We start from the raw sequence: 62,743 nt of genomic DNA on the forward strand, positions 1-62,743 counted from the left end.
TAGGTTAACATGTGGTTAAGTTTTGGCAAAAAAACACTTTGGGTTAAAATACTTTGCTTTAGAAGCACAATCCCTGCTGGAATAACAGTGACAGGTTGCTAAAAAACACCCGCGTCTGGAGCCTAAACAACTAACCTGATAATTAAATTGCAAATTGAACTTTTGCATTTGTATTTTGTCCTGACTGTGGCTCATTTTAATGAAAATTAAATGAAAACAGCCTTTTTCGTGGACATGGTCTTGGCTTAACTAGTTAAAAATCAAAATGAAATGTCAAATTTACATTAATTTTTCTCATCATTATACAATGTGGTTTAGTGGCACTGAAAATGATCTGTCATTTGAGTTTTAATTTTGATTTAGCAAGTAATTAAACATATTTAGATATGAAAGTATGTTTATAAAGCTTTAGCGTATCGTTAGTCGTTTAGTTATCGTACATAATGCACACAGAACCTGAAAATAAAATGTTAAATTGATTTAATATTATATTATATTTCATTATAAAATCAGTCACAAACTTCAATATCATTCAGTTGTTCATGTTCTCTTACAGAACCAGGGCCTGATTTCCAAAAAGCAGCATACAGCTATGATAACCTCAGTCCTGCTGAAAGTTTATGGGTTCAGAGCCTGATGATGCTTTTGGAAACCAGTGTCCAGATCAGAGAAATGAATGGATTCCTCCCCATTTGACACAGGATGGTGTAAGTTACTCACTGGTCATGATACTGATACATGAATATAAGCCGATGGCAAGTCCTTTAAATCTGAAATCTCCTGCTATTGGCTTGTTAGGTTAAAATGAACAGCAACTTGACCTTTGTGAGTGAAAACATTTTCTGAAAGGTATCTTTTAGGGGGATTGCTTTGGTTTTAAAGATTGTTTTCTTGTTCTCACTGCTAATGTGGCAGAGACGGTTCATTAGGATCAAGAGTGGCTGTTGGAATTCAGAGCATCCAGGACTGTCGGCTATTAATCACAAACTGGCAGTGAGACATGCGTAGAGATAAAGTAGCATCGTACAGAGTGGGGGAGGGAAACCGTGAAACATGGCTTACAGAGGTCCACTCAAAGAAAGCAGAACAAATTACACCAACCAAGAGAGCAGTGAGTGAACCAAACACTAAAGTTACGGGCTGTTAAACCAAAACAATGAGCTCAAAGACATTAAGGCAGTCATGTCCAAAGTCTGGCCCAGGGGCCAACTGTGGCCCACAGATTGATTTTAAATGGCTCTCAGCTTGTCTTTCAGAAAATGTAATTACCTAACACCAGATATTTCCTGATTGGTAGCAGACATGGCCGCAGCAAAGACGCATAGAGTCAAGAGCAAGGTCACTGCTCTCAGGAGAAAGTACTGTTTCACTTAAACATGAAACAGTTGCAGTTGTGTCTTTATTTTGACATGAGCAGCTCCTTTACACAAAGTGATTAAAACCCAAATAATACAGGCATATCCTAAATTAGAATAACTAAATGGAATATGCCGTTTACGTGACCCACATCAAATTCCGAATACTGTCATATTCGGAAAAATAGTACAATAGTTAAACGTAAATAGTAAAGTAAATGTAGTCACTGATTCACAACAAAGACAGTGGATGAGAGGGACGGAGTTGAGAAGAGAAAGTTCTCTTGGTACGAGTTGTGGGACATGGACATCTCAAACTAGCTTCCTAATAGGAGCCACCTATGATGTCCTGCCATCTCCGGGGTACAATAGAACTAGAGTACCAATGGTACAGTGAAGACCCTACGTGCCCCCTCTGCCCATCTCCGGCAAACCTGAAACATATTCTGGTTGGCTGCGAGACAAGCCTGACACAAGGTCATCATACCTGGCGGCAAATCAGGTTGTAGAGTGTCAAGCAGCCACCCTGGAGACCAGACGGACATCCACCAGTGCTCTACCTCCTCCATCATTCCATCCCGCGATTACAAGAGGGTTTAACTGTGAAGGTGCCAAGCAAGCCAAGGTCTGTACAGTGAAATCAGACACCAGCCAACTGGGAGGGCACGAGACTGGAGGTTACTGGCAGATCTGAATCAGCGCCTACGCTTCCCGTCTGAGATCATCTCTACTAACGTCAGACTAGACCTCGCGCTTTGGTTCTCGTCATTGGTGTCGTCTACATCACAGAGTTCACTGCACCCTGTGAGGATGCTGTGGAGGAGGCTTGAGCTGGAAGCCAATGCCGAACAGGCGAGACGGTGGCTATGTATTAACAGAAGAGACGTTACTTGGGCCCCGAAATACCATGAACAACAGCAGGGTTTGAGGAAAGGGAGAGTTCAGTCAGCACAGATGTCTCTCCTCGGCCCTGCCTTTCCTATGCCCTTTCCTACTGTTCTATCCTTCTAACCTTAACCCTTTGGCTCCCACTCGGAAACCCCCGGATGACACTATCACTCTCACTCATAGTCTCAAGTATGTGCATCAGGGATTGTAACAACTCAGTAGGCACAAAATAATGTTCTTTCAGTCAAACACCCATCACATGCCACACATCTGATAAATACTATTATTTGACAGAGACTTGAACCTTGTCCGCTGCATCACTTTGCTTTTGTGTATAAAGTCATCAATTTAAGTGGCAGCAGGATGAAAAGTTCTCAACCTGATTTACTTGTATCAGTCATTTAACCTGGACTTGCCTCGTTAGCGTGTCCACAGGAGGAAGTTTCTTGGGCGTGTAGCTTCAAAGGCATTCCTCGCACCACATGTATTGTAGACGGCCACCTGGATCCTATTGTCCAGAGTTATAAAACGCCATGAGAGTCAAACTGAATGCCTCTGATTTATCCAAACATTCATCTGTGTGAGTTAGGCTCTATTAGGAATGTGTTAATTCACTTAATCCTGAATTATGAAAAAGGTCATGTAGCTCCTGTTTTATGATGTTAGGGGTAGTTAAAGGAATAATTTGACATTTTGGGAATTTGCTCCCTTGCCAATGGTTAGATGAGAAAACACTGATACTATTTACATGTGTGTGTGCTAAATATGAAGCTCCAGCCAGGTGGCAGTTAGCTTAGCTTAGCATAAAGACTGGAAGCAGGGGGAAACAGCTAGCCTGGCTCTGTCCAAATCAACAACAGATTTGGACAGAGCAAAATTTGAGCAGCACTTAGTCTGCAGGTCAGCATTTTAGAGAATCAGATTTGAGCGTGTAATCCTCATTATGCTCACACTCATTTGAGTCCACTCTCTCAGGTTTCTTTAACGGTTTTGGCACTTTAAAATGCAGCAGGTCACTTTAGACAAGCACAAGGAAAGAAGTCAGCTTTGAATATATTGCTTCCACATGACCATATGGCTGCGATCTACATAATTCATGCCTGTAATTTTTATTGCTCAGTCTGGGGGCAGCAGTAGCTCAGTTCATAGGGACCTGGGTTGGGAACCTGAGGGTCGCTGGTTCAGGTCCCCCTGTCTGGAACCAAATATGGAGTGTGACTGGTAGCTTGAGATGTGCTGGTTTGCCTCCTGGGCACTGCTGAGGTGCCCTGAGCAAGGCGGATCACTGACATCTCTCTGTCTAATGCATGTATATAGGTCCTGTTTGAGCATGTGTGTGTATCTGCAATGTTGATTGAAGCTCTGTCGCAATCTGCTTCTGTGTCCTTCCCATCAGCCCACAGACTGGATAAAAGAAGTGGACGTAACATTCGGGTCTGAAAAGTTAAGTTAATGTTGAGGTGTCTTAAACTTGCATTCTTTCTAAAGGCCAGCAGGGGGCGACTACACTGAATACAACACTGATTGTATACAATTCTATGTGAAAATGACCTTACTGACTTTATTTATCACCACAGTAAACATGTGCCTAATGAGTTTATTGTCTCAATCACTAGTTTAAAGTCTTCTTCAATACAGTGTGATGTTCATTTTATAAATTATGGTCCCGTTTAGAGTAAAATAGACGATACAGCAGGTATGCTTTAGCCCGTAAAGATCCCCTGTCCATTCCTATGGATGTAACTTTTCTAGGATGTCTACATTTATGATTACACTCCTCTGACTCAACCCAAATGCACAAACTTATTTGAATGAATGTCTATAAGCCAATCACAGTGTTCCACATCATCTAAAGTGGACTGCAGTAGAGCCACACCCCCTTTTTCCAACAAGCTTGGACAACCATGGGGCGAGGAGGACGAGCAAGGCATATTGTAAAAGTTCAGAATTTATTTTTAAACTGTGTTTAACGTAAGATAAGAGTATATTGCATCGTTATATTATATTACATGTCAAAATATTATATGAAAGCTTTATAGCTTTTGCTCTGGATTTGAATAGACTGTGCATCTGAATGTCACTGAAGAATGAAAAGGGAGATACTGTTTCACTCGGGAAACACTGCTCTGATTTGATTTTCTAATGAGGCAATGAGCTTATCATGCGTCCTATTGATTATATCAACTAATAAAGAATATTCTTCTCAGGAGGTTTTAAACGCACTGTTTTCTGAAGATATTTCAGAAATTGACAATATTTTGAGTCTTGATGACAAATACAATGCAAAATATACATGCAATGTGTTTTCAAGCATCAGTGTATTCACTGATATGAGTTAACTATTCATTAAAAATGAATTAACTCACATTTTTCTATTGAAAGAAATATCTATTTTAACAGATCGTTTATTGTCATTTTTACTTTTAAGTGGTTTCTGTGTTAAAAAAATACTTTATTTTTTCTGATGATTTATGAGTACATTTAGAGAAATCCATAATTACAATATATTTTTGTGTATGAAACATAATTGTTTTATGAATAGGGTTAGGGCGTGGCTACCTTGTGATTGACAATTCGGTAGAACCCTCTGCATTGTGTCCTTAGGTTCTCAGTCAGGTCCACCCTTCACTCCTCCACAGCTCCACCCTCTACTGCAAACATGGCCACTTCTGGCTCCAAAACCTCAGGATACCAATGGCCAAAATGCCTCACAGCTTCAAAACAGAAATCCTCAAACCTGTTGGTGACGTCACTTTGGCTATGTCAATTATTTTTATAGTCTCTGCTCCAGCCACTTCATTTCCTCAAACATGTTCATGGCCACTGCCTACCAGCCCACCAAATGCCCTCTGAATCTTCCATCTGCTCTGGCCATATTACCGACTCTGACTCCAGCCACTCCCTCCTGCACACTAATAAATCCTTTCCCTCCAGTCCCAGTCACCTGATCTTCCCAACCACCTCCTCACCTGTTCCCACTTTCCCTCATCATCCCTGCAGCTGCCTGACCTGCTTTCTATTTCCCTGATTCCCTTTATGACCACAGTGTACCCATGTTCTGATGGCTACTTCCAGCAGGATAACGCACCACGTCACAAAGCTCAAATTATCTCAAACTGGTTTCTTGAACATGACAATGAGTTCACTGTACTCCAATGGCCTCCACAGTCACCAGATCTCAGTCCAACAGAGCACCTTTGGGATGTGGTGGAACGGGAGATTCACATCATGGATGTGCAGCCGACAAATCTGCAGTAACTGTGTGATGTCATCATGTCAATATGGACCAAAATCTCTGAGGAATGTTTCCAGCACCTTGTTGAATCTATGGCACCAAGAATTAAGGCAATTCTGAAGGCAAAGGGGTCCAACCCAGTACTAGCAAGGTGTACCTAATAAAGTGGCTGGTGAGTGTAAATACATGCTTAAAAATGCTGTAATTCTAGATGAAGCCACAGCCCATAATATTATTATTATTATTATTAGGTTCTTTGATCCCACATGGAGTTTGATCAGATCACAGTAAACCCAAATACCTTAAATCAGACTCATTAGATTTCTGAGGGCAGCATTAAAATCAGAAGTGACAATAATCCTCATTCACGAATGTTTTACTTACAATTCTGTGAAGACTATTTATAGAAATGGAAAAAAAAGAAACATCTGGTTCAGAAAACAGCAATAGAAATATAAGTTAACACAAAGCTGACACCACCAGCCACCACTACTACTGCTGTACTGTTTTGAGCAATTAATTAAGATTATACAGACACCAAACACCAAGCTTTGTCTCCATCTGGTGGTTAAAAGAGGCAACTGCCTAGCTTTTATTTTGAAGGTAGTGGCTCTAACAGAATCACCCTTCACTTCCAGGTCAGACTGAGCAGGTGACCATCTGCTCTCAGTTTAAGTTTGTGCTCAGGGACTCAGACTGCCTGAAGTGAGCGTGAGTGAGCAGCTTTGATCATTATGAGCATGAGAATCCCTTTTTCCCGGCTCAGGTCATCTGTTACACTCATGATTCAGTCCTTCCCGGCACACAAATCTAATTCCACTGTAATCCGTGGCACTCTCTGAAGGTGGACTTCCAGAGTGGTGCTCAAACTTCCATATGAATGTCCTGTTGTGTCTGAATGAAGCTGTGAGGAACAGTGACATAAAGACAACTGTGTCTGAATGACAACATGCCTTTTCTAGATACTCGAAGGCGCTTTACAGAGATTAAGAACAACAAAACAAAACAGAATTTAAATCAAATATGAAACAATCCATAAGAAGGGAAACAATGCAGAGAGGGAGGAGAAGAACCCAGTATTGAGGAGGTGTGTTTTTGGGTATTTCTTGAAGGTGGAGAGTGAGGGAGAGTCTCTGATGTATTTAGGAATTTATGGATAAGGCCCTGCCCCCTCAGGTGTGGTGGTTCGTCCTGGTGGTGGTGGAGGAGCTCAGACAGGTAGGGGTGAGCCAGGTTGTGGAGGGCTTTAGGTGATGGTGAGGAGTTTGAAGTGGATAGGCTGGGGGATGGGGAGCCAGTGGAGGTTATGAAGGGTGAGGGTGATGTGGTTATGGTTGTGGGTGAGTTCTGGATACACTGCAGTTTCTTGAGAGTTTTGGATGATGAACTGTAGAGGAGAGCATTGTAGTAATCAAGTCTGGAGGTGATGGATGCATGAATGAGTCTCTGCAGTTGAGATGGAGAGGGATGGACAGAGGCAGACGATGTTTCTGAGATGGAAGAAGGCTGTTTTGGTGATGTGTTTGATAGATTGGTGAAAGGAGACAATGACACCGAGGTTAGGGACGTACGGGAAGGTGAGCAGGGAGATGAAGTCAGTAATGTTTTGTTTAGCTTGTCTGAAAAAGGCTCTTTGTTTGGATGTGAAGCTTAAAGTGTCTCTAAAATCCACTGAGACCCTCCACAGAGCAGCACCAAGAGAAGACACCCACACCCAACTTGTTTATTAGAGGCAGGGCTGCGTTCTGAACAGACTTTAGTTTAAGAAAAATAGGCAAAGTTCCTGTTGAAGATGATCTTGTGACCTGAATAACCACTGAGTGTGCACCTGTTGGGACTTCCTCCGGAAACACTGTCTGGGGGAAATATTACTCTCCAAACTTCACAGGAAGCAGAGAGTGAAAGTGAAAATGAACTCTGATGAAAACAGATACACAGATGGCTCAAATACAGCCTGGGAACACTGAGACTTGCTTGTTGGATCACAAATGGCTTCAAGGCTGGGTGAACATTTTACACTGCATGATCAAGTCTAGCTCTTCTGTTAAAGTCTGCTCCTTTAAAAAAAGGCTGTAAATATCCAATAGAGCTGAATAGGGTATTGTATTGTCAAGAAAAAGCAGCACATTAAAGGGCATAGCCTCGACTTTTACTAAGGGCATAGATTTTGTTTTAACATTGGGGGAGGGGACGTGTTTCCTGCATCCAATTTATTGTAAAATGTCTATACATTCTGGGATGCTTTCAAATATTTCTTCCCCTGTAGACAAACTTTTCTCCTTTAATGTTACTGCTGCTGGGTCAACACACAGGTTGGTGTGATTCACTTCTCAGTCCTCCTTTGTTTGGGGCAGTAACCTCCTTAAATGACCATGTGACACACTGATCCATTTATATTCAATTACAAAGCCCAGCGCCTTAGAGGAAGTCTTGGGAGTGATTTGGAAGAATTCTCAGGACAGAAATTTCTATGTAAGAGAGGTGTGGTTGACGCTGTTGCTAGGTGTGAAGCATTCTTGTAACGGGTGTGATTGGTTGTCCTTTTGTGAGCAAAATGTGGACACCCAGTGGAAATGAAATGAACTGCTGACTGTGAAAATGTTATTAGTGTGATCACTCCGCTGATGGAAGGCTGAGGCAGACTCAAGTCATCACTGCTGCACTGTTTCATTTTTCCAGTTGCCAAATATATTATAGCATTATATCTTTATTGCATTGGGTAGGAAATCTGTTTCCCCAGTGCACCATCTAATCTGTAGCATTTGATTAACTCACTATCATCCAGCATTTGGAGAGTATTCATCTGACCTCTTTGTTGTTCTGCCATTTCTTATCTAATTAAGGACCTCTTAAGCTTCTTAAAAGTCCTCCTCCCTACTCCTGACCCACCGTAAGAGCTCTCTTAAGGGCTAGGTTGCTTTGTGAATAACTTATCTTTACCAGGACGTAGTCTTAACTCTGAGGGGAAATTCTTAGAAAACTGAAAACTAAAGAAGAATTTTCTTAGAATTTTGTCATTAGGAGCAACTCTTTGTACTAGGAAGCATTATGAATACAAGCCCAAGACTTTCATAGCTCATCCTATTCATAGAGAGAGAATGTTAACATTTCTTGATGGAAGCTATTTTTCTGAACATTTTTACTTGTTTTTTTTGGCCATTTTTTTGCCAACGTGGTGGGGACTTGTCCCCGACATCCCCAGGGTGAAAGACTCTTATGGTGGTGACTGAAACTGCAAAATGGACAATACACTATAATGTTTTATTATAACTGAGAGAAGTCATAAACAATGAGCCTTGCAGTATACGAAGCAAGATGAGGTTTGGATTGCAGATATTTAGAGTTTAATGCACCTCTATGACTAGGTTTTCATTATTTTTTTCCTACTCAACATACAACATTGTCAAATTTTTTTCTGGTACCTGGAGTTTGTACAGAGCTTGTTGCAAGCAGCAGTATTTGTAATAAGATGGTGCCCTGATTACAATAGAGATTGATGTTATTAATTTCTATAATCACACATTTCCGGCAGTGCATTAAGTCAATATAATAAACCTTTTAGAAGTAAATTATTACAGGGAAACTTTTCATATTATGATTCCCAAAAAAAAAACAGACAAGAAAACACCTGATTGTTTATTTGTAAAATACATTTAATCCCTTTATATTTGGGCAAACCAAAGTCTACAGAGTAGAGAGGGGCTGAGATTTATGTGGCAGTGGGTCCCAAATTAAAAAGGCAGCAACATGGGCAGTACTGTCAGAGAAACACCGCTAGTGTCCTCATCACTGGGGAATACTTGACTGATGGAAGCTGTCATACTTTTTTTTTTCAGTGGGGAGAAACTAGCTGATGTGTTGAAGGTTTGACTCCTGTCAGTCGCCACTGCCACAAAATCTTCCACCCTTTCTGTCGAGACTCCTTTTGACGACGTACCAAACACAGATATCACAATACAAGAAGAAAAAAGGCATACATTGTCTTTCTACAGCCTTCATGATTTTCGTTAGTACGTCAGAGCTGTAAATATTACAAGACACTTTTACTGTTTCTCAGTTTAAGTATGAGATGTTAACAAGACAAGGTTTTTAGTTGGTTGACAAAAGCTGTGATAATATGAAGGGTTACACAAGATGATATGATTTAATGTGAGTGTGTGTGTGTGTGTGTGTGTGTGTGTGTGTTTAGGATGCGTGAAATTTAGAGCACTGCAGTGCTGTGCAGTTATGCGTTAGTGTCAGCGGCAGCAGGATCTTGTAGGAACAGACCTCAGGACAAAATACTTCGAAGCCTACATGGTGGAGTGAGAACCCTGCGGGACTGAATGAACAGCGTGGTCAGATGCCCGGTGGGAGCGCTCTGATTGGCTGAACTTCAGCGGGGCAGTTAAGACTGATTTGTGGTCAACACTGTAGCTGGTAATGTGACTGCGCTGCCCTGTACTAGTACAAATACTACCACTGCGATCACCCATAGACAGCTACAGACGGATTTACAGAGAGCAGACACAAAATCACGAACACCTGTAAAATCTAATACAGTCTGATACAACAGCCCTGAAATTAATTAGTGAAACAAATGTAATAACATATCAATTAGAATATTAATTAGAAGATACTATAAGCAGCCCAGTAACCAGAATACAATGATGTAAGTTTTTTGCACACCACAGCTATGTTACATTTCATATCAACACTTTCTAAAGTTATGTAGTTCAGATTACATGTGAAACGAGTTTTTCATCAGGAGGGGATGGTGCATGATGTGACATCTAGGTGAGACACCAGCGACCACTGTTCCAGACCAACGTGAACCATGTTCACAGTGACAAAAGTGGGTATTTTTTAACGCAAGGTCAGGACATTTCCAGCCATGATTGCAGCGACAAAAGTGGGTATTTTTTAACGCAAGGTCAGGACATTTCCAGCCATGATTGCAGCGACAAAAGTGGGTATTTTTTAACGCAAGGTCGGGACATTTCCAGCCATGATCGCAGTGACAAAAGTGGGTATTTTTTAACGCAAGTTTGGGACATTTCCAGCCATGATCGCAGCGACAAAAGTGGGTATTTTTTAACGGGAGGTTGGGACATTTCCAGCCATGTCCGCAGTGACAAAATAAAGTATTTTTTCATGAGAGGCTGGGATACTTCTAGGCATGGTTGTACGAAAAAAGTGGGTATTTTTTGAAGAGAGGTCAGAACATTTCCAGCTACTTCTGTGCCAACAAAAGGCCTGTCTTTTTTTGACAACAGCCCGGGATCATTTCCAGCTGTGTTTTTTAACTAAAAGCTAGAAGAAAGTTTAAAAAAAAAAAAAAAGTAGGGACATTTCCACTGATTGCAGCGACAAAAGTGGGTATTTTTTAACGGGAGGTTGGGATATTTTCAGCCATGAGCTGTGTTCTAGCTGTGTTGTTAGCTACAAGTTTAAAAAAAAAAAAAAAAAAAACATGAGGTAGGGACATTTCCACCAATGATTGTAGCGACAAAAGTGGGTATTTTTTAACGGAAGGTCGGGACATTTCCGGCCATGTTCGTAGTTGCGAATTGCAACTGTAGCGACAAAAGAGGGTATTTTTTAACAGAAGGTCAGGACTTTCTCAGCTGTTTTTTAAACAACAAATTTTTTTTGTTTTTGTTTTAATTGAAAGGTCAATACATTTCCTGCCATGTTTTTTGTGCCTAAACCCCATTAACCACAGTGTGGTCACAACATAAAATTGAAAGTTACAACAAATCAACTATATATGAAATGTATAAATGTAACATCTGCGTTTGCAGAAACTTACAACTCCAAGACTTATTCTGGCAACTGGGTTGCCCTAACTTGTGGTTTGAGGGGGAATCCAGAAGTCCCTGCATCTTCTTTAATTGTTACTAGTTTTTCATTAATTAGTCTTTCTGGCAGGAATGGTCCTCCATTCATCTCGCACACAGTTTGATTCAACTGTACTGGTGTTCATGATTTTGTGTCCACCCCTGTTCTGTATGTGCACGCAAACACACTAGCTTAAACTGTTCTCGGGGGTGCATACAGGGCCAAACCAACAGCCAAGCAACATAAGCAAGGGGGTAACAAGCTTGATGCGAACCACTGGGTGGCTCGGGACAGACGAGCTGCTTTCACCCTGTTCTTGCCCTGCACTGGGGAGCAATTACATGAATGGGGACAACGAGGAAGGGTTAGTAGGCTGTGAAGCCAGAGGGCGAGTACAATGACACAACCAGGTCAGACGAAACAGGACTAGACTCAACCAGACAAGGCAACCCAGATTCAGAACACCAAACCAAGACTCTTTCTGCCATTACACTGAATACGGGCTGGACTTTCACCAACCAGGGACAGTTGGCTGATGTGCTGATGGTCAAAGTTTGGTGGAAAGAAGCCCAAGACCAAAACATGGACGCAACAGGAGTGTCAGCCAAACATTATGGGTCATATTTCAATTGGACTTTTCTGATTTGGGAGAAATGGTTTGAGTGTTAAGTGAGCTGCCTCCACAAATAAGGGCACAGTTGTATAAAACCTCTAAGTTTTTAGATTCATCTTAATGTTTGGTTTCTCACAAAAAAAATGCACCAAAGGGGGTTTCCAGAAATTTTAAACAAATTCCTAAGATGAAATAATGACTTAAGCTAGTTACGTTTCCGTCCCTGCTACTCCTGTTGTTGTTTGGGAAAATCAGACATTACATGTTCAATACTCACAACGAAAAGCCTTTTTTTAACTACACAATTAAGGCTTTTGATGTAGGTGGTTACTCCTACGTGTGAATTGACTTCATTTTATCTCAGGATAATCTAAAGACAACTACTGAGGGAGACACTTTCCTTAAACGTTTTATGCAACTGAGCACTCAGACAATTTTGGACACATGATGAACGACAAACAGCTAAAGACAGATCAACGAATAATTCCAGAGGGCCAAAATGACAGACATCAGGTCACTTTGACTTTGGTTCCAGCTTCCAAGAATAACTGAGATTCCTTCTTTAGTCAGTTCCTGCAGACATCACACAGCAGTGTGGGTGTGAACCAAGACAATGGTCTGTAGGACAGGGACGTGTGTTCGTGTGTGTTCACCTCTATGTGGCATGGTGAAGCCAACACTAGTGCTTCACTAGTGCCGGTCGTATACACCATCATCTGGTTCAGTCTAGAGCAAGACAAACAAGCAGAGAGTGCAGGAAGAATACAGGAGAAGGATCTACTGTAATACAATTTCCATGCTTAGGCAGTCATAAAGCACTGTTAATATATATATTTATATACAGTTTATACATAAAACAGTGAAAAAAAAACATCCATAAAACAAAGAATATAAGAGCATGTTCATAGGCAAGGAAGCAGTAAACAACTAATGCGTCACTAAAGGATTAGAGCACCGAAACTGGTGAATGTCATTCATGTGTGACAGTGTGATATAATATCTACATATCAGGTTAGGATAGCACTGGTCAAATATGCATAACAGCATCTGTGACTAACAAAAAAATAGTTGACAGTGTAATTAAAATGCTCAATGGAGGATGGTTTACGTTGTCTTCTCAAAGAGCTGACTAAATCCAGCAAGCAATATATGCAACGTTTCCTGCTTATAAAAGAAAAGGAAAAGAATGAGACAGAGACGGAGAGGTCGTCCTTCCTTCATTGGCGAGCAGGCTGGCGGCCCGTCGCTTTAGTACACTGGGCTGTTGCGGATCCCGCAGCACAACACCATGCTGAAGATCATCTCAAAGATCTGGGAGGGCGGACACAAGCAGAGAGGTGCTGATTAGATTCTTATCCTCAGTGAAAATGTAATGTCACAGGAGCAGAGTTGGCAGTTCCAGCAAATATAGTCAGTCTAAGTTTGATTTACCAACAGCCAAATAGAGAGGTGTGCAAAAGTTTGGGCAAATTTTGCTTACTGTGAATAGTTAAGTCAGTAGAAGATGAACTGATCCCCAAAAGGCAAAAAGTTAAAGATGAAACATTTCTTCAGTATTTTAGGCAAGATTATTTTTTAATTTCAATCTTTTACAGTCTTAAAAAAAAAAAGCAAAAAAGGAAAAGGGCCTGAAGCAAAGAGGACGTTCCATGAAGGTCATATTTGTACAGGTGTCACAGTAGAACAGTGCACCACCACTCCAGAGTCTGATAAATCTTCCTGCAGGTCTTTTGCAGTCAAACGGGAGTTTTGATTTGCCTTTATCCTAGGAGCAGCTCTCTCATAAAGTTCTCCTGGCCTTCCAGACCTCAGCTTGACCTCCACAGCTCCTGTTAACTGCCATTTCTTAACAACATTAGAAACTGAGGAAACAGCTACCTGAAAACACTTTGCTATCTTCTTATAGTCTTCTCCTGCTTTGTGGGTATCGGTTATTTTAGTCTTCAGAGTGCGAGGCAGCTGTTTAGAGGAGCTCATGGCTGCTGATTGCTGGAACAAGGTTTCAGGAGTCAGAGAATTTATAAAGCTTTGAAATTTGCATCACCTGGCCTTTCCTAACGACGATTGTGAACAAGCCAGAGTCCTAATAAGCTAATTAAGGTCCGAGATCCTGGTAAAAGTCGTCTGAGAGCTCCAATGTCATGGTGCCCAAACATTTGCATGGTGCTCCTTTTGTTTTTTCGCCCTAAAATTTTACAAAACAAAATTAATACACTGATCTGGCTTAAAATGTTGAAAAGCATGTGTCATCTTTGACTTAATGCCTTTTGGAGATCGGCTCATCTTCATATTACTATTCACAGTAAACAAAATTGTGACCAGGGACGCCCAAACCTTTGCACGCCACTGTAAAGCTCAAAGGAATACATAAATTCAATTTCCTTCCAAAAGTCCAGGCTTTGAAACGACAGTAGATAACTAGCTTTTTGTCATATTTGCTGAAACTGCCACTGTATCCTGAAAGTATTACATGAGACAGATAATCTATATATAATATATATAAAAATGTTCCTCTGGCTTCTCCTGGTGTGAACACTGTAGTAAAACAACAACAACCGATCAGAGTCGAGGAGTCTCTGTTTTGTTTTTAAATAATAAAGAATATGGTGTTTATTCATATTAGAATTGTATACTTCTGGAACCTTTTATTGCTATTTTGTTGTGACAGCAAAGACTTTGGTCCCTGTTTTGCTTCCTGATCTTTTATAGTGTCCTTGTCAGCTACTGCATTAACAAACATTCTTACAGGAAATTCAAGAGGAACCTTTTAGAATCTTCACTCAGTACTAAAGTACTAAAACTGGCGAAATGAAGACTGAAATAAAAAAACGTTCTGATCAAAAGAACAATCATGGTCACACACTGAACTGAGTATCTACTGTCCCATGTTATGGCGGTCATGTTACGACATCTTCTGTATTCTTTTCGTAAGTACAAGAAAGAAAAACACCACGTCATTGAACGTCCAGCTTCATGTTCTCACCATAATAACTGCAACCACCAGAGCGGCGATACCGATCAGGTAGATCTTCTCTGAGAACAATTCATTGATCCTCGTGTGGCAATCCTGCAAAGAGAAAATAACAACTGATATTTCTGGACAAAGTCGTGTTTATAAGTCTATAGATTTCAATTCAAACATGCAGAGGAGGAAAACATCATTACAACTTGCATTTATTTTAAATTTTATTTCCCAGTAACCTTTAGTCTGTTATGATTACACCCCAGTCCTTTTAATCAATCCACTGATTTCTTTGGAAGTGAAGGCCGCTGCTGCTTCTCCTAAAACTATTGGCTAAATCCACTGGAAAACATCAGTTCCAGAAAACCAAACACAAGACAATCCTGGCAACCTGGAGGCTTGGACTGGACTCAGGTCATTTCAGTAATGTCAACGTGCTGCCAAGAAATCAAGTGAAGGTCCCTCGGAAGCACAAGTCACAAGTACCGGTAACTTCCCCTGCATATTTCTCAGCTGAGATTTAAGCAGCTGTCTTGAGGCTCCAACCCTAAATACAGCCTTCAGTGATTCTCTGCATCACAGATGTTGTTTTGATGTTGGGACGCTGTGTAAAACAAAAATAAAAAAAGAATGCAATGATTTGTAGATGCTTCTTGACCTATACTTAATTGAATACAGTCCAAAGACAAGATGTTTTATTTTCAAACTGATAAACTTTATTTAATTGTTACAAGAACTGCGCACTTCTTCTGAATTCGATGCCTGCAGCATGTTCCAAAACAGTTTGGACAGTGGCATGTTTACCACTGTGTTACATCATCTTTTCTTTAAGCAACACCCAGCATGTAGTTGAGAACTACGGAGACAAACTGTTGAAGTTTTAAAAGTGAAATTCTTCCTCGTTCTTGCTTTATATATGACTTCAGTTGCTCAGCAGTCTGGGGCCTGGGGTACTTTGTTCTTCATAATGTCAGGGTTCCTACACATTTGGAATTTCAAAATTCCATACTTTTCCATACCCTAATTTCCAGACTTCTCTGCGTTTTTTTTTTCCCCCAGAGAATATGTGACATTTGAAAAAATATATCAGTGTATCATATTTCACATCATATTTAATTATTCTTAATAGGCGATTGTAGCCAAGTACCATAATGGCATGCAAATAAAAACTCAGGCAAGTTCAATGTCTGGGCTGAGGCAAAAAGGTTGGGACTCTGGGTGCAAGCGATGCAGTAACGAGACGTCTGTGTTTTTTTCCTTTCATGTGGCTCAGAATCGCTTTCTCCCCCATGCTGGCGATGTCAAATGATTTCACACAAAGCTTGCATCTAGCTCTGTGTGTGAATTGGGAATCCTTGGCCAACCAGTATTTATATACGGTATTGTCAAGCCATCCATCCAAAAACTTGCATCTACCCATTGAGAACCACGTGAAACTCGTCTTCTTGTCGAAGGTGCAGTGTTGGAGTGAAACTTGATACCTGGGGGGCTGAAGGAGGGTCATGGGGCAGCAGACTGGACGTACCACTTGTCAATCAGGTAAAAGGGGCAGTATGTTTTCTGAGATGTTTGCTCTCACACAAACTGTGCTTGGCCCGGCATAAAACACGATCCGGATTGATTAAATTATTTTTGAAAATACCTATTTTTCTGTTTTAGAAAACAGTATTTTAGAACGGTGGTAATAGTCTGGAAACATAAATATTTTTCCATTCTTTATTTTTTATTTTCCATACTTTTTAATACCTGGAAATTGATCAAATTTATTTCCATACTTTTCCATACTTTCCATACTTGCATAGGAACCCTGTAATGTGCAAGTTACCCACGATGGGGCACTAACACACCCCCATACCATCACAAATTCTGCCTTTTGAACATTGAGCTGGTAACAATCTGGATGGTTCATTTCCTCTTTAGCTCAGAGGACACGACATCCATGATTTCCAAAAACAATTTGAAACGTGGACTCAGCCTCAGAGAAATCAGCTGTGTTTCTAGATGTTGTTTATATCTGGCTGCCACTTTGCATGGTAGAGTCTTAACTTGCATTTGTATATGCAGCGATGAGCCATGTTCACTGACAGTGGTTTTCCAAAGTGTTCCAAAGCCCATGTAGTAATATCCTTTATACCACCATGTCTTTGTTTTTAATGCAGTCTGAGGGGCCAAAGGTCAAAGACATTCAGTGTTGCTTTCCAGATTGCATGCTTTTTCTTTTTACTTTTAGTAGGTAGCATCTACTCTTATAAAGTACGTACTGTTGCATGCAGTATGCACACAATCAGGACGTACTACTGTCTCATAACATTACACCCTGAACTTGGACCCTCTTGCTTTTATATCCGTTACCAAGGAGATAAAACATTACTCTGTGATGACGTGGTATTGTATAACCTTCTGAATGATGGTTAATGTAAACCTGGTTGTGTTACTGTCATTACTGGGTCTGACTTACCTACTCAAAACGTGTGTTGCTTTCATCCTGCTATGATGTGAAAACAACCATAAAGTGAGGCCAAGCTGCTGAAGCGTGACAGTGCTAATGGAAGTGCTGAGATGGATGAGTGCACTTACATCTGTTTTAGACTTGGGGCAGATGTCAGTCAGGCCAAATGCGTCTGATAACTTTGAGAATACGGCACTCCCCTTGCCTTTCCCACAGCAGCTCAGCTGAAACACAAAAACAACACAGTGATGATCCTCGTCCTCTGCACACACTCTGTTCAGTATATATGTTGTTAAGGCCCAGAAACACCAAACTGACTTAAGAGGACTAGCGGTGACGAAAGCTGTGCGTCTGTGTCTCCGCCAAAAAAACTAGTAAATACCCCTCCACAGCAGGAGATGGTGGTAGTCTGTATTTGTCATTCAAAAACGTAAAACCGCAAGAGCCTCGACGCTAGTTAGCCAGTTAGAAGAAAAAACAGGGCAATTTACTGTGCACCAGTGAACAGCAACACAAACTATCATAAAACATTTCTGCTCAAGTGCTCATTTGCAAAAGAAAAACAATCTTACCTTATATAATGAGTTTGTTTCGACCTCTCTCCCTCTTGACTTTATCTCTTTGTTTACTTTCCTCACTTCTGTCTGTCTTCTTAAGTGCTGAAGAGCTGAACTGCCATCAGAGTGATTTCATTCACTGTCAGGCTCTGCTGTCGCCAACACCAACTCAATATAATGAATCGACAGAAAACAAGCCAACTAGTGCCAACAAGGGCAAACTGGGCAGGACACACTGCACCAACTAGGATGACAGACGCTCACCAATGGCCCAACATTGACACTTGGCTTGGTGTCAGGGCCTTTAGAGAGCTCTTCTGACAGACTCATAGTTTTCAACCCTTACTCACGCTTGCCTTTTTATTTATCATACACATGTCAAACCTATAAACTGTTCAGACTTCACATTGTCAGATGTCCATTTAACAGCTTGCATTCTGCATTTTTTTATACAGTAGTCTGTTAAAACTTCATACAAGGTGTCTATTTTTTCTTATTAGAGTTCCGAAGTGGGCAAGCTGGTTTGCGGAATATATTCTCTATTCTCAATTCACATTTCAAATGTTTCTTATGAGGAACTAATTTAAGATACATTTGAACAATACAAACAAAACAAATGATCATTTCACAGAGCATGTTCGTACCGTCTCGTGGAAGACCTTGAGCACAGAGGCGGTAGCCTTCGCGCTCTCCTGGTTCAGGGCGGTGTCTGTTGCAAACTTATCGTACACGGAGTCATAGTAGTTGGTCATCTCCTTTGACACCTACAATACAAACAGACGTTTCTATGGGCTCAGCCTCAAACATTATGTTGTTACTTGATAACTTCATCAGTCAGTTTTAATATATGCTTGGAAAAAACAGACAGGACAGAGGTGCTCAACATGAAGTATTAAATGACATGAAAGAGAAACTTAGAGGGCATTCATACCAAAATCGACTCTGCGTTAAAAAACTAAAGTTGTGTTGGTGTGCACGTTGTATCAGGAAAGTCAGGATGTGTAAGCGATCTATGAGTTTCAAGGAATATCCGCCGCCATAACACACACAGACACTGTGTGGGATGACTCACATTTGAGGAAGTTGAGCCTTGTTCAACTTTTACCCTCCACCTAGTCACAGAGACAACTTCCTCTCCTCTTCTCTGTCATTCTAAAAGTAGCCCCAGTTTGAACTTCTCATTTATCACTATTACACTCCAGTCACAGAGCGCAGCATTTGTTTTTTTTACAGTAAATAACCAGCGAGACACAAACCCTACCTTACTCGCAAAATGACCATTTTTACATTAAATTACTCACTGCATGTTTAGTTTAGTCATTCTCAGACTTACACAACACAAATACAAGGAAAAGGAAATAATATTGACAATAATAACAATAAGTCAAGAAGTTATGCTGCAAAAAAGGTCTAGACCAGTGGTTCCCAACTGGTTCAGCTCCAGGGTCCAGATTTCTCCTTAGTCATTAGATCATTCAGCATCATACTTTTGTTTGGCCATGCCCTTGAGCTAGACTCTGTCAAGTAGCTGTCTGTTATTCAGTCACTCTGTAGCAGGAAATGGCACAAAAAAACCATTTGTGTCGCAAATTCACTGTACTTAAAACAGAGTGTGTTATTAACAAACTTGACATGACTGTAAGTCACAGAACAGACCTACCACCCACTTTTGGACCGTTACCTATTAGGAACCCCATCACCATATTGGGATAGGTATCGTTATCGGGATATGAGATGACCTATATCGGGATATGAGATTTTGGTCATATCGCCCAGCCCTAGTCAAAAGAGTCTTTGAGGATTCTGGAAATACCATCTGAACAACAGGAAGTGTCGTTAAATGACTTTCTGGGTTTTTCAAAGATCACTGGTTATTTATTTTTTGAAAAAACAACAGATGTTTAGCTCTATGATGACACTACATACAAAAACTGTGTCTTGAAGTATCTGTGCATATAAATGAAGCTAATGATGACTTATTTGACCACATCTTTCTCAACCAGTGATTGTCATGACACACCTCCACAGCAGTTATCGCACCTTGTTTAAGACATTAGAACATCTTAAAAAAGACACAAACAAAACACCATCTGATGCAAACAAGGTGTTTTAACAACATCACAGTCACTGCGGCTTAGATTAGCAACAAACCTAATTTTGCATAAAATCAAAGAGCTCCAAAGGTTGGACCTGAAGGAACCTGTAAGTCTAACGGGCAAATTCAGACTCAATACAGCAGAATAGCTGAAAACACCTTAAACAAATGAGGGTCCTGCTTTTCTGAGGCTTACTTTCAGTGTATTTAAACCTTCCTTACAAAGCCTGTAGAGGTATTTACTGCACCTTTGGGCTCAGTGCTGCATATTTTAGCTTCTAGTGTGTGTTTGCGGTCTTACAGTGTCTCTGTGCATGAAGCCCCAGATTCCAGCTGCAACTTCGCAGGCGAACAGGATGACCAGGCAGGCGAAGAACTGCAGGACAGAAGGGAAACATATTCTGTTTAAGGATTCAGCTAACAAAGGTTTTACTTTTAATGTGAGAGGTTTTATAAGGTTAAAGATGCCCTGTGGAGTTTCCTCGAAAACAAACAAAAGTTTTATTTACAATCAGTGTTACTCAACAAAACACAGAGGTCCTCATTCACAAAACAAATGTGCGACAGAGAACTGGGCGTACAGTCTATGATCAAATCTCACATCAGGTCTCAACTCGTGGACACAAGTTTGAGCTGCCCGGCTCTGATTTATCTGAAACCTTTTTTTAAAACTGACAAACCAAAACAAGTTTACATCCTTTATCATTAACATATTATTAAAAAGACATAAATAAACCCTGCAACAGGTGACACTTCTGTGTCTCCTCTGCTATCTGTCATGGCCGAAATGGGCTATGTACATGAGCTGGTACATCTCATGGATGGATGGGCGCCGTATTACACCTCTGTAAAATAAACTCTCTGGGCGAGGCCTCTAAACAGAGAGTATATGTGACATGAAATATACGCATTGGCAGCACTTTCTAAACAGTAACAATGGCTTAACATGGCAATAATAATCATATACTGTCCCTGTTATATGTCGGCTCATCTCATCCTCAGCAAAGTAAGGAGCTCCTTAACCTCACTGTCTTTGTGCCTGCTTTTCATCTTCTTTAAATTAGCTGCCAACTGCTACAACTACTTTTTAAATCTCCCGCAGTGGGTCATGTCATACCCGCGCTGCCCATGATGCTGTCCTGCCGGCTGTTTCGTTTATATAGAGGTCAATTAGGTGCTGTTACTACTACCGATGCTGCCTTAAAGGCGAGACAACTCTGTCCCCCATTCCACAATTCAACCTTTTATATACAACGGCGAGGCGGAATAACAGCGCAATATTTCCATCTTGAACATGCAGTGTAAAAGGGGCTTTTTCCCTGCATTTGCTGACACACTGCAGCCTATCTCAGCATGTTACTGCCACCTGTTGATCAGTGGCATAGTGTAAAATCACTGGTACTGTGTCACCTGCATGCACACGTGCAGTATGCATATTCTATTTATGTGTACACACGATAAACAAAACAAAATAAAAACATAGTACAGCTCCGTAGCGCTAATCGAGGTGTGACTCACAGTTCCTAATAGACACTGGGACTCCTGGATGGCGCCATAGCAGCCAAGGAAACCGACCACCATCATCACTGCGCCAACAGCAATCAGGATGTGGACACCTGGACAGACAGGATAGATTGACTGATTAATATTCATGGAAACACACATACATTAACAAGTAGAAATAAGCAGGCTGTCAGGAATGCTGCGGGGACACCCAGCGTACTTAGCGGCATACTCAACATGCTTTCAGAGTCATTCTGCTCCTGAGAGACAAACAACTTAATGTAAACACCCATTAGAAAAATGTAAACCAGTAAAAGGCTTTAAAGCCACTGTGGCTTTGAAGCTGTGGAAGAATCCTCCGCCCCTATTTTAATACCCGCATGCAACAACGCCTAATGGACAGCAGAAGGCGCAGTCTTGTTTTTATGCCAGTCAAATAAAGTGAGTCATGTTCCAGTTATTCTCAAAGGAAGTTGTTTGGTCTTCACACTTACACAGTTTAACTTTTATCCAGGACATAAATCTGGCGCTGCACTTGTTTTATCTCTCCTCTGACACACTTGAGTATGTTTCCTGTGTTAGATGCTCAGAGGTTATTATTGGATGTTATTGAGGGTGGAGAGGGGTGAAAGAGTCAGATGTCTGCCCTCCATCTTACTCACTGTTTTTTAAATTTTATTTTATTTTGGGCTTTAATGACAGGATGGTTTCAATCATGAGGGGGGTTGAGAGAGGGGACGACATGGAGCGAAGGACCGTGGGCTGGAAACAAACCCGTGGCTGCTGTAGCAAAGACACTGCCTTTGTACATGGGTGCCCACTCTAACCCCTGAGCTACTGGGTGCCCTGACTCAGTGGCGTTTTTAGTCCAACAGCTGAGAAAAGGCTTATAAAAGTTCCGGTCAAAGGTCGGATGTTGGGTGAGTCAGGCAGGATGAGAGCTGGGTGAAAAGACGACACTGGAGGGGAGGAATGTGGTTTGTGATTTTCAATATAAATACAGCAAAGCACAAATACAGAACATCCCACAATATGTATTCCCGTGAGAAAACCATCTCTTAAATCAGCCAAAAAACCCCACTTCTGTCTCACTCTTCTGTTAAAGACCAATCTGCTGTTGTTGCAAGTTGAAGTCCTATAAATATAAACGATTACCCAAGACTTTCCTGTGTTTGGACTGTAAAATGTGTTTTTTCCGTACAGTAGTTTAGTTTCCACTCACGGCAGTAAACACGAAAAAAAATCTGCATCCAGAGATTTCCCTGAGTGAGGTCATTTATTACAGCGACCACATCTGGTTTTTACTGCGCGGGGATGCTGTTGGAAGCGCGGACACGTTTGAGAAGTCGACTGCTAATTGGCGTGAGTTCATGAGCAGATGAAAGGCTCAGAAAGGTCAGCGTTAGATGATGATTGGTGTTGCTTTCACAAACAAAAAGAGCATAGAGGTGGTGAAAAGGAAAATGAATTTGAGAGCTCCTTGGATTGAAGTAGTGCTATTCAGCAGCTCACACTTTATTATTGTAATACAACAACACAATTGTTAAATGCATGAGTAAATTGTGTAAAATACATGAATGAATGAATGAATGATGATTTGAGAAATCAGCTCCAACAAGGATGTGACAAGTACATGGCTGCTTGACGGACTATCACAAAGGGTAGTAAAGGGTTAGTTTGAGGGGTGGGTGATATGGCCTTAAAATAATATCACGATATTTTAAGGTATTTTTGTGATAATGATTGACGATATGACAAATTATTAAGAAAACAGAATTGCTACAAAATAAGTGATGTTTTACAGTTTACCTTCAAATATTCAGTAAAAAATAAACAAAAATGATCTCCGATTTCTTTAGTTTGTGAACAACAACAGTAACTCAGAGTGAGATTCAGATTCTGTATACAATATTAACAGTTCAACAAAGCAGCTCCTAAATACAAAAAATGTCCCCTGGGATCTATATATATATATATATATATATGTATATATATATATACACACACACACACACACACACACACACAGTGGTGGAAAAAAGTTTTCGGACACCCCATGCATTTGTGAAATATTGCATTAAGAATCACTCTTAGGTCTTCAAGTGCAATTTCTTTTAGTACAGTCACAGCCAAAATACTAAATAAATCCTGAAAAAAGCCATTAAAAACTTAAAATTGATTGGTTCCATAAAAATACACAAGAAATTTTGAGTATTGGGTCATTTTGGTACCAGTGATGAAGGTCGTTCTTTTTATTAAAAGACACAATTTTTGTTGCCAAGCTTCGTGTCTACATAAAGCCAGCACATTTGAAAGTTCTTCAGACACAAAAATGGCTAAAACAAGGAACCTAATGCAGGAAACACGCCTGAAGATAAAGATTCTCAGCCAGGAAGGGTACAGCTGCCGCCAGATAGCCAGGAAGTGCAGATGCCGTCCTTCAGCAGTTGGATACACTCTGCAGAAATACAGACGAACCAACAGCTTGGAAGACGAACCAAGATCTGGGCGTCCAAGGGTTTCTTCAGCAAGAAATGACCGCATCCTGATCCGCATGTGCAGGCAAAACCGCCGAATGACATCACAGGAGCTTCAGCAGCAGTGGTCAAACCAAACTGGTGTCCAGTGTTTCACCCGCACTGTACGTGGCCGACTTTTAGATCATGGCTTAAGGTCCTACAAGGCTATTAAGAAGCCCCTGATCAATGAGAGACAGAGGTTAGCCCGGCGTCGTTGGGCCCAGGCACACAAGAACTGGACAGCCAGGAATTGGAAGAAGATTTTGTGGTCAGATGAGTCCAGTTTCCAGCTTTATCTTCCTCCTACTAGTGTGAGGGTACGCAGAAGGCCAGGCGAAACATTATCTCCAGCATGTACAGTACCTACTGTCAAGCATGGTGGAGGCAGTATCATGGTTTGGGGATGCATGAGTGCTGCTGGTGTTGGTCATCTCACTGTCTGTGATGGCACATTGAACTCTACCAAGTATTGTACCATTCTCCAAACCCACATGCTCCCTTCTGTGCGTGCACTGTTCCGTCGAGGTAAAAACTGGATGTTTCAACAAGATGATGCCCTTGCCACACATCCAAGGCCAGTAGAACTTGGCTGCAGGAGCACAGTATCCAGGTCTTAGAGTGGCCAGCTCGATCCCCGGACATGAGCCCCATTGAAAATCTGTGGTGGATTATCAAAAGGTCTGTTTCAAAGCATAAACCAAAGAATTTAGAAGAATTAAAAGCAGTAATTCAAGAAGAATGGGACAAGATTACCCCTCAACAGTGTGAAAGGCTCGTGGGGAACATGCCAGCCAGGATTAGAGCTCTACTACGTGCCAATGGCAGGACTACTAAATATTAATTTGATGATGTGATGGTTTATTTATTTTTTGTTCAGTTTTGAACACATTCTTTGTTATTTGTTAACTTTGATACCGACAATGTTGAGAACTGACATATTGAAACTGTCAAGAATTTAGTTTTGTTAGTTTTTCTTGTAAACAATAAACAAAAAAATATAATTTGTATTTGTTTGTATCTGTCTAATGCAGCCACACCTTTTGAAACACAAAAAAGATTTTTCCACAAATATTTCATGATAATATTTGAGATTGTGTAAAATTTTAAGGGTGTCCGAAAACTTTTTTCCACCACTGTATATATAAATCAACAGGTGGATCCTAAATGACTGAGTTGTTTTTTTTCCACCTGGACCTTTATGCTCTGCCATTTCTTCTCTAATCATCACGCTGTAACCTGTGACAGGCTGTTATGATACCACAACTATCACACATTCACATATATGGAGTTTTTTGTCGAGTAGGTTTACATTACCAAAGGTTTATGACAAAATCACTTGATGACACCGACTCCTGTGCGCGCATGGCGAGAGAAGAGAGGGAGAGACGCTGTGCTGCTGCCAGAGGAGCCGCTGAATGAGTTCCCTCTGAGCAGTAAGTCACAAAAAGAGTCTGAGAAGTCCGGGGCTGTTCATAAAGCATTCAGGACGCCACAGTTTATTCCACACTACTGAAGCTGCTCCTCTTTTTGGAACCACTGCTGAATTGGTAATAATTTTGCTTTAAGCCATGCTCGTTGTTGCCATGGGTAACAGTATGACGTCAATATGTCAACAAGTTGAAATATACAAGTATTTTCATTTCATTCATATCATTTTAAAAATTACACCGGTACAAGATGATGTGGCACAGCCCCAGTTGGTTCTGAGTTACATCTTCACTGTTTTGATGTTCGTCAGAAAAAGACACACAGCTCTGTGAGGAGAACAAAGACAGCAGCGAGCCCGTTGACTCCTCCAGCCAGTAACAACCCCACTGTCATGAAAAGTGACATTATGAAATAAAAAAAAGTCCCAGCTGGAAAAAGGAAATAAAAACAAAGTTTTGTAAGAGAAATGAACTAAAACTGTTCTAAAGTAAAAATACTAAATTAACATTTCATAATAACTAGCGGACTTAAAAAAAAAAAATCTGTTTAGTTGATTTATATGATCTCTTTTAAGGATACGATTATTCATTTCATTATCATTTTTTTCCTTTAATTAATATTGAGCACATAAATAACACGATCCCGAGCTCGATTTATCAAACTGAATCATTTTTCATATTGATGTCAGTGGGCAGCAGAGATTTTTGTGCTTATAGTGCTCGCACCAGTCGGGGAGTAAAGCTCTCTGTGTTCAGCCCAGCGTCATTACTCCTGCTTGTCAGCTCAGACGTAATTAGATTGTGGACCACTAACTGCTCCCGTACCTCACACACCACATCCCCCACCTCTTCTCTGCCCACAGAGCCACTCACTCACACACACACACACACACACACACACACACACCAAGGCTAATTTATAAATCGATATCTTGGAGACCGACCAAGTGCTCCCTCCATCTCTTATATTGTGGCTCTCCAGCCTGACACAGACCTTCCCTCCCTCCCTCCATCCCTCCCTCCTCGGCCCTCTCAGTCGCTCCCTCTCTTGCCACCGCCCATCTGTCCTTTCTATTTAATGCATTTGCCCATTTGAAATTATGCTCTCAATAATTCCATTTACTTAAATGTCTTTTCCTGTCTGTCTTGATTTAATTGTCTCATGGATCCTCTTCCATTATGCTCTGTATCTGCTTCTATTCACCCAGCTGCCTGCATCTCCCTGCTACAGCTCTGAAGAGGAGCTGATGGATTGCGTGACTCTCAACGTTGCAGCACTACCCCAAGGTGTGGCAGGATCATCTCACATTTCAAGACCACATGATGTGCTATTAAGTAATAATAATTAGTAATAAGGACTAGCCCCCAAATTTGTAAAATCTAGTATTAGATATGAATTCTTATTACTACTCAAGGTGTCAGTATGTTTAACCCAAGTGCTTATTGGACCATCAAACAGTGGGGAATTTATATTATAGTAATCATAAAATATATTACATCACTTAATTATTCTATTTAATGTTATTTTAGAATTGTATTTAGACAGAAAAACCTATTTGTTGATATAGTGAGTGTTCTAAATACTAAAGACTGCTCAAAAATGTGTTTTTCTTCTGTTAACCTCCTCTAAAATATCTGACTATGACTATTCTGATGTGTATCTGTGCAAAGTTTGTCACTAGAGGTGTTTTCACATTCCTCCATTGAAGAAGGCGATGACTGTGCACTTCCCTAAACTGTGAAAATCAAATGTATGCCGGAGCAGCAAGATGAGGTCACAGACTGTATGAAAACAATGGATGTAGCTACCATGACGTCGCCCATTGGTTTGTGGACTCCTGTTTCGAAGCCTTGGTTTAGGCATTTTGGCCGTCGTCATCTTGTATTTTTGAAGCTAAACGTGGTATATTTGGATGAAAGGGTGGATCTGAGGAAGAGAGGTGTATCTGATTCAATCAAAGCAGCCACGCCCTGAAATGTGTAAGCCTTTTTAAAAATGTAAATGGGGGAGTTATATAAAATTTCACCTGCTGTACGTTGTTATTATTGTTGAAATTAGCTGTAGAGTTCAAAACCATTATTTGTGCCAGGTTTGTAAACGTGTTTATTTCTGCTGTAGAGTTGGGCATTTTAGCATTGGAGTCTATGGGGATTGACTCGCCTTTTGAACCAGCCTCAAGTGGCAATTTGAGACACTACAGTTTTTGGAACTTCTGTGCAGGCTGTGCGAAACTTCCTAAAAATTAAGTCTTGATATTTTTAAATCTCCTCGAAAGCACTTCATCATTGCTAGCACTGGGAGACAAAATCAAACATACCAATATTTCCGGCCAAATACTCTCTCTGATGCGACAAATTCGTAGGGATTGTTTTTTTTTTGGTTTGTTTTTCAGAAAATATAAACGCAACGAGATATTTAATCAATAATCATCCATAATGTGAATATAACAGCAAAGTCTAGTAAATTGATACATTTACATCACTTTACTGTAATTCAGCCTTTTAAACAACGAAAAAAAAAGCTCTCATCATGTATGCGATATCACGATACAACGATATCCAGAAACTTTTAGCCCCTCAAGGTTGTCTGGATCTGATTGAGTAGATCTCCTTGTGGCCTCCTTTCAGAGTTTTTCTTTTTTACTTTTATGTTGGACACTACGTGAAACAAAATATTAATAATAGAGTATTTTTTACATACTTTAAAACATGTCTGAAGGGAACTTTAAAGATAAGATGTGTCAGATTTAGGAGGATATAGTGGCATCTAGCGGTGAGGACTGAAGATTGTCGTCAGCTCAGACTTCTCCTGGTTAGAATTCCTTCAATGATCATTGTTCAGGAGGTTTTTACTGGGAGATGAATTATCAGCAGAGGTCTTTTCCTCTCCAAAATAAATGGGCCAGGTGATTTACACTGATAACAACACTCAGTGATGCAGTTTCATGTTACAAACGAGTGTTTTTCCAACCCTGCTCGCCGCAGACGAGGTTCTAACTACGGTAGTCTCGCTCACTAGACCTTTCTCAAGAAAAGAAAGGTCTGGCTGGGCCGACTCTCACTTTAAGATTGGGGAAAAAAACGCCCCGGCTGGTTGTATTTCTTTCAACCAATCACAATTGTTCTGGGCGGTGCCACAGCAAAGGTGCGCTTGCAAAAATATTGCCGGGGGGAAACAGGTTTTGGTGTAACACGCCCACAGAAATATCAGCTACAGGACGCGAAGCATGGCAGAATCCCCGCAAGATCAAACACCGCAAAAGTTAGTAAAGGACGTGTTGAAAGGTTGAAAACTGCTACACAACCGGAGGTGGTAGGGCGGGACTTCAACGGGTGGCTCGTTCCGCCCAATGAGAGGCTGATCTATGCAGCGAACTTCCACCCACTCAGACTATAACTACGGTGGCCGATACGAAAATGTAAATGAACCTATCTAGAGCCAGTGTTTGGTTTGTCCATTCTAGGCTAATGTAGTAACATGTCAGCGAACATGGCAATCTCCATAAACAAGGACCTGCTCCCTATGTTGACATAACAGCTCATTCACAGGTAACAAAAACATAACGATACTTAATTTCAGGTGATCATACACTAAAGAGAATAAATTATATTCCATTCCTGCCAATATATTTCCCACTGAATCCTACACACTGGACCTTTAAAGTAACCTATGTTCTTGAAATTCAGCCTATTGTGTTTGTTCATCCGCTCTGTGCTGTAAACATCGTATAGTCCAGGTGGAGTTTCCCTCACTATGATTAAACTTAAATAACAACACACCTCCAAATATTTTATCCAGATGCGTTTAGTCGACTCAGGGAAGTCATCCAACTATTGTTTATTATATAATGAAAGCAGCCTTCCTTTCTGCTGCTTCCTTTTCCCTGTTTTATTTTGGTTGTTTATTATTAAAACGGCAATCCAGCCACATAAGGACGTCAGAAATTCTGACTTTAGATCGGTGCAGTGGAAAAGACCTTTGAGATGGAATGTCATGGAGGACACTGGAAGACTTGTCAAACCGCAGACAGCGTGTCAACACTGAAGACTAAACTGTAAACACCACACCGAATTACTTTGTTTTATTCAGTATGACAAGTGTAACATATAGAAGTTGTAATCCAGGTTTGGGTTTTTATTTTGCCTCTATATTTGGTACTAAGCATTCTTCTGTAGAATGAATTAGTTCAATCAGTCAACAGCCAAATATCCTTTACCATCAATTTTATTATGGCAGAAACAACCATATAAAACGAATACTAGGTTTTTAGTTGTCCTCTTTTCGTTATTTTTTCTTTTTGCCTTGGATTTTTAATTATATATTTGTTTTACACTATGACATAATGTTTGCTTGTGTGGACCCCAGGAAGAGTAGTTGCCTCCTTGGTAGTGACTAATGGGGATTCAAATAAACAAATAAATAAGCAAATAAACATCATTCATTTGCTGCCAGACTGAAAGATCTTGAACTTGTTGTCCAGCAGAGGCTGCTTCCAATCCTCCAAGAGCATCAAAAAGTCCTATTTAAAATTAAAAAAGGTCCACCTTACAGCACTATATCAGCTCCCCCTAGCTTTGTAAGACTTATGTTTGAAACTGATTATTAAAATTTTGAATTACATGTCGGTGAAACAGGCTGCAGTTGCCTTTATCTACAGAAACCTTAATCCTCTTGTTGATTTCTTGCCCACAAACTCCACTCTTATTAACTTTGTTCAGTTTCAGCAGACAGCTGTTCACAGATAAACTCACTGTACGGCACCAAGAGACCTCACAGACGACCTGACACATGCAGTTACTTGTCCATGTTGACAGATAAAGTGGACATGATGTTGTTTGCAGCAGTGAGTTATGGTATTTGATCACTTTTTATGATATATATCATTATTCCCTCTCTGTTCTCATGCTTTTGAGCCTGCAAAAAATTGATGTGACACAACAGAAAAACACCGGCCACTCCCATCAATGAATGTCCAATATTTGCCAATAAATTGGTGCATCCCTAATCATAAGAAGACTGTTCTTTCTCCTTTTTTCCACAGATAGTTCTAACAGGCTTAACTGTAGTCCTAGAAATGTGAATCTGGGGTTTAAAATTGGAAAGCTATAGTATAGTTTGTGTGATGAACAGCACATGGCAATTAACCTACACTCTGCATCCTGAATAGATTTAACAGTTGAACAAGGTTTCAGTTACTTCCTGGACAAATCTTTTACATTTCCAACGAAGTTTATCTACATGGGAAGTGGGAATATTCCTCTGACTCACTTCCTGTGAGGTGGAACTGTGAACCACTGGATGCGTGTGAAATCCCTGTCCAGCTATGGGACTTCCCGCCAAACACAGTGTGTCATGTTGGTTTCATGTTAACTCTTCTGGGAATCACCTCAGTTTTCCCAGTGACAGCAGATGCCTCAGCAAGTCAAGGACCATGTGATTTGCTGCTCAGAAGGAAAGTGAGTCAAGTAGTCTAAGTAATAACTTCCTAAAGCTCTACTTACTCTGCTCATTTAGTGTAGATGAAATATGACTCTGAACATGGCTGCCAGAGATCTGAAACAGTTTCTATTTTGTTTCACCGGGTGACCCACTCTGCCTAAACAGTTACGGTTACTTAAAATGTGTAGTTACAGCTGTTAGGACTTTATCAGAACTTACAATCACGAGCTCCAGTCTTGTGACTTGCTGAAATTAAGTAATTTAATTATTTTTGTCATGTGACATTTATTTGTGGTAGGCTGTATTTAGCTTGGCCCTTGGAATCTGCCTCCATCTGTTCCCGTAAAGCCTCGTTTCTAAGTTTAACTCGCTGGCAACATCATATTTATACATATACATCATATATAGGGATTTTATACATTTTGATGATTGATTTGTGATCCCTTGAGTATATTTACCTTGTTGTCATTTCAGTGAAAGAAAAAAAAAGGTCTGAAAGAAACATCATGTGTCAAGACACGCACATGAAGACAGGTCAGCTTAGCTATCTGTCTTTAGCCCCGTTTCTACCAAGCAGTTCAGTTCAGTGCAGTGGTACCAATGGAAGCGTTCCGTACCATCCCCATGTTTGGTCCCCCCTCTGTTGGGGTACCTAGCACACGGATCTGGTGCTAAAAGGTGGAGCTGTGAACACTGCAGTCTGATTGGTCAGTAGAGGACGGTCACTCTGCTCAGGGCTGAGTTGTGGCTGGTTTTGAGGCTCATGTAACCACTGTTCATACTGTGGAGAGTTTCACATATATTAGTAAACTATTATTCTGAATACAATGGATGTTTTGCTGTCTCTTACAGCAGCTGTAGTCTGAGAAAAAAAACAAAATTCACTGGGCTGACTGTTGGCAACTTTTAAGGTGGAACGTTAACTTGTAATGCTACTCAATGCATGAGTTGACGACGTGAATCCATCAGCACACCTTAAATTTCACTGAGACAACTTTGATCGTTCTCTCTCTTGGATGACAGACCCTTGATGAGTGGATCTTCAAGTGTTTAAAAGGATATATAAATTTCGATCAGATTATGTGAACGGCCTATACTCTAATCCTCACTTGGAGAAAGAAACTGCACCACAGATTATTGTTACACTGGGCTAGTGTGTCACCAGAAATGAGGAAATACAGCAAGTGACAACAACCCCCACTCACATGAAAGAGGACTGATTGGTGAAAACGCTTTGTCTTTGTCTTATTTTATTTAATGGTTTGGTTCTGGGTGACAAAAAGAACATGCAGGGCAGATTGTGGGTGTTGGATGATAAATACAACCCCAATATCACAAAAGTTGGGGTGCTGTGTAAAACGTAAATAACAACATAATGCAGGGCAAATTATTTTCAATCCATAGTCAGCTGAATACAGTTCAAAACTGATCAAGTGGAATTTCTATCTTAAGATTTATGAACGGGCCCGGACTGTGTGGAAGAATGGGTCAAAATCCCACCTAAACACTGGAAGGAATACTTACAGGAAGTGTCATGAAGCTGGCACTGCAAACAGAGGCTTCTACGGGGATTAAGTTCAGTTATCATGTTCAAAACATTTTTCCTGTGTCATTTCAATTTATTGAACACATGGATTTAAATGTTATGATTACAACTTATGTCTGGTCTGAATTTAAATTAAACATTGAAAATATGTTTAGGGAAAAAAAGACGTGTTGAAAATGATTTGCAAATCATTGCATTCTGTTTTAATCTAAGTTGTGCACAGCGTCCCAGCTTTTGTGGAACAGGGGTTGTACATTAAAATAAAATTAGAATAACAATTCAATTGAATGTTTTAATCTTTTGACTTCTGACTTTGTGCTTTGTGTTTTCGAGCAGGGCACGATATTTATAGGATTTGTGGTTTCCGGTCCGGCAGTGGATCTTGTGTCGGCAGGTCGGGTCGGGTGGCGGAACTAATTGGTCATATGCGTGGGTGGTGTGGTGGGTGCGGTGTTGCCCGTTGCTGTTCCGGTTCGGGAGGGGGTCTTGAAAATCAGAGCTCCGCAGGACTCCGGCGTGGACATCAGACACACATACAGTAAGGCTAGTAAGGCAGGCCAGAGTTAAATCAAGATATGTGTCGGTCTACTGTCGGGCTGCCACAAAGCGCTATCTTCTTCCTCTTTCGATTGCGCAATGATTGAAGCACTTCCTGTGTGCCAACAATCGAGCCTTCATTTTCCCGGGAGACTGTACCCGGAGGCTGACAGAGCTGGTTGAAAATCACCAAAGTATATCTAAAATCCTTTATTCAAGTTTGAAAGTGTGACATGGTGAAGGCTTGTACGTATGTTCAGACCCATGACTGAGTCATAGGTCTGCTCTCTGATAAAAACGGAAGCATCTATACAAAGACTGACATTAATATCTTTGTCATCTCAACCACCATTTTAATGAAAGTTGTTGCCACCAAAGCTTTGATGATTATGTAACACCTCTGCTATTGAGAAAACTGATGTAACTGGAGGACAACATGACTTAACAGGAACTCAGACATGAAGTTTGAGGAACGTTTCTTTTTTTTTTTTTTCCAGCTTTAAATTTACTTCACTTTCAGCTGATTGTTCTGCTGTAGTTTGGTTAATTCTGGTTATTTTTAAACTGGATTAGTTTGGAGAACAGAAAAAGTGGAAAAACTGGCGGACGGCAAGAGGAGGCTCGCCATTGGGTGATTGTGTCTGTGAGCGGGACAGGGTGAAAGAAAGGAAAGAAACAGATGCAGGACTCCATATTGAAACGTTCCTGGCAGCAGGGGATAAAAGGGGAGGAAGGGGGGGGTCAGACAGAGATAGAGAGAGGGAAGGACTAAAGGAAAAATAAGGAGAAGTGAGACAGTGCGACTCGAACACTAACCACAACCAGATGGGCAAGGGGGCGCGACAGTGGAAAGAAACAGAGCGGAGTGAAGGAGAGGAAAACTTTCATAGAGGGAAGAAGAGGGTGGGGTCGGTGAGGAGGAGGAGGAGGAGGAGGAGGAGGAGGAGGGAGGGCCAGTGAGGAATTTTTTCCTTTACCGACGAGGCTTTTTCTCCCCTCCTCGGGAATGAGAGGGAGGCTTTATGTAATGGGTCGGATGCAATCATTGAGGCTGTTCAAGAGAAAGTCCCTCAGTAGCTTCTCTCTGACTGGCGAGCCTATTTTCATTGAACAGCCACAGCTATGCTGCCTCAGACGACGCAGAAAACAATCACCAAACACACCCACCCTTTTTTTCTGCAGCAGTATTTTCGATGTAGATGAGACTATCTCACATTTGCTTTGTAGTTATACCAGTTCTGCATCTTCCTACAGCCTTCCCTTTCATCTCACTTCTTCCTCATGAGGCAGATGACTCAGTTTGTTCATGCAGACAGAAGGAACTGACAGGTAATATGGCTGCTGGTTTGCAGATTTGGAAAACTGACAGCGGCTAACTTTCATGTGGGAGGGCAAGACTTTAACAGAGTCATATGATGAGCTGTGTGGCCTCCGTTAGTCCTGGTCACAAGTCGCTGGGGATTTGGGTGAGGCGGGGCCACCCGACTTCATCGTAACGTTTTTCACACCAGTTTATTATTCTCACGTCCAGGTCACAGGGGGTCAGCTTTGTACGCCCTGTACTGTACTGTGTGTGTGTGAGGGCATGAAACGATGCTCTGACTGACGGGACACTGTTGAGCGGAGCTGAAACAATAAACGCATTAATCTAATCGGCGAGTTGAACAAGAGAAGATTAACAATCAGTCAATTATGAGGCAGAGATGCCGAACATTCCCACTTGTCAGATGCGAGGATTTACTGCCCTTTTTTATTTTATATCACAGAAAACTTTTTGGGAGGGTTTAGAAATGTTTGTCGCACAAACCAGCAGTTTGAGGACATGACCCGGGGCTCTTCTGACAGGCCCCATTCACAATTTTATGTGTTACTGTAGACAACACTGGTGTTTTCACAATACCGGACTTTCTGACTTTAACACAATACCTTGAAAAATATTGATATTAAATACCATTTTCAATACTACAAGGACAATGTGGGCATGCAATTTCAAAAGTTTATTATAAGATAAACATAACAAGGCTACACTATGACGACAATGTCTTTTTTTTTCGTGGTCAGTAGGGTGGGGATCACCAAGGGATCACGATACTTAAGTCACAATATCATTGCGATTTTACATATGTTGTGATATGCTGAGTGCTGCCTTACAATTGTGATTTAATACTTTTTTCAACTGTAAATTATGCTCATAAAGGAAAACTGTTGACATCTGATTTATCTAATAAGATAAAAGTTTTCAGTCTGTTTATCTCACCTCAGCCATTTTGCAGCAGCTAAATGAATTTAGTAGGACTGAAAATGCAATTGATTATATTATTCTAGTAGGCTACCTAATTTTTGATTTGGATTATAAAAAATAAAAAAAAATGATACTTAACAAAGACTAAACTTATGTTCATGTTTAATCTTTAAAATATGTTTTACATTACATGTTTTATCTCCATTTTAACTTGACATTCCTTTAAAAAATGACTGATCTGCTTTGTCCTCAAACTTGCAGCACACTTGTGCACTATATGGTTGGAGCTTCGCCCACATCCTTGCTGCCTCGCTGCCCAACTAAACTCCTGTTTACAGGATAATTGAAATGTTCGCTTGCGCTTCAGCTCATAAACTTTGTATTTACCCCCTTTCATTTTCTCACAAGCACTGCACATCATGTGCAACTGTCGACAGAGACGAGGAGGAAGTGGTATGGCTCACTCTTCAGCTCCTTCTATCATCAGCTCGGAAAAAAACAACATGTTTAATTCTTTATATGCAGCTTGTGCAATCGGGCAGGTCTGCGCAACATGACATTTTGCTTTCCCTGGGTAACTGGGCAATCAAAAATTGTTTGTTGCAGCCCTACTATTCAGTTTAGACAGATGTTATTTATTTATTTAATCATTAGTTTGTTTGCCAGAGACAATGCAAAAAGTATAATCACAAGTTACAGATGTGTTGTTGCATACAGGATTTCTAGCCAAGGCGAATGTGAAACCCTGCACCTGGTTACGCTTCTCTGCTTAAAATGTGCAAAAGATCAATATTTATTAAATACAAAGAAAAGACAAAGGAAGGAGGGCAGTGGCGTTCAAAAAGGTAAAAAATTTTAAAAACTGCAGGTGCTCTTTGGTCCTCGGCAAGGAAGCATAATGAGAGAGAAGAAAAGGCGGTCCAAGGCACTCTGGCAATTAAAAAGCTTTATTAAACAGGCTAGTTCATGAAGAACAGATAAAAATTGCCAACATGTTTCGGCCTGAGTCGGCAATTTGCCCTGGCGAAGGCCAACTCAGGCCGAAACATGTTGGCAATTTTTATCTGTTCTACATGAACTAGCCTGTTTAATAAAGCTTTTTAAGTGCCTTGGGCCGCCTTTTCTTCTTCTTCCTCATTTATTAAATACAATTTGATTGGTGACCCTAAACTTTAGGGATCAGAACAACTGATCACAACACAAATGGATCATTAACCTCTGGTTTTTTTTAGGGATGCACGATAATATCCGAACATCATCGGTATCAGCCAAATCAGAATCGGCCAACATGCTTTTCCTTATTTTGCACAATGAATGAATATTACAGACACTGAAAAGCATCATATTTCATGTCTCCATCTGCTTGTGGGCCGTCATGATAAGAGTATGCATGTATAATATGATGCTGATTCCACAACGTAAGAGACTTGATGATCACTAAAATTTGGTGGGAAAAAAGTGGATATATCGGTATTGGTTATCGGTCAAATAAGTTGTTATACATCAGTGTATCGGATATCGGCAAAAAATCCAATATCTTGCTTTCCTAGTTTTTTGTCGTTGGCAGGTCTATCATGGCTGCCCACCTTCCACCACACAGGGTTTAAGCTTCTTTGGCTGTTTGGTTACAGGTAAAAGCTGATAAAAATAATACGTTTCGACAGAAGGTAACTTCCCGATCTCTGTGAAATGTTGGGCAGTGCAGGACTATTACTACAATTACAACTATTGGGTGAAATGTGCAATGCGACAAGACGAAAACATGATTAAAACTTAATACTTTTCGCATCTTCACCACTTGTCACCGCTGTCATTGTAAATAATCCAATCACATACAGCTATGGACCATCGACACCAGATTCACAGTAGAGCACAGATATCTAGTTTGAGAATCCGTTTTATCTGGAGAGAGCAGAAGAGTCTGCGTACTGTTGTTTCAGTGAACCACAGTGAGCAGAAATGGTCACATTTGTGGTCACAGTTCTTTGTAACTATCATGTAGGTGATGATGTGTGCTGTTTGTAATTTAATTCCTAAGTGTTGCGTTTTTAAAAGTAATTTACAAAAACTTTCTTACTATCCATCAAACTCTTCAGGGATTGGACCTTGTAATTATATATCAGGTCTTAAACTTATTAATAATAAATTATCACACTCATCTTAATCAATAGGGCTTCAAAGGGCTCTGAAGGAGATTCACTTATTGTGGCCGTTAAGAGTTTATGTGGACCAACCATTAAATCTCACTTCACTGTTCACAAGAAATCCATGATATGTCTGTACTGTTCTTCTGACACATCTACATCTAGTCTCATCTTCCACTGACAACATCGCTCCGTTGAGGAGTATAGTGCAAAGTAAATCTGCTTCAGCTCTGTTTATTTGGATATGGCATAAACCCACGGTCTCTTATACCCCTTCACCAAATTTAGAACGTGTACACAGGTTTTTTAAACACTGGTAAACCTGCTAAAAATAGGCTTAAGACTCCTTTTTTATTGCCAGAAGACCATGGCTGAGTACACGGCTCTGTGCTGGTTTACAAACAGGCCAGAAAACAGGTTAGTAACCAGTAGAAAGCAGCTTGGAGGCCAGTGAGAACTTTACGACGGTTACTTCTTTTTATATCTCTTATTTATTAAGTCTTTTTTCTTTTCAAACTTGGTGCAGACTGTTTTGGATTAATGTTTGAGTGCTGCCTGGTTGAAGACGGGCAGTATTTTGTGGTGGCGCGTCATTGCATCTCGCCAGGGCTAAAATCAGCACGTTTACCTGGGTGCTGTTTCCATTCAGGGCCAATAAATACCCATGACTACTGCGGAGTCATTTGACCCGGGTGTGAATGTCAATTAAAACTTTTCCCATAATATTAAAAAGTCTGATGTTAGCAGGTTTTTCTGTGCAGTGGAAAAGAGGCTTTAGGTTATGGTGATCAAATAAGCCAAGTTATATTAAATGTAATAACGTGAGTCCTAAAATGCGGAAATGATTTAGCATTTTTGCATGTACGGTTTCCTCGTCTCAAAGTCAAATGGTTTTTTGAATGGTTTTTGGTAAGACTTCTTAATAAGGTCAGCGATTAAATGAATTTAGAAGCTTTTAGGTGCCTTAAAAAAGGCGGTTGCTGTCAGTAGTACTTTATCATGTCATTGGCAGCTTTACAGGCTTGTTGAGTGTGGCTTTTCACTTCTGGCAACTACATGTACATTTCAAAAAACATAAAAGCGGTGTTCACTAGTGAAGATTGTCTTGTGGAATAAAACAGTAAGTTTCATCTGGTGTTGTTTGCCACAGAGCTTATTTTCTGCAATAATACAAATCCAATGGAAAAATCCCATTGGCTTTATCATTTATAAGGTATCAGATAAATAGCACTGTATAGTGCACTGTAGTACACTGCAGACACGGAGCAGTAGAGCTCTCAGAGTGGGCGAGTGACAGCTGACAGTGTGGTTTGAAAAAGCTCTGAAACTTTGGCCTACCATGCTGTACTTTCAGACAACTAAACCAAAGTGTGAACTGGTGCTCTGAGTGACAAGGTGAAAGCCCAAGGTTACCCAAAATTCAATGCAATTTAAAGTAGAAGTGAGGCAATGATGCATAAACGTGAGTCACACTGTCACAATACTTGTTTTCTTGGCCCACTTGTCTGGCGTTGCTCAAACATATCAGACTCAAGCTCTATTCAAACATAATGCCAGCTAACTGGAAGGAGAGACAGAACGCAGGGAGACGTGATGATAAACGAAACCTCGTGCACTGACGCATATTAGAGCGACCTTACGTCAATGGCTACATAAATTAAATGCACTGGTAAGTTACATTATGTGGAAGTTTATTCATGGAAGGTTACTGTAACAATGAATTCATTATACACATCAAAGGATTTTACTAATTCGGTGACTTTTCCAGGCCTTGAAAACAAGCTTGTGGAATTTCGTGGACTTTTCCAGGTTTTCCATGACTGTGGGAACCGTGTATATGGGCATGTACTGTACTTTGTGCTATTTTGAACATAGCCCTACATGTTTTGTGGTATCAGTAAAATAGAATGACACAGACATGAGTATGTTGTGTGTGTTTTTTACTTTAGGGCTTTCCTTTTACTCCATAAAAATGGCTCTGATGAGAATAATTAAAAGACTAAATGACATAGGAGGGCATTTCCATTTGAATAAATCCACTGAGTAACATTTAACTTGGTCTGGTTGATGGACAAAGGGCAGTGTCGTCGTGTGGAAATAATGTAAATGAGCAGAATTGCCAAAAAGACCGACATTTTCCGAGTGTGATTCAGTAGTGAACGAGGTTGAGCGCGGCAACAGATGTTTTCTTTTGCCACAAGCCTCTCTATGATGGAAATGTGTCCTCGGGTTTGAGCAAGAGATTTTCCAAAAGACAAAAAAAACAGTGTGTAGACAGAGACGGAGACAGACAGAGATGGTGCAGATGTGATACGTACTGATGTAGAAGGTGCTGGGTGCATGGCTGCCGTCTAATTCAAGCTCCAGCAGGTTGCTGGTCTGGGGGTCGTGTCTCAACCACAGGGCCACACCCAGGATTACACCTCCTGCAAGCTGCAACATACAACACCACACATTTAGTTCCCACAGTTCAGTACATTCAGTTAATACGTTTTTCTCATTTTCACATTTATCAAGCGCCATGAAACAGAAATCCTGAGACCGATCCACACTCAGGATGTTACAGTTTTATGTCATCACAACACTGTGTCTGGAGGAAAACATGAGCTACCAATGTTTTAAATTTTCATTTTTTTTTTTTAACTACAGATAAAAGAGATAAAACTGGCTGCTGCCTGTTATTTCACAGCTTTAACCTGAAACGTCCAGTGTGCAGGATTTAGAGGCATTTATTGGCAGTAATGGAATATAATGTTCATGCCTATGTTTTTATTGGTTTCTAACCACCTCAAAATAAGAATCATTGTGTTTCTGTTACCTTAGAATAAGCCATTTATTATCTTCATAGAGAGCTGGTTCCCTTTCTGAGGAGTTTGCCATGTTGTTCTACAGTAGCCCAGAACAGACAAATCTAACGCTGCCTCTAGATAGGGCCATTTGCATTTTCACATTTTTGCATCAGCCACCGTAGTTCTCCTGCACACTTGACACACGGGATACGTTTGAATTCTGTGACCGAACCACTAGATGACATAAATCCCACATACTGGACCTTTAATGGGGGTTTAACACTTCCACTGAAGGAAAAGTTGGGACATTTTGGGAAATGCACTCCTTCACTTTTTTGCCTAATGTTTGACATGAAGACTGATACCACTGTCACGTCTGTACGCTAACAATGAAGCTACTGGGGCGACCTCTGGCTCGCCTGGTGGAGCGTGTGCCCCACGCAGGCTGAGCTTTTTGCAGCTGTCCTGTCACTTAAGGCCGAATCGCCCAAAAAATAATAGCTACCATAAGCAGCTAACTTAACTTGGCCCAAAGAAACAGGGGAACCAGCTTGCCAAGCTCTGTATAATGGTAACAGAATTTGCCAACCACCAACATTTCTGAAGTGTGAAACCAGTGTTTGTTCAAAGCTATGTTGGCTGACTGTAGCTTTATATTTGACAGACAGACATGATAGTAAAATCAATCTTTACTTTAATCTCACCCTCTGGAAGAAAGTGAGTAGTTTATTTCCCAAAATGTCTAACATTTTTACAACATAAACAATCAGTGACGTACAGTGCCAAACCGCGGAGGTGGTATTTCAAACATTTAATGAAGAACACTGAAGATTACGGCTACAACTAATGACAATATTCATTTACTTGACTAGTTGTTTGGCCTATAAAATGTTAGAAAATGGTTAAAAAAAAAAAAAGTCAATCAGTGTTTCCCAAAGCCCAAGATGACACCCTCAAACATCTTGTTTTGTCCACAAACCAACAATATTCAGTTTACGGTCACAGAAGAGTAAAGTGCACCACACACCGCCGCCATACACCGTGCGTCAAAACGCCTGCCTCCATTATATTCTATGAACAAACCCATACCGGCGCCGGCCGCCGCACCACGCCGCTCTGTTTCAGCCCGCTGCTTTATTTCCAGCACGGCCGGCGCTGCGAGAAAAGCCTTTTATGTACGTCTCGGCCGCCGTATTATCAACTCCGGTTGCTAGGAGAGACGATATTTGGCGCCACCTACCGTTTCTGTTGTTGTTTGTGGTTGTTTTTGGACAGTAGCAATTGGTATAGTAATGGATGAGGAAAAATTAATCACTGAGGTGGAAATCCAAGTTGTTGTTGCCTCAAAGTTTTTCCTCTTCTTCTTCCGTCACTAGCAGTTGGCAACCGTTGGCAACTAGTGTAGGTACAGCCACCCAGCGGGCTGGGGTGGGAAATACACTTTAGTGTCGACGGTGCCGCTGTGCGCCGCTGCAAATGTGTGTTGCGGGGCGGCCACAGCGCCGCGCCGGCGGCAGTGTGTGTTGCACTTAATAGAAGCAGAGAATTTTGACTTGTTTTTGTTAAAAAAAACAAAAAACAAACAAAAAAAAAAAACACCTCAAACTCATTAATCAACTACCAAATTAGTAAGTAATGAATTTAATAGTCGACAACTTGGGAAAAAGAACTAAAACCAGATCGAGAATCTCATCTTTATTTTAGTTACTTACAGAGGAGAGACTTTTTACACAAGCTTCGATTTCAGTTTTAGCAATATCAAGTTTGTTCAACCACAAATAATGCTTCCTTTTCCTTCCTGTAAAGATCATTTTGACGGATAATAATAATTTCTGCAAAACTGTGATAACGTGAAACCAAAGTATTTTCTGAGATCACTGTAGCACCACGAAAATCTCATTCTGTTGAACCCTATATTGAAGATAAGAAGCTGTCAAGACCTGTCAGCTCAGTAGATGACAGTGATAACTTGTGGCAGACAAGTTAAAAGCAAATGAGTTATTCAGTAGCAATCAACTATATGTATTACATACTTTAAGCCCAATTATTAACAGAGAAAGCTGATAAAACAGCTATTCTTGCTCTTCACAAACCCCATTACAAAGCAAACTGATGTTTCTGAGATACAATGTGTTAAATTAGTTTTGGAGGTGCTGGTAGGGGAAATTTGTACCCTTCGGAAAAAAGCAGGATGTATCATTTTCCCTCTTTCCAGTCTTTGTGCAAAGCTAAGTGAGCTGGCTGATGGCTGAGTAAAGACATGAAAGTTGTATCGATCATCTCGTCTAATTCTATGCAAGATATCGACTGTGTGTATTTCCCAAACTGTCGAACTATTCCTTTAAGTTATTTAAGTGTTTTACAGTAGTGATACTTTGAGCGTATATTTGAGGCAACCAGGCAAACACCACAGCAGCCAACGTCTGCGAGACCCTTTTGTTCAATTTGTTTTCATACTTCCTCTGCTAACCAATTTCCCTGGGGAAACCCCACACATACTGCAGTGAGTAACTGTGTTAGTGACATGTATTGTTCTCCAGGGTGGTTTACATTGACATAAGCCTTCCTGAGTCCTTTCTGCTTGGCCTAGGACAAAGACATCCCAAATATAATCAGAGTTAGCGTATTCCTCAGCGGGCACACAGGAACAAGCAGCACCACACACTTACTGCTGACGGACACAAGAGACACCCTTCTGCTCCACATGGGTTTGGATATTGCATTAATTTCATACTTTCACACATTAAAAACAGAGAATGTGGCTAAAGAGAGTGTCTAAATTAGACCAGCTAAGACTAGTTTCTGTGAATAGCTTTGAACCAAAACAGGCTCAGACGCCCTGCACCCTCCCCATCCTCCTCTTCCTCCTCCTCTCAACCGAGGTCCATTCCAGAGCGAAGGCCAGTCGCTGCCTAGCAACCAGATCAACACCATAACTGGCAGGAGTGCAGAAATTCAACACACAGCTATAGCGGCCCCACAGAATGACTCACTAACTTTAAGTGAACTCCCCACATCCTCACTCGTGAGTTACCACCGACATGTGTGAAGGTTTAACTGGGTACAACAGATTTTTGAAAGGGTTTAATTTGCAGTGTTTATGTCGACGACGAGCAGAGGGAGAGCCCAGACGGAACGTAGCTGAAATCCGAGGCTGGAGAAAAAACAGCTTCAACTTCTGGTGACTGAGGTCAGGACAGCCTACAGCCTAAAGGACACACAACACATCTACCAGTTGGTGCTTTCTTAGAGGACCTAACAAAACTAGTTAATCACAAATCCATCAGATGGCCTTTGAGCTATAAATATGGTACCTGGGAAGTCTGAGTCAGAGGGACTGGAAGCTTTTCAAAGGCATCAACCATAGAGCTCGAACAGTTTCACTTCAACTTTAGAGAATCACTGAAACCGGTGAAATCCAGCTGGAGTAGTTAGAAGACTCAAGACTGATATGTCAACAGAGTAGCCCAAAAAGCCCTTTTACATTGCCTGTTCAAGGTGGGAATGTCACGCTGTTATTCAGCTAATCGTGGGATGGGGGACAGAGTCATCTCCCCTTTAAGCCAGCAGCAGAGGTAGTTACAGCGCCCAACTGATGTCTGAACAAAAGACAGCTAGCAGGACAGGACCATAGACGGGACAGGTGTGACATTTTTATGACGTGTGGTATGGCGCCTACCCCTGGGAGATTTAAAGAGCAGCTAGAAGCAGTTAGCAGCTGACTCAAAGAAAATAAACAGTGGCCAAAAATGTCCACAAATTGGGAAAACAACAAGGTACGGGAGCTCCTTAACATCTGAGAAGAGGACGAGATCTGCCGCCATATAACAGCAGCTGTAAATGATTATTATTGCCATGTTAGGCCATTGTTGTTGTTTATGGAGCTCTGACAACACTTACATTATATGTCACACCAGAGGCTGACGCTGTTGTGTTACATGTCACGCCTCTTTTGTTTTTAAAACACCGGTGTGCTTTCTAAAACTACACACTGAGGTCCCGTTTATACGACAACGATTTCAACTAAATACGGTAAACTTTAGTTGCATTTTGGCCGATCGTTAACACGACAGCGGCGTTTTGGGTGCCTGAAAACGCAACATTTTGAAAACAGGTTCTAGAGTGCAATTTTTTTGAAATGGCAGCGTCTCCGTTGTCATGTAAACTTGCAATATGCAGTTCCTCTGAAAACAAAGACTTTTCGCATATGCGCATTACAGTTCCAGTCACTAGGCATGCGCGAGAAAGTCGACCGTCACGACAACGACTAGCTCTGTTTGTGCTGCTCACCCTGTTGATTTGAAGTGAAGTGTAGATCTGTTACTGTAGCAACTCCACCTCGTCGTCCATCCAGACAAATTTATCTGTGCATGCTTTCACCATTGTGTCTTCTTTGTTTTGTTTTGTAATCACCGCGTTGTAGAGGAAGGCGCTTCAGCGCAGGCGCATGGCGTCATGCCGTGGTGTTGCTTTGCAAATTTACACTGCCACCCATTGGCCTGGCGTGCATACTACAGCGTTTCCAGTAGATTTTGTGGCTCTGTGTGAACGGGGATTGTTTCAATAACGTCGTCATATAAACGCAGAAGTTTTTTAAAATGCAAAGCACAGACTTTCCGTTTTTAGAGAAACAGTTGTCATCTAAACAGGGCCTGAGGTGGCATGATGCTGTCGTTGACTGGTTCTGTGTAAAAATGCAAAGGCATAGTGGATCCCTGAGTAAAAATGGCTGAAAACAGTACAATAAATGCCACTGTGTTGGTCAGACAAAACAAGCAATGTCAACATGTGACATGGGCCCTGATTGTGAAAGGCATTCAGCACATTTTGACTTCATAGAGACCAAAAGATCTGATAATCTGAAGATGAAATGATAATTTAAACAACTGCTGGTTGCAGCTCTTTAATCAAGTATCATATGAAGAGTGGTAGCTAACTGCATTTTGTAATAAACATATTTTACAGCAGACACTTTGAAATCGTGGCACAAAAACCACCAGTTAAACTTACACCATAAATAATGACTGCACTAAATGCAGGGCCTTCAGTAACAGAGCCCTGGTGCTGTGCATGCTGCTTCACTGACATAGCTTACCAGGACTTTTGTATGAAAATCAAAAGTCAAGAGGGCATTAGGGCCTCATACTGCGGATATTTTCATGGGTATTGCTTTCTGCCTTCAAACAAGGATGTTCCCTTATGTTTGGCATATGATTTGTAGGCCGGGGCATCTCTGCTGCACCACAGTGCTTCTTTTATGATGGTATGTTGTGACACATATCCTTATCAATTTGGATATTGCTCTCGGCCATATTGTGATTCTGATAATATTCTGATTATTTTTGCAGCTCTAATTATGACTAGAACTTTTCTTATGTAGGCAAGTCCTACATTAACAGTTTTCAGTAAACGGTAACATTTTTGGCATCGTATGGCAAAGACATTACCAGGCCATCTGTTGCTCATTCAGCCACTACATTTGTTGTCACACATTCCACACCAAGAAAACTGCCCACACACATGGGCCAGCATCATCATGTTTCCCACAGCCTGCTGTCACCATGCAGAACGCACCTACTGGTCACTGACAATGTGGCCGTATCAGACTCCATCTGAGAAAAACTGAAGAGAAGTGATCATATTATGCAAGTTTGAATGTGTTGTAACACAGGAAAAACACCGCGGTAACACCTCCGACCGAGTCCTCACACTTGACTCTTAACACCAAAGGGCGACTCATAAATGAGAATGAAACTCTGAGCTTGCTTCATCTAGTATGAGCTCAGCACAGCACAAGCTTCCCTGCCAGAGTTCCCTCCAGAGTCTATTTCTGCCTGTTGCCCAGAGTACAGGGGGTTGTAGAATGCCGGGCATGCTGGAGGACGGGGAGTGGGGGGTTGGGGTGTTGTCTGCAGTTCCCATAAGCCTCCTATACCACCACACAGAGGTTTCCCTGCCCCCCAACTCTGTAGCCTCTTAACCCTCTAAGTGTCTGGTGTGATTTATGGAAACAGGAGGTCTCCCTTTTAAAGAGCCAGCCTGCGCAGCCGGCTGCTTAATAACCGCACGCTGCAGTCAGAGTGTCTTTTCAGATCGGGCACACCTTTCTGCTCCAACAGATCCTTTCACAGAGCTTTTGAGATCAGCCAATAAAACTAAAAGGGTTAAAGTGTAAGACAGAAGAGGAGGAGGAATGTTGTAATGCATTAACAATCACATTAACATCTACAGTCTTACCAAACTTCATATCCGTGAGTATTTTGCAGTAGTCAGTCACACACCCTACAACACATTAATTTCCTGTTACAACTGATTAAAAGTACACATTTTTCCCTCAACAGCAGGGGTTTCCAAAATACATATATTTAGAAAGGGACTCCAACAGGGTCCATTTTAAAGTGTCTTTTAAGCACACTACTGTGTTTTCTAGGGATGTCCTGATAAAGTTTTTATAGCCCCGATCCTGATCCAAGTGCTTCAATATTGGGCATCTGCTGGTATATGGAGTTCGATCCAATACTTCTATTTATGTAACTACCTAACTTGAGTGATCCTCCTTTCTGTGCACCCTGCATGCTGTCCTAGGCACCAAAATACCACACAGACTGGCAATTTCACAGTCAGGATAAAACAGAACAGTCGCAGCATTGCTTACACTGGCCCTTGCACTAGCTCTTGCACTGCCACAAAATCAGGGACCCCTCATCTCTATAAACAGATATCTACATATGTGTGTAGAATCTGTAGGCAACGGGACACGATTTTGGTATCGGAGAGAGGCAGGACGCAGAATGCAATCTTGGAACCCATTGGCTACCATCTGATGACAATCTCACTTTATATGAGCTTTTTTTTTTTAAATTTATCTGCATTTATATGCATGTATATGTTTATTAATATTAGCCAAAATAACCAGCGCACAGAAGAGTCTTGGCCCAGGATCCACTGGCTAAATACTGGCCGTTGCCCACAGAGGCATATCATCGTCTGACCAGTCGCTGACACGCTCTGAGATACTCCCACTGGCTGCTGGCAGTGGGGGGACTGGTTAACATCTTTGTGCTATCACAACATGAGAAAGGTCCATGCTCCCTAAGTCACAAGCCCAGTGGACATTTTAAATTGCTTGTTTTGTCTGACCAAATCTTAAAAACTCAATAGCTTTCAGTCTACTACCATGAGTCCTTTTTACACAGGGATCGTGCCATAAGAACGCTACGAAGTCTTTACGCCACCTTTGAATTTTTACACGAACCCAATCAGCTGCAGCTTCATGTCACTCCACTGAGTGATTTAAGACACCTTGCCGGCATTGCAGAAGCAAAAGAAACATGACAGCAGTGACGTGTGGCATAAAACATAAGCGTCTGCAATGATAATCATTTACAGTCCCTGTCATATGGTGGTTGATCTCATTCTCTGCTCAGAGGATAAGTTCCCAGACATCTCTATTTTCCAATTTGCTGACATTTGCTGCTATTCTTCTATCTATCTTTGAGTTTGCCGCCAACTGCTGCTAACTGCTTTTAAAATCTCCCGGCAGTGGGTCACATGTGTAACACGCTGTCAAAATGTCACACCTGTCACACCCTGTCCTGCCAGCTGTCCCTTTTACACAGACGTCAGTTGGGTGTTGTCACTACCTCCATTGTAAAGGGCTACAAAAACAGATTATTGACTGGATTTTATTTAGTGTTATGTGAAAAGGATATGGAGCTTGATTTAACTTTAACTAAGAAGGTTGCAAACAGCCTGATGAAATCACAGAAACCAAATTCCACATTGTAAATAAAATGGAGAAAACCAGATTAAGAAAACAGTCGCCCACACATTTGAGCTTCCAAAGAACAAAAGCCATCAGCACGACAAAGACTACATGTGATCGAAGTGAGGATAGGAGAAGTGCGGCTGGTTAAGAGATGAGAGAGATGGGTGTTGCCCCTGCACAGCCGCAGCACCATGTCGGCTTGTTATATATTGTATTGGGCAGTCAGCTGAAGACAGTCAATCCCCTGCAGGGGCCGATAGCTGGAGAACTAATCACCTTCTTATCTTGGCTTACACCTTTAAATACGTATGTGGACACACATACTGTACATCTGCAAGAAAACACCACTGCATTCACAGCACACAATTTGCCTAAATATTACCCTACAATGGTAAATTCAAGGGAAATAGGCAGATTGGCCTGGACAAGTCACCTCTGATCACATCTTCTGCACCTTTCTTATTCACAGGTTAGAAAATTATTTTGGCTGCCACCAGATGCATCTGTACTTGTCCCACCTGCTCACCCAAACAGGTAACAGCACCATTGCATGTTCACATTTGGCAGTGTTTAGGGTAAGAGATGCACGAGGGGAGGGGCTATGCATGTTGTGTAGAAGGGTTGCTGACGCTGCTGCTGTGACTGCAGACTTATTGCCTGTTATCTATGTTAGATTGTTGGCTTTCGCTTAAATATTAACCCTCTGGTCCCTGAACAGTGAGACTAAAGTAAAGTGCAGCGGTGGGAAATTAAGAGCCTATTGCCCACTTTTCAACACCAGCACTTTAGATGACATTCAGTATTGTTAGTGGCGATCAGAAGTGGACGGTCATTAGGAGTAACAGCATTTCCTGTCGGGAGTTCCTGGGCTAAGACTGTTGGCCAGGTGTGAGTCCACCAACACCAATATGAAAAAAAGCCTGTCCCATATTGTTCCAACTAAAGGTTGAAAACTAATCACTGACATCGTGTCATACACTGAGCTGGCCCGGGACAAACTTATGTTTCTTTCAGGGGCCTGTTGGACATACAATAACATACAATCAGTAGGTTTAGAGCACATTAGAGAAAATCGATTTATTGTGTTAATCCGACTAAAACCAAACTTTTTAAGTAGTCCAAATTAAATTGTACTAAATCAAATTTCTTTAAGTCGGACTAACCCAGATAATGTGATTGGGAGTCGAATAACTCCTTCATGTATACAGTCAATTAGACCCAAACTGCCCAAGGCGCTCTGAGCATGCTCCACAGTTTCCACTCCGGGCTTTGACCTGGAAATTTGAATATCATTAAATGCCTAACAGAAGAAGAAGCCGGTAACAACATGGCGAGATCTATATCCAGAGCCGCGCATTTCTGGACGGACAAGAAAACACAGTTCATGCTGTGTCAGTTGAAAGAGTTAAATATTTTAAAATACATGTAGGGGAGGAAACCACAGAATGCTGACCTGTTCAAAGAAGTGGTGGAACAGCCGGACAACTGTGACGCAATAGATCAACCAGAAAAATGTGCAATACTAACAAGCTGAAAGGGAACATATAGCGCCCTATCGTAGTGGAGTCAGACATACTTCGGTCTATAAATCGATTCCCCTCCCGTGACTGTATACTGGGGCAGTAGTGCAATTGAATGGCCTAGTTGAGCTACAGTGGGGAGAACAAGTATTTGATACACTGCCGATTTTGCAGGGTTTTCCCACTTACAAAGCATGTAGAAGTCTGTAATTTTTATCATAGGTACACTTCAACTGTGAGAGACGGAATCTAAAACAAAAATCCAGAAAATCACATTGTATGATTTTTAATTACCGGTAATTAATTTGCATTTTATTGCATGACATAAGTATTTGACACATCAGAAAAACAGAACTTAATATTTGGTAAAGAAACCTTTGTTTGCAATTACAGAGATCAGACGTTTCCTGTAGTTCTTGACCAGGTTTACACACACTGCAGCAGGGATTTTGGCCCACTCCTCCATACAGATATTCTCCAGATCCTTCAGGTTTCGGGGCTGTTGCTGGGCAACACGGACTTTCAGCTCGCTCCAAAGATTTTCTATTGGGTTCAGGTCTGGAGACTGGCTAGGCAGCTCCAGGACCTTGAGATGCTTCTTACGGAGCCGCTCCTTAGTTGCCCTGGCTGTGTGTTTCGGGTCGTTGTCATGCTGGAAGACCCAGCCACGACCCATCTTCAATGCTGTTATTGAGGGAAGGAGGTTGTTGGCCAAGATCTCGCGATACATGGCCCCATCCATCCTCCCCTCAATACGGTGCAGTCGTCCTGTCCCCTTTGCAGAAAAGCATCCCCAAAGAATGATGTTTCCACCTCCATGCTTCACAGTTGGGATGGTGTTCTTGGGGTTGTACTCATCCTTCTTCTTGCTCCAAACACGGCGAGTGGAGTTTATACCTAAAAGCTCTATTTTGGTCTCATCAGACCACATGACCTTCTCCCATTCCTCCTCTGGATCATCCAGATGGTCATTGGCAAACTTCAGACGGGCCTGGACATGCGCTGGCTTGAGCAGGGGGACCTTGCGTGCGCTGCAGGATTTTAATCCATGACGGCGTAGGGTGTTACTAATGGTTTTCTTTGAGACTGTGGTCCCAGCTCTCTTCAGGTCATTGACCAGGTCCTGCCGTGTAGTTCTGGACTGATCCCTCACCTTCCTCATGATCATTGATGCCCCATGAGGTGAGATCTTGCATGGAGCCCCAGACCGAGGGAGATTGACTGTCATCCTGAACTTCTTCCATTTTCTAATAATTGCGCCAACAGTTGTTGCCTTCTCACCAAGCTGCTTGCCTAAGGTCCTGTAGCCCATCCCAGCCTTGTGCAGGTCTACAACTTTGTCCCTGATGTCCTTACACAGCTCTCTGGTCTCGGCCATTGTGGAGAGGTTGGAGTCTGTTTGATTGAGTGTGTGGACAGGTGTCTTTTATACAGGTAACGAGTTCAAACAGGTGCAGTTAATACAGGTAATGAGTGAAGAACAGGAGGGTTTCTTAAAGAAAAACTAACAGGTCAGTGAGAGCCCGAATTCTTACTGGTTGGTAGGTGATCAAATACTTATGTCATGCAATAAAATGCAAATTAATTATTTAAACATCATACAATGTGATTTTCTGGATTTTTGTTTTAGATTCCGTCTCTCACAGCTGAAGTGTACCTATGATAAAAATTACAGACTTCTACATGCTTTGTAAGTGGGAAAACCTGCAAAATCGGCAGTGTATCAAATACTTGTTCTCCCCACTGTATAACCACAGCTTGACTTAACTGTTCATATTAATGTACTAAGTGTGGTACAAAAACAGATAAATGGAGCCATTTAGAAAACGCAGTCAACCATGAATCAATAAAAATAATTGATGCCAAGTGAGGAAACAACTCTGATGCCATTTAATCATAAACATTAAAGCTGACACCATTACTCCATTAACTAGTTAGTCAATCAATAAAATATTGCAAAACAATTCATTGCTACAGGCCAAGGAAAAACGGCAAACCTTTTCTGTTGTATATTATTGTGAATTTAATATCTTTAAATTGCTGGTTGAACAAAACCTGATGTAAGAAGTGACTGTGGGCTCTCAGTGGTTGTGATTTCTCACTATTTGGGGAATTTCACATATGATTAATCATTAAAAGTAAAAAATAAATAAATAAAAGTAATCAGAAATTAAAATAACCATTAGTCGCAACCCTTAAAAAAATAAATGCATAATGTGTTTTAACAGTGACTGACATACAACGGCACAAATGTTATGCATGTCGAACTGGACAACAGCAAAGCAACAAACCACCAGAAAACAGGAGGTTCAAATTGCATTTTCACACGAAACAACTGTTGGATGCAACACTTTAAAGCTCTCACCACAGGCCCAGTCATTATCTGAGGGAGATCCATCTTAACCAAGGGATCTGTCTGCAACATGTCAGCCTGTGGTGCTTAATGCACTTATACTCACACAAACATTCTCTAATGCATCCAGATTGTCTCGGCAAGAAGCGTGATCTGCACCCAGAGGATTCATTGGAGGGCCACACTCATACTTTAATTTGAAAGTTAATATAGAAGAGTGCGCATGTAAATGATCAACAAAGACACTGCAGTTGGCTCTTAAAGTCAACCTTTCCTAACCCCAGTTTCACTTTGGTCTGTGTTGTGAACTGTCTGCACTGAAATGACACGTAAATAATTATTATATGGATTGCCATGAAATATTGTTTGGACATTCATGGACCCCAGAGGATGAATCCCACTGACTTCTTCAATCCTCTGACTTTCCAACTAGCATCACCACCATTTTACCCATACTTGACTATGCAGACGTCATTTATCAAAACACATCAGACACTCAGCTCCATCCTATCAATATCATCTATAACAGTCTGTGTAGGTTTATTTTAAGATGTCCGTACAGGACCCATCATTGCTTCATGTATGACTCATTAAACTGGTTATCACCCGAAGCTAGAAGGCATTTTCACTGGTTACTTTTGATTTATAAATGTATTCACCTTAGCTATCCCCCTTACCTTAAACAATACTTGACCCCTCACAATTTACAGTACAACCTCCGTCATACAGACTCCATATTTTTCTCTGTTCCTAGAATACATAAAGAACTTGGTCGGTATGCCTTTCAATATAAAGCTCCCTCTGATTGGAATAAGCTACCCATTTCCCTTCGAACCATTTCTTCTGTTCATCTTTTTAAGAAATCTCTATTTTCTCATTTACAAATACACTGCTCCTGCTATTAGCTTTGCTGTGACTGGGTAATCATTATAGTTGGTGTTGTGATATATTTTTGCATTTATAATTTATTTGCTAACATGTACATGTTCCGTATTAATAATGGATTTGTGTTTCTAGACTTGTTGCAAACAAATATTATACATGTATCTGGGGGTGGGGGGTGTTAGGCTGGGAGAGCTTTTTGTAATGTCTGGGTTTTGTCTGTGTCAATTTGTCTTTTTTTCTTAATGTCTGTACTGTATTTCTTTTTGTATCGTCAGTACTGTACAGATTGTCTTGCCATGTTACTGTCTGGTTTGTCTCTTTGTTTGGGACCCCCTCGAAAACGAGATGATTCATCTCAAGGGGCTATCCCATAAATAAACAATTTACCAATTTACCATGACATCCTTGTTGTTAATTTCATTACTGAAATCTATGACTTAAAAGTATTCGTCAACAATCCTTTTTTCCCATGACGAAGACGAGATGTTGACAAGTTAAAAATACTAGATCATGATCATCAAAACTATGACGACATCTAACTTTCATTTTCATTAACACAATGAGATGAGACAAAAACGGTAGAGGGAGACTATCAGACGTTTGAAATGAGAGGAAAGGTGAACAGAATGGCCAACAATGGCCATGCATGAGATTGGAGCGCTGAGTGGCTGTAAACGCCAATAAATAGCCTAGTCAGTACCAAGATGTTTTGCTATCCCGCAAAAGGCTCACAACGTAGCAGCGTCAGCCGTTAGTATGAGTTTTGAGCTGTAATTCAGCAGTAAATAAGCAGTTGTGTGTGTCTGACTGTAGATGGTAGAGATGTTAAAGGGATTTGTTAGTTACAGTGGTGGCTGTTAGCAGCTAGCTCTGCTTGTTACCCGCTGAAAGGCAGTTGAGCGAGCAGCCGCAGGTCTTCACATACATCTGGACTGTCTACAGAAGGTTTACTGTTTGACTGCTGTTTGGCAAGCAGGTAGGATGCTCAATTAGCTGTAAATGTAGCTGTCCTTATTATTCAGCGATTAAAATGTTTTGACTTGTTTTGACAATAAAAATGTTAAAACAGTTGGCTATAGCAGTTCTGCCATGATCTCAGAATTTACATCAAAGTAACCTCCTTGAGTGTCGCTATGTTTGTTTACATCATGCAAATCCTGAACTCTGCTCGGTCTAAGTTTTCTAGTGTTCCATCCAATGGAATCCTCCAATAACAAGCATGGTGCAAGTACGTGACCAAATCTGTTCACGACACAGCTGGTTATCTTTGTCGATGCCTGGTTAAAAAGCAAGTATGTCTGTGGCCTTAAGCCTGCTGAAGCATTTTTTCCAAGCTGAAAACACCAGGCGCTCCTCTGGAAACACCCAGCTGAGAGCGCTTTGGAGGTGCAGTGTTTTTTCAGCTGAGATGCTTTGGTTGCGCCTTGTTGCAATGATACGCAATTTCCATGAAAATGTCGGTGCAAGGTAGAGAACTTGCTCTAGATGAGGGGAAGGCAATAGGGAGGGAAGACGGACCCGTAAGTCATATGTGGGTTCATGAGAGGAAACATAATATACAGTATATTGACATATTTCTCCTCCATTGCTGTCGTTGCTCAGCACTAGTACATTTAAGATGCGACGGTTGGTGTTTGTGGTATTTGTCCCGCCTCCTCCACTGTGATTGACAGGGACAAGGGCAGGAATTTACCCAAAACTGAACCTTTTTCAACTCTCAGCGCTCAGAATAGAAACGTCAGATGGACAACACGAACGTCGAACGACGAACGTCCAGCACCTCGTCATGCTACTCTCATAAATACACAGCTCACCCATTGCAAAGAATTTAAAAAATATGCTGGGCTTACGAAAAAATGCTTTGGCAGACATGGCCTCTAAGACCACTTTTCGGCCTGCAGCAGTAGTCCTGCATGGAAAAAAGCAGCCTGAAGCCCTCTTATTTATTTCAGTGTAGCCAGTCATGCAAATTCACACTCCTGGTTAATGATTAACATGAAAAGTGTATTTCTGGTATTTACCATGCAACAAAAAAAATAACGGAGTTGCTTTAAAATCCTGAGTCCAAGTATTATAAACTTTTGTGCAGTGTCTCTCTTTAAATCAATCTTGTACTCTATTGTCTCAACAACAACAACAACACGCCCTCACCAATGCAGACCCCTGTAATCTTTAACACTGGGCTGAGATCGTTTTCTTCTCAGTTTCTTCTCACATCACTTGGATCAACCCATCAAGCTGCTTGACGTTCAGCTCCACAAAGACCCTGTTGATATTTTCCTTTACGAGACTTGAAAAATATAGCGCTGCTTTTTGATTTCAGGCTGCTGAATGTTTAAGAAAGAGAGCAAAGTGCCAAAGCAAATGGAGCTGTTAAAGAACTGCAGCAGCTCTTACACAAGGGGAGTAAAAACTAAACACCCACAAATGTTTCCATGATCCATCACCCAACACTGGGCCTTGACTCACCAAATGGAAACCACCATGAGTCCCCCCCTCCACACACACACACACACACACACACACATTGGGTGGAGGATGTAATCTAAACAAAGCCATTCTCCAAACCAAGGCGACTCAGTCTCCACTACCGCCCAACATCTCAGATCTCCAAACTCAAGACTGTGCCAACTTATAATGAGCCCATCTGGTGTGTGAGCTTCTGTCAGTGACCTAAAATGTGATTGAAGAAGGTTGAACGTGTGATTTACGTCACAACAAACTAAAACTGTCGAGTGAAGTTGTCATTTTGGGGCTGAGGAGACGGTGAGCTACATCTGAGGTGTCTCCACTCAGACATGTTGAGCCCTGCTGTTTAAACAAAGACATTCACCACCTCATTAATGTGTGTAACGTTAATATGAATTAAACACACACGCATTTATGACGATTCATTAGCTACCATCATCTCGCCATAACCTCCCCTAGTGGTGAGGGAGCAGTCGCCCCGTTATTCAGGAGGAATAACGGGTAAAAATCTCACATAACCGAGGAGGTTGCTGATTTATCCACCGTCGTTCACTGACACCGGGCAGGCAGCACAAACAACCCGACGGTGAGCACACCGAGGACGAGGCGCTGCCCACTGGAGTGACCACACAATGTGTGAATAAAAACACACGGCTTCTTACCCAGAAGATGAAGTTGAAGAAGAAAAGCATGTACTTGATACATTTGGTGCAGCCTTCGACTCCCATGGCGGACCGTTAGTCGGTTATATTCGATACAGAGTGAGCAGGACGGCGGCAGACGCAGGCCAGGTGTCGGTCTCTCGGCGTGTAACGGTCTGAATCTCAACTGGGAATCCTGACTTCAGCTCCGAGACCGAGGCAACACCCAACTCCTCCCTCCCTCCCTCCCTCCCTCACGGTCTCAGCACCCCCATAATCCATTTCTAAAAACACAGCGGACTTCCGGCCAATGCCTTCAAAATAAAACACCTATTTAGGAGCGTGCTGAGACATTTTGGGAGGGGTCTGCTCTGCTTCTGGCTCTTCTCTGAACATTGTGGGTCTCCCGCTGTTAAAAGCCTGACTCACAGACAGACAGATTGGTATGGAGGCATTTTCCCGCCAAAAGTACCGAGGAGAGGATCCAGCATTAACTGTAAACGCACTAACACTAACACAGGTGTATATTAAAGGAGCAGTGTGTGTGTGAGATTTAGGGGGATTTAGTGGCACCTAGTGGTGAGTACTGCCGATTGCAACTTGCACAAATACCTCCTGGGAAATGGCTCATTTTTTATGAAGGGGAGAGTGGGGTGAGATGTGCCAGTTTTTACTTGAGGTGACTTTAAAGGGGCAATAAGCAAAATCGTTTCACCGCTAGGTTCGCTGTTGTGCACTGCCTGTAGAGCAAAACAAAGTGTGTCATGAGCCACTCCTCCCTCTACCTCTGCTCTCCAACACCCCCCCTCCCACTCGCCTTGTCTGTGCCGGCAAGACGAGTACCGCAGCACGGACTATCACATCCAGACAGTTCCGGTGTTTCTTCCGCAGGCTCCGCTTCACTCAGCTGTCCGATAAACCCGCTGCTTCTTCCCACATTAACCTGAACAACAAACCAGGGCTCGGTGCTCTGGTTGGATCCAAACGGAGAGCCGCTAGCTGGGAAGCTAGCGGAGGCTAACTGGTTGGGTTTCCCTCCAGTCATGCTGCGGCTAACGCTCCACTAGCCGCTCCCAGCTAGCTCCTGTTTGTTATTCAGGTTAAAGTGGGAAGAAGCAGCGGGTCTGTCAGGCAGCTGAGTGAAGTGGAGCCTGAGGAGGAAGCACCGGTTAGCCCCCGCTTTCACTGCAGGCAGATTCACTCGCCACAGGGGCGAGGAAATAAAACCTAAACAGCCAGCTTAGTTTAGCAGTTAGCAATGTCTTTCACTCACTCTCGGTCTCTGCTGTGTTTAGCTATTTCCCTGCTTTCCTGTTAGCGTTAGCACTACTCGGCTACCACGCTAACGCTCCAACTCCAACTGAGCCGTGCTCACGGGCTCACGGAGAAGAGTTGGAACGTCAGCATGGCAGCCCATTAGTGCTAACGTCCCCACGCTTCTCCGCCAGGCTCAGTGAGTCGGAGCCGAGAAGCGTGGGGACATTAGCGGTAGCAGTAGTCGGCTACCATGCTAACATTCCGGGAGCCTGCTTCTCGGCTCCGGCGAGCTCTAGCGTGGAGCCTGGCAGGCTCACAGAGAAGAGAGGAATGTTAGCGTTAGCTCCCAGAGTTAGCACTAGAGCTACTACGGCTACTGGAGTAGCTTGCAGCTATGGAGCGCTTCTACCAGCTCTTCTAGTCACTGAGCCTCGCCTCCATTTCAGCAAATATATTGCATTTATTACAGGTACCATCATCATTGAAGTAGGCAGGGGAATAGCTAAACACAGCCGCCAGGCTGCCCACAGGGCTACATTTCTGCTAATTGCAAATGTTAGCTGGGCTGCCGGGCTAATGACCTAATACAACCGAAATGCCTGACCCATTGCTGGGACCCAGCCGCTAATAACTCAAGCTCCGGACATTAACCCATGCTACGATGCCTAACGTTACTGTAACACTAATTAAAACAGACATTTGACTTTATGTTGTACCTGTCCAGAAGAAGAGCGAGCTCCGAGTCAGATTGTATCTGATTCACATGAACGTACATGAGCGCGCAGCCGGACCGGCTTGTAAACAATGGGCTGGAGATCAACACAGAGAGAGGGTGTGTGAGGTCATGCTATACTCCAGATGAAATTACACCTCTAGTTCTTCACATAGCAATTTTTTAATTCCTTCAATCTAGAAATGATGAATTTCGCTTATTGCTCCTTTAAAGAGAGGGCATGGCAGTAATGCGTCCAACTGAAATATGTACATATATTTCAGGATGTGGAGCATCCCTGGGAACAACCACTTTGGATCTTAAATAAACTGTTTAAAAAATATGGCTTTCCAAAAAAAAAGTGGTCTCGTGGCACAATTTGCCACCGATGCAGGGTGAGTTGTGCCTTGGGAGAAAATACGTTGGGGTAAATTGTGCCATTGATTATTGAAGTAAAACAGAACATTTTCATCTCATATATTGTAATGCTATATCAAAGCAAGACAAATTCAATACCAAATTACTTATTAAAGCTTTTTTTAAATAACATCAAAGGCCAATTTTAGCAGTAGATAACATGTCAAATACATGAAAGATCTTAATTAGGCCTACATAATATGTAACATTTTCAGAATAAAATTAAGTTAAACCTGAACAAAATCAACTGCAATTCTCAGAACCAGGCTAAAACACAACATGCAACTTGTCACTGCTGCAATATTCTTCAGTATTTTCCGACTCCACATTCCCAATTCTAAAATAAATGAAAATTGTGGAACAAATATTTTTATAAATAAACATAAAATGAATTTATTTAAATAAATCTGATTTTGTTGGGTCAACTTGTGTAACTTGTAAGTATTTATTGTGCTCTTAGAACTGTACTAATACTAGCATTTCTGGCCAAGCTCAGTTAGGGGCTCATATTCTGATAATCATCCATATCCACTGATGTATACAGTAGTCCCATATACTGGGAGAAAGGGAAGATGATGAGGAGAATTGGGAATCTGTGAGAGGCGAGAGATGAGAACATGAGTGGACATAACATGCCTGAGACCCTGACACTAGAAGTAGCATTAACTAACAGTGAAGCAGTGAAAAGGAGGGTGATGGCTGGCTCCATGTACTATTGGCTGTTTAAGAGAAATAAACAGCAAAGGTAAGCATATGATTCTCTGTGTAGTGCTTTTTGAATGACTTGGTGATGGTGATGAGCCTCTATGAAATCGTGAAATATGCTGGCAATCTCAGGCGCTCTGTGGGCATGATTTGAGCGCGTGCAATTAAAAAAAAAAAAATCACAACTGACTGTGTCCCCCCCAAACTTGTCATCAGATCTGCACAAATCACCCCATTCCCACCATTTTAGCAAACTTGTATCATCCAGCAGTTTAGAGCTAACATCATGCTAACAGTATAGACTCATATTGTAGCTTACTAAAGCACTAACTCATGTATGAAATGTTTTCAGACTTATCTATAATTGTTCAGACACAACAACCAATAAACCATGATCATAAAAAATTCACTTTTTAGGTACATGCTTCGACATTTTGGGAGGGGTCTGCTCTGCTTCTGGTCCCCATGTAGATATAAACAGCTCAGTCTTAACTAATGAAAGCACAATTCTTATTTTTCGGTGATTATACACTAAAGAAAACATACTATATTTTAATCCATTTCTGCCAATATATCCTCCTAAATCGCTGAACCTTAAAGATTTACTATGTAGGATTTGGTGGCATCTAGTGGTGAGATTGTAGATCACAACCAACTATTACTTCTCCAGTGTGCCAGGCGTGCAGGAGATGTATGGTGGACAACGCGAAAATGCGAACAATCCTATCTGGAGCCAGTGTTTGGTTTGTCCGTCCTGGGTTATTGTAGAATCAACATGGCAGACTCTGTGGAAGAGGCCTCACTCCATATGTAGATATAAGCATGATAATGAGCAATTCTCATTTTCAGGTGATTCTAAACCACTGAAATCACAGCTATGAATATTATACAGTTAGTTGCTAAATATGGTAGCCATAGTCCGAAGCATTCATGTGTTTTGTTGATGCATCCAAGGCCTTTAACAAAAATAATCATGAAACATAATTTATGAAAGTATGAGCTAGAGGTGTTCCAAATTATATACTTTGATATTAGTTTTCTGGTATGCCCATCAGACACCCATCCATCCATCCATCCATCCATCCATTTTCAACCGCTGATCCGAAGCTGGGTCGCGGGGGCAGCAGGCTGAGCAAAGTGTTCCAGAGGCCCCTCTCCCCAGCAACCCTTTCCAGCTCCTCCTGGGGGTTTGCAAGGTGTTCCCAGGCCAGACGAGATATATAATCCCTCCAGCGTGTTCTGGGTCTCCCACCAGTTTAATATGCCTAGAGCACCTCTAATTGGAGGTGCCCAGGAGGCATCCCGTTCAGATGCTCGAACCACCTAAATCGACCCCTTTCGACACGAAGGAGCAGTGGCTCTACTCCGAGCTCCCTCCAGATGTCGGAGCTCCTCACCCTATCTCTAAGGCTGAGCCCAGACATCCTTCTTATTTCGATCAGACAATGCGTTTTAAATGGGGCAATCTTGTATCTGGATCTTTGACGTAAATAATGGCGTTCGCCAAGGTGGAATTTGTCTTGTAGTTTGTTCCGTGTGTAGGGGGGACCTATCAAAACAGCTGACCATGTGCAACACAGGCTGCCTTGACCTGGTGATCCTTAGTCCATACAGCGCTGGGCTGCAGCAACTACTGAAAGTGTGCTCGCAGCAAAGCAAAGACTATGACAACACCTTGGCCATTTTCTCTCTGATGACTTGAACAATGACAGACATATTTGTTGACTGTTGTAAACTCTATGCTCAGGAAAACACGTGGCTTTGTAAATTTAGCATGTCAAAGTAAAATGTTCATTATTCAAAGCTCTTTGCAAACCTACAGCCCACGTTTGCAGCAGTATATGGAAGCTTACAGTGCCTTATAATGATGCAATGAGATTGCTGCTTAAGATTCCCAGATGGCGCAGTGCCAGTCTGTGTGTCCTCTGGTGTTCCTACATGTGAGACGCTTCTAAGACATCTGATGTACAATTCATGGGTCGCTTGGATGAGTCACAGAACAGCGTCATAGAGGCTCTAACCAGCCCTGGGATGAGCTGCTTCATACTCATCCTGGCTCAGTAAACACTGGCAAGATAGCCTACATATGAATGGCTATTTTAGAAATTACATGATGAATCATGGTGGTTTTTGTCTAGTATATCTTGTATGTCCTTTATTTGCTGCGTACCCTCATGTGAGGCTGAAATAAAATTTTAATTGAATTATTTTGAATTGAATATAACATTTCTGCCAAGCCTTCCAAACTGAATGCTTAAAAGACTTAGATGGAAGCCATTCATTGGAATACATGAACAGTACCATCCTGCAGTTATAGAGATAGATGGTAAATACTGTCTTTCATGCAAACAAGACAAAGAGCACTACATGCGTCTCATTAGGGACAAGCTGTGCGTCACAGACCCAGGCATACCCTTTGGCTTTATGAGCTGTAAATGCATTTGATAAAACATCCGCCCTCCTTGTACAGTCAATCCATGATAGCACTCTCCATGTCTAACACTGATTCGTAGGGAACAGGTACGAACCTGCAAGTTTATTTTATTCAGCTGTTCATATCCTATACTTATGAACCAGTGAGAAAACAGCAGGTAACAAAGCAGCCAAATGAAAGTGTGTGTTCTGCCACAAGAGACCAGTGGTGAGCAGTTTTTAGAGTGGTCATATAAACCCCATCACAGGTGACATGAACACATGAACGTCACACTAACACTTCAGACCCGAGCACTGCTGACCTCTTGTGGCTAAAATCAGTTATAGCATATACAAATAAGGTTTGGTGCAGCACGGGAGGAATATCTGTCATTATATTAAAATGTGCAGTGTAGGAAAACAACTTGGAACTGACTCTTTTAAAGTCCCTTTCTTCCCATATAAAGTCATTTCTTTTTATTGTTCAGTTGAATTTTTAGGTTATTAAGATTTTTAAAGAATATATATAGAAAGAAAGGAAATATTTGGAGGCTGATCACTTTGCATGTCAACATAATTGTTTTTTTTTTATCTAAATAAATCTTTTCATATTTTGTTAAGAGTGTTAAAATGATAACTTTTAATAAATGGAAGTGAAGAGAAAACCTTAATGCACTACCATTTCTGACCTGTTTAAACCACTGTACCATCCAAACTGTTTGCTCTGCTGGTGACCTCACTGTGATGACTCAGGCACAAGAAGGAAAGGTGATCTCATTCTGACTCAGTGACAGAAGCAAAGGGCTTTAGGAGGGTCTAATCCTTCCTAACTCTAACCCTCTGACAATGCTCCATCCAGTTACACACTTCCTGCTGCTCAGACTGCAGTGTAACAATAAAACAAGACACAGATTAAACAAAGTCCATGACATCTTGCAGTTAATTTCAACTGCTCCATGCCAAGGGCGTGGCCAGGGTGTGACTTTGTTTTTTGTTTCTTTCTTTTTTGACTCTCTTCAAGGCTACAAATATTCATCCTTGAGCTTGAGTGACTGGCGGAAAATGCACGACCCTCCCTCCACTGTAAATAAGTTGTTAGATTTAAAAATGCACCATTTGATGTTTAAAAGTTAAAAGTTGAAGACAAAATCCTGAAGCTGAAAAAGTTTTTCATTCGGATGCACATTTGTACAAACTGTTTGTGTCTAAATTTAAAATGAGACATGTAAAATAAATTGATTTTGATTGAATATCACTATTTTAGGTTCAGATTTGGTTATGTTATTTTCTGACAGAAGCATGTATTGCACATGATGCGTTCATGAACCGTCAGAAATTTGAACATCTTACAATAATATCCGTTTTTACAGTTTCTGGCTGCGATAAATGGTGTAATTGTGGCAGTTTTTTAAGAAACCATGCCTTCCAAATTCACAGGTTTTCTCTAAAAATCAGCAGTGAAAAAAAGTCATTTAAAGTTGTA

At 41.4% G+C, this 62,743-nt stretch overlaps 1 protein-coding gene and 1 long non-coding RNA gene across 2 annotated transcripts; one reads left to right on the forward strand and one right to left on the reverse strand.

Moving 5' to 3' along the window:
* Positions 1 to 10,251: 10,251 nt before the first annotated feature.
* Positions 10,252 to 10,681, forward strand: LOC125901041 (uncharacterized). Its single transcript, XR_007450927.1, has 2 exons — positions 10,252 to 10,390; positions 10,505 to 10,681. It is a non-coding gene; the product is annotated as an uncharacterized LOC125901041 (long non-coding RNA).
* Positions 10,682 to 10,784: 103 nt separating this feature from the next.
* Positions 10,785 to 55,981, reverse strand: LOC125900993 (CD81 protein-like). Its single transcript, XM_049596344.1, has 8 exons — positions 55,779 to 55,981; positions 39,651 to 39,765; positions 21,493 to 21,590; positions 20,276 to 20,350; positions 18,524 to 18,643; positions 17,451 to 17,546; positions 14,895 to 14,978; positions 10,785 to 13,222 (listed from the first exon to the last, which is right to left on the reverse strand). The coding sequence occupies exons 1-8, from the start codon at positions 55,842 to 55,844 to the stop codon at positions 13,160 to 13,162; spliced, it is 717 nt and encodes a 238-aa protein (XP_049452301.1). The 5' UTR covers positions 55,845 to 55,981; the 3' UTR covers positions 10,785 to 13,159.
* Between the last annotated feature and the right edge of the window lie 6,762 nt (positions 55,982 to 62,743).

Source organism: Epinephelus fuscoguttatus, linkage group LG2 (assembly GCF_011397635.1).
Source record: "Epinephelus fuscoguttatus linkage group LG2, E.fuscoguttatus.final_Chr_v1".
NCBI lineage: Eukaryota > Metazoa > Chordata > Actinopteri > Perciformes > Serranidae > Epinephelus > Epinephelus fuscoguttatus.

Coding starts and splice junctions, on each gene's coding strand:
- LOC125900993 (XM_049596344.1), bottom strand. CDS start 55,844: ATGGGAGTCGAAGGCTGCACCAAATGTATCAAGTACATGCTTTTCTTC. Junction 21,591..39,650: donor ACCCAGCACCTTCTACATCA/GTACGTATCACA, acceptor CTGTCTGTCCAG/GTGTCCACATCCTGATTGCT. Junction 20,351..21,492: donor CCCAGTGTCTATTAGGAACT/GTGAGTCACACC, acceptor TCTGTCCTGCAG/TTCTTCGCCTGCCTGGTCAT.